We start from the raw sequence: 72089 nt of genomic DNA on the forward strand, positions 1-72089 counted from the left end.
GCCGGTTTGAAGTTCCTGCAGTTTTCACTGTAAAAAGCAGTTGGAACTAGTACCTCCCCATATATATGTATGGAGTGTACTTTGCAACGAAAAAGAAACTTTGAGATCCCAAAAAGCTAGGTGAAGGACGGCTTTTACACACACTTCTCTCTCAGAACTCAGCATGTGGAGAGACGTTCGTTCATCTAGCACAAAGGGAACGGGTTGCAGGAGAAACTTTTACTCTGGGTTCTCAGTCTGTTTCCTACTGCCGATTTGAAGTTCCTGCAGTTTTCACTGTAAAACGAGTTGGAGCTAGTACCAACCCATATATATGTATGGAGTGTAGTTTGCAACTGAAAAGAAACTTTGTGTTCCCAACAAGCTAGGTGAAGGACGGCTTTCACACACAATTCTCTCTCAGAACTGAGCATGTGGAGAGACGTTCGTTCACTAGCACAAAGGGATCAGGTTGAAGGAGAAACTTTTACTCTGGTTTCTTAGTCTGCTTCCTAGTGCCGGTTTGAAGATCCTGTAGTTTTAACTCTAAAACGAGTTGGAGCTAGTAGAAACACATATATATGTATGGAGTGTAGTTTGCAACTGAAAAGAAACTTTGTGTTCCCAACAAGATAGGTGAAGGACGGCTTTCACACACACTTCTCTCTCAGAACTGAGTATGTGGGGAGACGTTCGTTCATCCAGCACAAAGGGAACGGGTTGCAGGAGAAATTTTTACTCTGGTTTCTCAGTCTGTTTCCTAGTGCCGGTTTGAAGTTCCTGCAGTTTTCACTGTAAAACGAGTTGGAGCTATTACCAACACATATATATTAATGGAGTGTAGTTTGCAAATGAAAAGAATCTTTGTGTTCCCAACAAGCAAGTGGAAGGACGGCTTTCACAAACACTTCTCTCTCAGATCTGAGCATGTGTGGAGACGTTCGTTCATCTAGCACAAAAGGAACGGGTTGCAGGAGAATTTCACTCTGATTTCTCAGTGTGTTTCCAAGTGCCGGTTTGAAGTTCCTGCAGTTTTCACTGTAAAAACGAGTTGGAACTAGTACCTCCCCATATATATGTATGGAGTGTACTTTGCAACGAAAAAGAAACTTTGAGATCCCAAAAAGCTAGGTGAAGGACGGCTTTTACACACACTTCTCTCTCAGAACTCAGCATGTGGAGAGACGTTCGTTCATCTAGCACAAAGGGGACGGGTTGCAGGAGCAAATTTTACTCTGGTTTCTCAGTCTGTTTCCAAGTGCCGGTTTGAAGTTCCTGCAGTTTTCACTGTAAAAAGCAGTTGGAACTAGTACCTGCCCATATATATGTATGGAGTGTAGTTTACAACTGAAAAGAAACTTTGTTTTCCCAACAAGCTAGGTGAAGGACGGCTTTCACACACACTTCTCTCTCAGAACTGAGCATGTGGAGAGACGTTCTTTCATCTAGCACAAAGGGAACGGTTTGCAGGAGAAACTTTTACTCTGGTTTCTCAGTCTGTTTCCTAGTGCCGGTTTGAATTTCCTGCAGTTTTCACTGTAAAACGAGATGGAGATAGTACCAACACATATATATGAATGGAGTGTAGTTTGCAAATGAAAAAAGTTTGTGTTCCCAACAAGCTAGGTGAAGGACGGCTTTCACACACACTTCTCTCTCAGAACTGAGCATGTGGAGAGACGTTCGTTCATCTAGCACAAAGGGAACGGGTTGAATTAGAAACTTTAACTCTGGTTTCTCAGTCTGTTTCCAAGTGCCGGTTTGAAGTTCCTGCAGTTTTCACTGTAAAAACGAGTTGGAACTAGTACCTACCCATATATATGTATGGAGTGTACTTTGCATTTGAAAAGAAACTTTGAGTTCTCAACAAGCTAGGTGAAGGACTGCTTTGACACACACTTCTCTCTCAGAACTGAGCATGTGGAGAGAAGTTCGTTCATCTAGCATAGATGGAACGGTTTGCAGGAGCAAATTTTACTCTGGTTTCTCATTCTGTTTCCAAGTGCCGGTTTGAAGTTCCTGCAGTTTTCACTGTAAAAAGGAGTTGGAACTAGTACCTACCCATATATATGTATGGAGTGTATTGCAACTGAAAAGAAACTTTGTGTTCCCAACAAGCTAGGTGAAGGACGGCTTTCACACACAGTTCTCTCTCAGAACTGAGCATGTGGAGAGAATTTCGTTCATCTACCACAAAGGGAACGGGTGGCAGGAGAAAGTTTTACTCTGGTTTCTCAGTCTGTTTCCTAGTGCCGGTTTGAATTTCCTACAGTTTTCACTGTAAAACCATTTGGAGCTAGTACCAACACATATATATGAATGGAGTGTAGTTTGCAACTGAAAAGAAACTTTGTGTTCCCAACAAGCTAGGTGAAGGATGGCTTTCACACACACTTATCTCTCAGAACTGAGCATCTGGAGAGATTTCGTTCATCTAGCAACAAGGGAAAGGGTTGCAGGAGAAACTTTTACTCTGGTTTCTCAGTCTGTTTCCTAGTGCCGTTTTGAAGTTCCTGCAGTTTTCACTGTAAAAACGAGTTGGAACTTGTACCTCCCCATATATATGTATGGAGTGTACTTTGCAACGAAAAAGAAACTTTGAGTTCCCAACAAGCTAGGTGAAGGTCGGCTTTGACACACACTTCTCTCTCAGAACTGAGCATGTGGAGAGACGTTCGTTCATCTAGCACAAAGGGAATGGGTTGCAGGAGCAAATTTTACTCTGGTTTCTCAGTCTGTTTCCTAGTGCCGGTTTGAAGTTCCTACAGTTTTCACTGTAAAACGAGTTGGAGCTACTACCAACACATATATATGAATGGAGTGTAGTTTGCAACTGAAAAGAAACTTTGTGTTCCCAACAAGCTAGGTGAAGGACGGCTTTCACACACACTTCTCTCTCAGAACTGAGCATGTGGGGAGACGTTCGTTCATCTAGCACAAAGGGAACGGTTTGCAGGAGAAATTTTTACTCTGGTTTCTCAGTCTGTTTCTTAGTGCCGGTTTGAAGTTCCTGCAGTTTTCACTTTAAAACGAGTTGGAGCTAGTACCAACACATATATATGAATGGATTGTAGTTTGCAACTGAAAAGAAACCTTGTGTTCCCAACAAGCAAGGAGAAGGACGGGTTTCACAAACACTTCTCTCTCAGATCTGAGCATGTGTGGAGACGTTCGTTCATCTAGCACAAAAGGAACGGGTTGCAGGAGAAATTTCACTCTGATTTCTCAGTGTTTTCCAAGTGCCGGTTTTAAGTTCCTGCAGTTTTCACTGTAAAAACGAGTTGGAACTAGTACCTCCCCATATATATGTATGGAGTGTACTTTGCAACGAAAAAGAAACTTTGAGATCCCAACAAGCTAGGTGAAGGACGACTTTGACACACACTTCTCTCTCAGAACTGAGCATGTGGAGAGACGTTCGTTCATCTAGCACAAAGGGAACGGGTTGCAGGAGCAAATTTTACTCTGGTTTCTCAGTCTGTTTCCAAGTGCCGGTTTGAAGTTCCTGCAGTTTTCACTGTAAAAAGGAGTTGGAACTAGTACCTACCCATATATATGTATGTAGTGTACTTTGCCACAAAAAAGACACTTTGTGTTCCTAACAAGCTAGGTGAAGGACGGCTTTCACACACACTTCTCTCTCAGAACTGAGCATGTGGAGAGACGTTCATTCATCTAGCACAAATGGAACGGTTTGCAGGAGAAACTTTTAGTCTGGTTTCTCAGTCTGTTTCCTAGTGCCGGTTTGAATTTCCTGCAGTTTTCACTGTAAATCGAGTTGGAGCTAGTACCAACACATATATATGAATGGAGTGTAGTTTGCAACTGAAAAAAAGTTTGTGTTCCCAACAAGCTAGGCGAAGGACGGCTTTCACACACACTTCTCTCTCAGAACTGAGCATGTGGAGAGACGTTCGTTCATCTAGCACAAAGGGAACGGGTTGAAGGAGAAACTTTAACTCTGGTTTCTCAGTCTGTTTCCAAGTGCCGGTTTGAAGTTCCTGCAGTTTTCACTGTAAAAACGATTTGGAACTAGTACCTAACCATATATATGTATGGAGTGTACATTGCAACTGAAAAGAAACTTTGAGTTCTCAACAAGATAGGTGAAGGACTGCTTTGACACACACTTCTCTCTCAGAACTGAGCATGTGGAGAGACGTTCGTTCATCTAGCACAAAGGGAACGGGTTGCAGGAGAAACTTTTACTCTGGTTTCTCAGTGTGTTTCCCAGTGCCGGTTTGAAGTTCCTGCAGTTTTCACTGTAAAACGAGTTGGAGCTAGTACCAACACATATATATGAATGGAGTGTAGTTTGCAACTGAAAAGAAACTTTGTGTTCCCAACAAGCAAGTTGAAGGACGGCTTTCACAAACACTTCTCTCTCAGATCTAAGCATGTGGGGAGACGTTCGTTCATCTAGCACAAAAGGAACGGGTTGCAGGAGAAATTTCAATCTGATTTCTCAGTCTGTTTCCAAGTGCCGGTTTGAAGTTCCTGCAGTTTTCACTGTAAAATCGAGTTGGAACTAGTACCTCCCAATATATATGTATGGAGTGTACTTTGCAACGAAAAAGAAACTTTGAGTTCCCAAAAAGCTAGGTGAAGGCCGGCTTTGACACACACTTCTCTCTCAGAACTGAGCATGTGGAGAGACGTTCGTTCATCTAGCACAAAGGGAACGGGTTGCAGGAGCAAATTTTACTCTGGTTTCTCAGTCTGTTTCCAAGTGCCGGTTTGAAGTTCCTGCAGTTTTCACTGTAAAAAGGAGTTGGAACTAGTACCTACCCATATATATGTATGGAGTGTATTTTGCAACTGAAAAGAAACATTGTGTTCCCAACAAGCTAGGTGAAGGACGGCTTTCACACACAATTCTCTCTCAGAACTGAGCATGTGGAGAGATGTTCGTTCTTCTAGCAACAAGGGAACGGGTTGCAGGAGAAACTTTTACTCTGGTTTCTCAGTCTGTTTCCTAGTGCCGGTTTGAAGTTCCTGCAGTTTTCACTGTAAAATCGAGTTGGAGCTAGTACCAACACATATATATGAATGGAGTGTAGTTTGCAACTGAAAATAAACTTTGTGTTCCCAACAAGCAAGGAGAAGGACGGCTTTCACAAACATTTCTCTCTCAGAACTGAGCATGAGGGGAGACGTTCGTTCATCTAGCATAAAAGGAACGGGTTGCAGGGGAAATTTCACTCTGATTTCTTAGTCTGTTTCCAAGTGCCGGTTTGAAGTTCCTGCAGTTTTCACTGTAAAAACGAGTTGGAACTTGTACCTACCCATATATATGTATGGAGTGTACTTTGCAACTAAAAAGACAATTTTTGTTCCCAAAAAGCTATGTGAAGTACGACTTTGACACACACTTCTCTCTCAGAACTGAGCATGCGGAGAGACTTTCGTTCTTCTAGCACAAAGGGAACGGTTTGCAGGAGAAACTTTAACTCTGGTTTCTCAGTCTGTTTCCAAGTGCCGGTTTGAAGTTCCTGCAGTTTTCACTGTAAAAAGGAGTTGGAACTAGTACCTACCCATATATATGTATGGAGTGTACTTTGCAACGAAAAAGAAACTTTTAGTTCCCAACAAGCTAGGTGAAGGACGACTTTGACACACACTTCTCTCTCAGAACTGAGCATGTGGAGAGACGTTCGTTCATCTAGCACAAAGGGAACGGGTTGCAGGAGCAAATTTTACTCTGGTTTCTCAGTCTGTTTCCAAGTGCCGGTTTGAAGTTCCTGCAGTTTTCACTGTAAAAAGGAGTTGGAAATAGTACCTACCCATATATATGTATGTAGTGTACTTTGCCACTAAAAAGACACTTTGTGTTCCCAACAAGCTAGGTGAAGGACGGATTTCACACACACTTCTCTCTCAGAACTGAGCATGTGGAGAGACTTTCGTTCATCTAGCACAAAGGGAATGGTTTGCAGGAGAAATTTTTACTCTGCTTTCTCAGTCTGTTTCCTAGTGCCGGTTTGAATTTCCTGCAGTTTTCACTGTAAAACGAGTTGGAGCTAGTACCAACACATATATATGAATGGAGTGTAGTTTGCAACTGAAAAGAAACTTTGTGTTCCCAACAAGCTAGGTGAAGGACGGCTTTCACACACACTTTTCTCTCAGAACTGAGCATGAGGAGAGACGTTCGTTCATCTAGCACAAAAGGAACGGGTTGAAGTAGAAACTTTAACTCTGGTTTCTCAGTCTGTTTCCAAGGGCCGGTTTGAAGTTCCTGCAGTTTTCACTGTAAAACTAGTTGTAACTAGTACCTAAACATATATATGTATGGAGTGTACTTTGCAACTGAAAAGAAACTTTGAGTTCTCAACAAGATAGGTGAAGGACTGCTTTGACACACACTTCTCTCTCAGAACTGAGCATGTGGAGAGACGTTCGTTCATCTAGCACAAATGGAACGGTTTGCAGGAGCAAATTTTACTCTGGTTCTCATTCTGTTTCCAAGTGCCGGTTTGAAGTTCCTGCAGTTTTCACTGTTAAAAGCAGTTGGAACTAGTACCTCCCCATATATATGTATGGAGTGTACTTTGCAACGAAAAAGAAACTTTGAGATCCCAAAAAGCTCGGTGAAGGACGGCTTTTACACACACTTCTCTCTCAGAACTCAGCATGTGGAGAGACGTTCGTTCATCTAGCACAAAGGGAACGGGTTGCAGGAGAAACTTTTACTCTGGGTTCTCAGTCTGTTTCCTACTGCCGATTTGAAGTTCCTGCAGTTTTCACTGTAAAACGAGTTGGAGCTAGTACCAACCCATATATATGTATGGAGTGTAGTTTGCAACTGAAAAGAAACTTTGTGTTCCCAACAAGCTAGGTGAAGGACGGCTTTCACACACAATTCTCTCTCAGAACTGAGCATGTGGAGAGACGTTCGTTCACTAGCACAAAGGGATCAGGTTGAAGGAGAAACTTTTACTCTGGTTTCTTAGTCTGCTTCCTAGTGCCGGTTTGAAGATCCTGTAGTTTTAACTCTAAAACGAGTTGGAGCTAGTAGAAACACATATATATGTATGGAGTGTAGTTTGCAACTGAAAAGAAACTTTGTGTTCCCAACAAGATAGGTGAAGGACGGCTTTCACACACACTTCTCTCTCAGAACTGAGTATGTGGGGAGACGTTCGTTCATCCAGCACAAAGGGAACGGGTTGCAGGAGAAATTTTTACTCTGGTTTCTCAGTCTGTTTCCTAGTGCCGGTTTGAAGTTCCTGCAGTTTTCACTGTAAAACGAGTTGGAGCTATTACCAACACATATATATTAATGGAGTGTAGTTTGCAAATGAAAAGAATCTTTGTGTTCCCAACAAGCAAGTGGAAGGACGGCTTTCACAAACACTTCTCTCTCAGATCTGAGCATGTGTGGAGACGTTCGTTCATCTAGCACAAAAGGAACGGGTTGCAGGAGAATTTCACTCTGATTTCTCAGTGTGTTTCCAAGTGCCGGTTTGAAGTTCCTGCAGTTTTCACTGTAAAAACGAGTTGGAACTAGTACCTCCCCATATATATGTATGGAGTGTACTTTGCAACGAAAAAGAAACTTTGAGATCCCAAAAAGCTAGGTGAAGGACGGCTTTTACACACACTTCTCTCTCAGAACTCAGCATGTGGAGAGACGTTCGTTCATCTAGCACAAAGGGGACGGGTTGCAGGAGCAAATTTTACTCTGGTTTCTCAGTCTGTTTCCAAGTGCCGGTTTGAAGTTCCTGCAGTTTTCACTGTAAAAAGCAGTTGGAACTAGTACCTGCCCATATATATGTATGGAGTGTAGTTTACAACTGAAAAGAAACTTTGTGTTCCCAACAAGCTAGGTGAAGGACGGCTTTCACACACACTTCTCTCTCAGAACTGAGCATGTGGAGAGACGTTCTTTCATCTAGCACAAAGGGAACGGTTTGCAGGAGAAACTTTTACTCTGGTTTCTCAGTCTGTTTCCTAGTGCCGGTTTGAATTTCCTGCAGTTTTCACTGTAAAACGAGATGGAGATAGTACCAACACATATATATGAATGGAGTGTAGTTTGCAAATGAAAAAAGTTTGTGTTCCCAACAAGCTAGGTGAAGGACGGCTTTCACACACACTTCTCTCTCAGAACTGAGCATGTGGAGAGACGTTCGTTCATCTAGCACAAAGGGAACGGGTTGAAGGAGAAACTTTAACTCTGGATTCTCAGTCTGTTTCCAAGTGCCGGTTTGAAGTTCCTGCAGTTTTCACTGTAAAAACGAGTTGGAACTAGTACCTACCCATATATATGTATGGAGTGTACTTTGCATTTGAAAAGAAACTTTGAGTTCTCAACAAGCTAGGTGAAGGACTGCTTTGACACACACTTCTCTCTCAGAACTGAGCATGTGGAGAGAAGTTCGTTCATCTAGCATAGATGGAACGGTTTGCAGGAGCAAATTTTACTCTGGTTTCTCATTCTGTTTCCAAGTGCCGGTTTGAAGTTCCTGCAGTTTTCACTGTAAAAAGGAGTTGGAACTAGTACCTACCCATATATATGTATGGAGTGTATTTTGCAACTGAAAAGAAACTTTGTGTTCCCAACAAGCTAGGTGAAGGACGGCTTTCACACACAGTTCTCTCTCAGAACTGAGCATGTGGAGAGAATTTCGTTCATCTACCACAAAGGGAACGGGTGGCAGGAGAAAGTTTTACTCTGGTTTCTCAGTCTGTTTCCTAGTGCCGGTTTGAATTTCCTACAGTTTTCACTGTAAAACGATTTGGAGCTAGTACCAACACATATATATGAATGGAGTGTAGTTTGCAACTGAAAAGAAACTTTGTGTTCCCAACAAGCTAGGTGAAGGATGGCTTTCACACACACTTATCTCTCAGAACTGAGCATCTGGAGAGATTTCGTTCATCTAGCAACAAGGGAAAGGGTTGCAGGAGAAACTTTTACTCTGGTTTCTCAGTCTGTTTCCTAGTGCCGTTTTGAAGTTCCTGCAGTTTTCACTGTAAAAACGAGTTGGAACTTGTACCTCCCCATATATATGTATGGAGTGTACTTTGCAACGAAAAAGAAACTTTGAGTTCCCAACAAGCTAGGTGAAGGTCGGCTTTGACACACACTTCTCTCTCAGAACTGAGCATGTGGAGAGACGTTCGTTCATCTAGCACAAAGGGAATGGGTTGCAGGAGCAAATTTTACTCTGGTTTCTCAGTCTGTTTCCTAGTGCCGGTTTGAAGTTCCTACAGTTTTCACTGTAAAACGAGTTGGAGCTACTACCAACACATATATATGAATGGAGTGTAGTTTGCAACTGAAAAGAAACTTTGTGTTCCCAACAAGCTAGGTGAAGGACGGCTTTCACACACACTTCTCTCTCAGAACTGAGCATGTGGGGAGACGTTCGTTCATCTAGCACAAAGGGAACGGTTTGCAGGAGAAATTTTTACTCTGGTTTCTCAGTCTGTTTCTTAGTGCCGGTTTGAAGTTCCTGCAGTTTTCACTTTAAAACGAGTTGGAGCTAGTACCAACACATATATATGAATGGAGTGTAGTTTGCAACTGAAAAGAAACCTTGGTTTCCCAACAAGCAAGGAGAAGGACGGGTTTCACAAACACTTCTCTCTCAGATCTGAGCATGTGTGGAGACGTTCGTTCATCTAGCACAAAAGGAACGGGTTGCAGGAAAAATTTCACTCTGATTTCTCAGTGTTTTCCAAGTGCCGGTTTTAAGTTCCTGCAGTTTTCACTGTAAAAACGAGTTGGAACTAGTACCTCCCCATATATATGTATGGAGTGTACTTTGCAACGAAAAAGAAACTTTGAGATCCCAACAAGCTAGGTGAAGGACGACTTTGACACACATTTCTCTCTCAGAACTGAGCATGTGGAGAGACGTTCGTTCATCTAGCACAAAGGGAACGGGTTGCAGGAGCAAATTTTACTCTGGTTTCTCAGTCTGTTTCCAAGTGCCGGTTTGAAGTTCCTGCAGTTTTCACTGTAAAAAGGAGTTGGAACTAGTACCTACCCATATATATGTATGTAGTGTACTTTGCCACAAAAAAGACACTTTGTGTTCCTAACAAGCTAGGTGAAGGACGGATTTCACACACACTTCTCTCTCAGAACTGAGCATGTGGAGAGACTTTCGTTCATCTAGCACAAAGGGAATGGTTTGCAGGAGAAATTTTTACTCTGCTTTCTCAGTCTGTTTCCTAGTGCCGGTTTGAATTTCCTGCAGTTTTCACTGTAAAACGAGTTGGAGCTAGTACCAACACATATATATGAATGGAGTGTAGATTGCAACTGAAAAGAAACTTTGTGTTCCCAACAAGCTAGGTGAAGGACGGCTTTCACACACACTTCTCTCTCAGAACTGAGCATGTGGAGAGACGTTCGTTCATCTAGCACAAAAGGAACGGGTTGAAGTAGAAACTTTAACTCTGGTTTCTCAGTCTGTTTCCAAGTGCCGGTTTGAAGTTCCTGCAGTTTTCACTGTAAAAACGAGTTGGAACTAGTACCTACCCATATATATGTATGGAGTGTACTTTGCAACTGAAAAGAAACTTTGAGTTCTCAACAAGATAGGTGAAGGACTGCTTTGACACACACTTCTCTCTCAGAACTGAGCATGTGGAGAGACGTTCGTTCATCTAGCACAAATGGAACGGTTTGCAGGAGCAAATTTTACTCTGGTTCTCATTCTGTTTCCAAGTGCCGGTTTGAAGTTCCTGCATTTTTCACTGTAAAAAGCAGTTGGAACTAGTACCTACCCATATATATGTATGGAGTGTATTTTGCAACTGAAAAGAAACTTTGTGTTCCCAACAAGCTAGGTGAAGGACGGCTTTCACACACACTTCTCTCTCAGAACTGAGCATGTGGAGAGACGTTCATTCATCTAGCACAAATGGAACGGTTTGCAGGAGAAACTTTTAGTCTGGTTTCTCAGTCTGTTTCCTAGTGCCGGTTTGAATTTCCTGCAGTTTTCACTGTAAATCGAGTTGGAGCTAGTACCAACACATATATATGAATGGAGTGTAGTTTGCAACTGAAAAAAAGTTTGTGTTCCCAACAAGCTAGGCGAAGGACGGCTTTCACACAAACTTCTCTCTCAGAACTGAGCATGTGGAGAGACGTTCGTTCATCTAGCACAAAGGGAACGGGTTGAAGGAGAAACTTTAACTCTGGTTTCTCAGTCTGTTTCCAAGTGCCGGTTTGAAGTTCCTGCAGTTTTCACTGTAAAAACGAGTTGGAACTAGTACCTACCCATATATATGTATGGAGTGTACATTGCAACTGAAAAGAACTTTGAGTTCTCAACAAGATAGGTGAAGGACTGCTTTGACACACACTTCTCTCTCAGAACTGAGCATGTGGAGAGACGTTCGTTCATCTAGCACAAAGGGAACGGGTTGCAGGAGAAACTTTTACTCTGGTTTCTCAGTGTGTTTCCCAGTGCCGGTTTGAAGTTCCTGCAGTTTTCACTGTAAAACGAGTTGGAGCTAGTACCAACACATATATATGAATGGAGTGTAGTTTGCAACTGAAAAGAAACTTTGTGTTCCCAACAAGCAAGGTGAAGGACGGCTTTCACAAACACTTCTCTCTCAGATCTAAGCATGTGGGGAGACGTTCGTTCATCTAGCACAAAAGGAACGGGTTGCAGGAGAAATTTCAATCTGATTTCTCAGTCTGTTTCCAAGTGCCGGTTTGAAGTTCCTGCAGTTTTCACTGTAAAATCGAGTTGGAACTAGTACCTCCCAATATATATGTATGGAGTGTACTTTGCAACGAAAAAGAAACTTTGAGTTCCCAAAAAGCTAGGTGAAGGCCGGCTTTGACACACACTTCTCTCTCAGAACTGAGCATGTGGAGAGACGTTCGTTCATCTAGCACAAAGGGAACGGGTTGCAGGAGCAAATTTTACTCTGGTTTCTCAGTCTGTTTCCAAGTGCCGGTTTGAAGTTCCTGCAGTTTTCACTGTAAAAAGGAGTTGGAACTAGTACCTACCCATATATATGTATGGAGTGTATTTTGCAACTGAAAAGAAACATTGTGTTCCCAACAAGCTAGGTGAAGGACGGCTTTCACACACAATTCTCTCTCAGAACTGAGCATGTGGAGAGATGTTCGTTCTTCTAGCAACAAGGGAACGGGTTGCAGGAGAAACTTTTACTCTGGTTTCTCAGTCTGTTTCCTAGTGCCGGTTTGAAGTTCCTGCAGTTTTCACTGTAAAATCGAGTTGGAGCTAGTACCAACACATATATATGAATGGAGTGTAGTTTGCAACTGAAAATAAACTTTGTGTTCCCAACAAGCAAGGAGAAGAACGGCTTTCACAAACATTTCTCTCTCAGAACTGAGCATGAGGGGAGACGTTCGTTCATCTAGCATAAAAGGAACGGGTTGCAGGGGAAATTTCACTCTGATTTCTTAGTCTGTTTCCAAGTGCCGGTTTGAAGTTCCTGCAGTTTTCACTGTAAAAACGAGTTGGAACTTGTACCTACCCATATATATGTATGGAGTGTACTTTGCAACTAAAAAGACAATTTGTGTTCCCAAAAAGCTATGTGAAGGACGACTTTGACACACACTTCTCTCTCAGAACTGAGCATGCGGAGAGACTTTCGTTCTTCTAGCACAAAGGGAACGGTTTGCAGGAGAAACTTTAACTCTGGTTTCTCAGTCTGTTTCCAAGTGCCGGTTTGAAGTTCCTGCAGTTTTCACTGTAAAAAGGAGTTGGAACTAGTACCTACCCATATATATGTATGGAGTGTACTTTGCAACGAAAAAGAAACTTTTAGTTCCCAACAAGCTAGGTGAAGGACGACTTTGACACACACTTCTCTCTCAGAACTGAGCATGTGGAGAGACGTTCGTTCATCTAGCACAAAGGGAACGGGTTGCAGGAGCAAATTTTACTCTGGTTTCTCAGTCTGTTTCCAAGTGCCGGTTTGAAGTTCCTGCAGTTTTCACTGTAAAAAGGAGTTGGAACTAGTACCTACCCATATATATGTATGTAGTGTACTTTGCCACTAAAAAGACACTTTGTGTTCCCAACAAGCTAGGTGAAGGACGGATTTCACACACACTTCTCTCTCAGAACTGAGCATGTGGAGAGACTTTCGTTCATCTAGCACAAAGGGAATGGTTTGCAGGAGAAATTTTTACTCTGCTTTATCAGTCTGTTTCCTAGTGCCGGTTTGAATTTCCTGCAGTTTTCACTGTAAAACGAGTTGGAGCTAGTACCAACACATATATATGAATGGAGTGTAGTTTGCAACTGAAAAGAAACTTTGTGTTCCCAACAAGCTAGGTGAAGGACGGCTTTCACACACACTTTTCTCTCAGAACTGAGCATGAGGAGAGACGTTCGTTCATCTAGCACAAAAGGAACGGGTTGAAGTAGAAACTTTAACTCTGGTTTCTCAGTCTGTTTCCAAGGGCCGGTTTGAAGTTCCTGCAGTTTTCACTGTAAAACTAGTTGGAACTTGTACCTACACATATATATGTATGGAGTGTACTTTGCAACTGAAAAGAAACTTTGAGTTCTCAACAAGATAGGTGAAGGACTGCTTTGACACACACTTCTCTCTCAGAACTGAGCATGTGGATAGACGTTCGTTCATCTAGCACAAATGGAACGGTTTGCAGGAGCAAATTTTACTCTGGTTCTCATTCTGTTTCCAAGTGCCGGTTTGATGTTCCTGCAGTTTTCACTGTAAAAAGCAGTTGGAACTAGTACCTACCCATATATATGTATGGAGTGTAGTTTGCAACTGAAAAGAAACTTTGTGTTCCCAACAAGCTAGGTGAAGGACGGCTTTCACACACACTTGTCTCTCAGAACTGAGCATGTGGAGAGACGTTCGTTCATCTAGCACAAAGGGAACGGTTTGCAGGAGAAACTTTTAGTCTGGTTTCTCAGTCTGTTTCCTAGAGCCGGTTTGAATTTCCTGCAGTTTTCACTGTAAATCGAGTTGGAGCTAGTACCAACACATATATATGAATGGAGTGTAGTTTGCAACTGAAAAAAAGTTTGTGTTCCCAACAAGCTAGGCGAAGGACGGCTTTCACACACACTTCTCTCTCAGAACTGAGCATGTGGAGAGACGTTCGTTCATCTAGCACAAAGGGAACGGGTTGAAGGAGAAACTTTAACTCTGGTTTCTCAGTCTGTTTCCAAGTGCCGGTTTGAAGTTCCTGCAGTTTTCACTGTAAAACGAGTTGGAACTAATACCTACCCATATATATGTTTGGAGTGTACTTTGCAACTGAAAAGAAACTTTGAGTTCTCAACAAGATAGGTGAAGGACTGCTTTGACACACACTTCTCTCTCAGAACTGAGCATGTGGAGAGACGTTCGTTCATCTAGCACAAAGGGAACGGGTTGCAGGAGAAACTTTTACTCTGGTTTCTCAGTCTGTTTCCTAGTGCCGGTTTGAAGTTCCTGCAGTTTTCACTTTAAAACGAGTTGGAGCTAGTACCAACACATATATATGAATGGAGTGTAGTTTGCAACTGAAAAGAAACTTTGTGTTCCCAACAAGCAAGGAGAAGGACGGCTTTCACAAACACTTCTCTCTCAGATCTAAGCATGTGGGGAGACGTTCGTTCATCTAGCACAAAAGGAACGGGTTGCAGGAGAAATTTCAATCTGATTTCTCAGTCTGTTTCCAAGTGCCGGTTTGAAGTTCCTGCAGTTTTCACTGTAAAATCGAGTTGGAACTAGTACCTCCCAATATATATGTATGGAGTGTACTTTGCAACGAAAAAGAAACTTTGAGTTCCCAAAAAGCTAGGTGAAGGACGGCTTTGACACATAATTCTCTCTCAGAACTGAGCATGTGGAGAGACGTTCGTTTATCTAGCACAAAGGGAAAGGGTTGCAGGAGCAAATTTACTCTGGTTTCTCAGTCTGTTTCCAAGTGCCGGTTTGAAGTTCCTGCAGTTTTCACTGTAAAAAGGAGTTGGAACTAGTACCTACCCATATATATGTATGGAATGTAGTTTGCAACTGAAAAGAATCATTGCGTTCCCAACAAGCTAGGTGAAGGACGGCTTTCACACACAATTCTCTCTCAGAACTGAGCATGTGGAGAGATGTTCGTTCATCTAGCAACAAGGGAACGGGTTGCAGGAGAAACTTTTACTCTGGTTTCTCAGTCTGTTTCCTAGTGCCGTTTTGAAGTTCCTGCAGTTTTCACTGTAAAATCGAGTTGGAGCTAGTACCAACACATATATATGAATGGGGTGTAGTTTGCAACTGAAAATAAACTTTGTGTTCCCAACAAGCAAGGAGAAGGACGGCTTTCACAAACATTTCTCTCTCAGAACTGAGCATGAGGGGAGACGTTCGTTCATCTAGCATAAAAGGAACGGGTTGCAGGGGAAATTTCACTCTGAATTCTTAGTCTGTTTCCAAGTGCCGGTTTGAAGTTCCTGCAGTTTTCACTGTAGAAACGAGTTGGAACTTTTACCTACCCATATATAGGTATGGAGTGTACTTTGCAACTAAAAAGACACTTTGTGTTCCCAACAAGCTAGGTGAAGGACGGATTTCACACACACTTCTCTCTCAGAACTGAGCATGCGGAGAGACTTTCGTTCTTCTAGCACAAAGGGAACGGTTTGCAGGAGAAACTTTAACTCTGGTTTCTCAGTCTGTTTCCAAGTGCCGGTTTGAAGTTCCTGCAGTTTTCACTGTAAAAAGGAGTTGGAACTAGTACCTACCCATATATATGTATGGAGTGTACTTTGCAACGAAAAAGAAACTTTTAGTTCCCAACAAGCTAGGTGAAGGACGGCTTTGACACACACTTCTCTCTCAGAACTGAGCATGTGGAGAGACGTTCGTTTATCTAGCACAACGGGAACGGTTTGCAGGAGCAAATTTTACTCTGGTTTCTCAGTCTGTTTCCAAGTGCCGGTTTGAAGTATCTGCAGTTTTCACTGTAAAAAGGAGTTGGAACTAGTACCTCCCCATATATATGTATGGAGTGTACTTTGCAACGAAAAAGAAACTTTGAGTTCCCAACAAGCTAGGTGAAGGACGGATTTCACACACACTTCTCTCTCAGAACTGAGCATGTGGAGAGACTTTCGTTCATCTAGCACAAAGGGAATGGTTTGCAGGAGAAACTTTTACTCTGCTTTCTCAGTCTGTTTCCTAGTGCCGGTTTGAATTTCCTGCAGTTTTCACTGTAAAACGAGTTGGAGCTTGTACCAACACATATATATGAATGGAGTGTAGTTTGCAACTGAAAAGAAACTTTGTTTTCCCAACAAGCTAGGTGAAGGACGGATTTCACACACACTTCTCTCTCAGAACTGAGCATGTGGAGAGACGTTCGTTCATCTAGCACAAAGGGAACGGTTTGCAGGAGAAAATTTTACTCTGGTTTCTCAGTCTGTTTCCTAGTGCCGGTTTGAATTTCCTGCAGTTTTCACTGTAAAACGAGTTGGAGCTAGTACTAACACATATATATGAATGGAGTGTAGTTTGCAACTGAAAAAAAGTTTGTGTTCCCAACAAGGTAGGCGAAGGACGGCTTTCACACACACTTCTCTCTCAGAACTGAGCATGTGGAGAGACGTTCGTTCATCTAGCACAAAGGGAACGGGTTGAAGGAGAAACTTTAACTCTGGTTTCTCAGTCTGTTTTCAAGTGCCGGTTTGAAGTTCCTGCAGTTTTCACTGTAAAAACGAGTTGGAACTAGTACCTACCCATATATATGTATGGAGTGTACTTTGCAATTGAAAAGAAACTTTGAGTTCTCAACAAGCTAGGTGAAGGACTGCTTTGACACACACTTCTCTCTCAGAACTGAGCATGTGGAGAGACGTTCGTTCATCTAGCACAAATGGAACGGTTTGCAGGAGCAAATTTTACTCTGGTTTCTCATTCTGTTTCCAAGTGCCGGTTTGAAGTTCCTGCAGTTTTCACTGTAAAAAGGAGTTGGAACTAGTACCTACCCATACATATGTATGGAGCGTAGTTTGCAACTGAAAAGAAACTTTGTGTTCCCAACAAGCTAGATGAAGGACGGCTTTCACACACACTTCTCTCTCAGAACTGAGCATGTGGAGAGACGTTCGTTCATCTAGCACAAAGGGAACGGTTTGCATGAGAAACTTTTACTCTGGGTTCTCAGTCTGTTTCCAAGTGACGATTTGAAGTTCCTGCCGTTTTCACTGTAAAACGAGTTGGAGCTAGTACCAACCCATATATATGTATGGAGTGTGGTTTGCAACTGAAAAGAAACTTTGTGTTCCCAACAAGCTAGGTGAAGTACGGCTTTCACACACACTTCTCTCTCAGAATTGAGCATGTGGAGAGATGTTCGTTCATCTACCACAAAGTTAAAGGGTGGCAGGAGAAAGTTTTACTCTGGGTTCTCAGTCTGTTTCCTAGTGCCGGTTTGAATTTCCTACAGTTTTCACTGTAAAACGAGTTGGAGCTAGTACCAACACATATATATGAATGGAGTGTAGTTTGCAACTGAAAAGAAACTTTGTGTTCCCAACAAGCTAGGTGAAGGACGGCTTTCACACACACTTCTCTCTCAGAATTGAGCATGTGGAGAGATGTTCGTTCATCTAGCAACAAGGGAAAAGTTTGCAGGAGAAACTTTTACTCTGGTTTCTCAGTATGTTTCCTAGTGCCGTTTTGAAGTTCCTGCAGTTTTCACTGTAAAACGAGTTGGAACTTGTACCTACCCATATATATGTATGGAGTGTACTTTGCAACGAAAAAGAAACTTTGAGTTCCCGACAAGCTAGTTGAAGGACGGCTTTGACACACACATTTCTCTCTCAGAACTGAGCATGTGGAGAGACGTTCGTTCATCTAGCACAAAGGGAAAGGGTTGCAGGAGCAAATTTTACTCTGGTTTCTCAGTCTGTTTCCTAGTGCCGGTTTGAAGTTCCTGCAGTTTTCACTGTAAAACGAGTTGGAGCTAGTACCAACACATATATATGAATGAAGTGTAGTTTGCAACTGAAAAGAAACATTGTGTTCCCAACAAGCAAGGAGAAGGACGGCTTTCACAAACATTTCTCTCTCCGATCTAAGCATGTGGGGAGACGTTCATTCATCTAGCACAAAAGGAACGGGTTGCAGGAGAAATTTCAATCTGATTTCTCAGTCTGTTTCCAAGTGCCGGTTTGAAGTTCCTGCAGTTTTCACTGTAAAATCGAGTTGGAACTAGTACCTCCCAATATATATGTATGGAGTGTACTTTGCAACGAAAAAGAAACTTTGAGTTCCCAAAAAGCTAGGTGAAGGCCGGCTTTGACACACACTCTTCTCTCTGAACTGAGCATGTGGAGAGACGTTCGTTTATCTAGCACAAAAGGAACGGGTTGCAGGAGCAAATATAACTATGGTTCTCAGTCTGTTTCCAAGTGCCGGTTTGAAGTTCCTGCAGTTTTCACTGTAAAAAGGAGTTGGAACTAGTACCTACCCATATATATGTATGGAGTGTAGTTTGCAACTGAAAAGAAACTTTGTGTTCCCAACAAGCTAGTTGAAGGACGGCTTTCACACACAATTCTCTCTCAGAAATGAGCATGTGGAGAGATGTTCGTTCATCTAGCAACAAGGGAACGGGTTGCAGGAGAAACTTTTACTCTGTTTTCTCAGTCTGTTTCCTAGTGCCGTTTTGAAGTTCCTGCTGTTTTCCCTGTAAAACGAGTTGGAGCTAGTACCAACACTTATATATGAATGCATTGTAGTTTGCAACTGAAAAGAAACTTTGTGTTCCCAACAAGCAAGGAGAAGGACGGCTTTCACAAACACTTCTCTCTCAGAACTGAGCATGAGGGGAGACGTTCGTTCACCTAGCAAAAAAGGAACGGGTTGCAGGAGAATTTTCACTCTGATATTTCAGTCTGTTTCCAAGTGCCAGTTTGAAGTTCCTGCAGTTTTCACTGTAAAAACTAGTTGGAACTTGTACCTCCCCATATATATGTATGGAGTGTACTTTGCAACGAAAAAGAAACTTTGAGTTCCCAACAAGCTAGGTGAAGGACGGCTTTGACACACAATTCTCTCTCAGAACTGAGCATGTGGAGAGACGTACGTTCATCTAGCACAAAGGGAACGGGTTGCAGGAGCAAATTTTACACTGGTTTCTCAGTCTGTTTCCAAGTGCCGGTTTGAATTTCCTGCAGTTTTCACTGTAAAACGTGTTGGAGCTAGTACCAACACATATATATGAATGGAGTGTAGTTTGCAACTGAAAAGAAACTTTGTGTTCCCAACAATCTATGTGAAGGACGGCTTTCACACACACTTCTCTCTCAGAACTGAGCATGTGGAGAGATGTTCGTTCATCTAGCAACAACGTAACGAGTTGCAGGAGAAACTTTTACTCTGGGTTCTCAGTCTGATTCCTAGTGCCGATTTGAAGTTCCTGCAGTTTTCACTGTAAAACGAGTTGGAGGTAGTACCAACCCATATATATGTATGGAGTGTAGTTGGCAACTGAAAAGAAACTTTGTGTTCCCAACAAGCTAGGTGAAGGACGGCTTTCACACACACTTCTCTCTCAGAACTGAGCATGTGGAGAGACGTTCGTTCATCTAGCACAAAGGGAACGGGTTGAAGGAGAAACTTTTACTCTGGTTTCTCAGTCTGCTTCCTAGTGCCGGTTTGAAGTTCCTGCAGTTTTCACTGTAAAACGAGTTGGAGCTAGTACCAACACATATATATGTATGGAGTGTAGTTTGCAACTGAAAAAAAACTTTGTGTTCCCAAAAATCTAAGTGAAGGACGGCTTTCACAAACACTTCTCTCTCAGAACTGAGCATGTGGGGAGATGTTCGTTCATCTAGCACAAAGGGAACGGGTTGCAGGAGAAACTTTTACTCTGGGTTCTCAGTCTGTTTCCTAGTGCTGGTTTGAATTTCCTAAAGTTTTCACTGTAAAACGATTTGGAGCTATTACCAACCCATATATATGTATGGAGTTTAGTTTGCAACTGAAAAGAAACTTTGTGTTCCCAACAAGCTAGTTGGAGGACGGCTTCACACTCATTTCTCTCTCAGAACTGAGCATGTGGAGAGAATTTCGTTCATCTACCTCAAAGGGAACGGGTGGCAGGAGAAAGTTTTACTCTGTTTTCTCAGTCTGTTTCCTAGTGCCGGTTTGAATTTCCTAAAGTTTTCACTGTAAAACGAGTTGGAGCTAGTACCAACACATATATATGAATAGAGTGTAGTTTGCAACTGAAAAGAAACTTTGTGTTCCCAACAAGCTAGGTGAAGGACGGCTTTCACACACACTTCTCTCTCAGAACTGAGCATGTGGAGAGACGTTCGTTCATCTAGCACAAAGGGAACGGGTTGAAGGAGAAACTTTTACTCTGGTTTCTCAGTCTGCTTCCTAGTGCCGGTTTGAAGTTCCTGCAGTTTTCACTGTAAAACGAGTTGGAGCTAGTACCAACACATATATATGTATGGAGTGTAGTTTGCAACTGAAAAGAAACTTTGTGTTCCCAACAATCTAGGTGAAGGACGGCTTTCACACACACTTCTCTCTCAGAACTGAGCATGTGGGGAGACGTTCGTTCATCTAGCACAAAGGGAACGGGTTGCAGGAGAAACTTTTACTCTGGGTTCTCAGTCTGTTTCCTAGTGCCGGTTTGAAGTTCCTGCAGTTTTCACTGTAAAACGATTTGGAGCTATTACCAACCCATATATATGTATGGAGTGTAGTTTGCAACTGAAAAGAAACTTTGTGTTCCCAACAAGCTAGTTGAAGGACGGCTTTCACACACATTTCTCTCTCAGAACTGAGCATGTGGAGAGAATTTCGTTCATCTACCACAAAGGGAACGGGTGGCAGGAGAAAGTTTTACTCTGGTTTCTCAGTCTGTTTCCTAGTGCCGGTTTGAATTTCCTACAGTTTTCACTGTAAAACGAGTTGGAGCTAGTACCAACACATATATATGAATGGAGTGTAGTTTGCAACTGAAAAGAAACTTTGTGTTCCCAACAAGCAAGGTGAAGGACGGCTTTCACACACACTTCTCTCTCAGAACTGAGCATGTGGAGAGATGTTCCTTCATCTAGCAACAACGGAACGGGTTGCAGGAGAAACTTTTACTCTGGTTTCTCAGTCTGTTTCCTAGTGCCGATTTGAAGTTCCTGCAGTTTTCACTGTAAAACGAGTTGGAGCTAGTACCAACCCATATATATGTATGGAGTGTAGTTGGCAACTGAAAAGAAACTTTGTGTTCCCAACAAGCTAGGTGAAGGTCGGCTTTCACACAGACTTCTCTCTGAGAACTGAGCATGTGGAGAGACCTTCGTTCATCTAGCACAAAGGGAACGGGTTGCAGTAGAAATTTTACTCTGGGTTCCCAGTCTGTTTCCTAGTGCCGGTTTGAAGTTCCTGCAGTTTTCACTGTAAAACGAGTTGGAGCTAGTACCAACCCATATATATGTATGGAGTGTAGTTGGCAACTGAAAAGAAACTTTGTGTTCCCAACAAGCTAGGTGAAGTACGGCTTTCACACACACTTCTCTCTCAGAACTGAGCATGTGGAGAGACGTTCGTTCATCTAGCACAAGGGGAACGGGTTGAAGGAGAAAATTTTACTGTGGTTTCTCAGTCTGCTTCCTAGTGCCGGTTTGAAGTTCCTGCAGTTTTAACTGTAAAACAAGTTGGAACTAGTACCAACACATATATATTTATGGAGTGTAGTTTGCAACTGAAAAGAAACTTTGTGTTCCCAACAAGCTAGGTGAAGGACGGCTTTCACACACACTTCCCACTCAGAACTGAGCATGTGGGGAGACGTTCGTTCATCTAGCACAAAGGGAACGGTTTGAAGGAGAAACTTTTACTCTGGTTTCTCAGTCTGTTTCCTAGTGCCGGTTTGAAGTTCCTGCATTTTTCACTGTAAAACGAGTTGGAGCTAGTACCATCACATATATTTGAATGTAGTGTAGTTTGCAACTGAAAAGAAACTTTGTGTTCTCAACAAGCAAGGAGAAGGACGGCTTTCACAAACACTTCTCTCTCAGAACTGAGCATGTGGGGAGACGTTCGTTCATCTAGCACAAAAGGAACGGTTTGAAGGAGAAACTTTTACTCTGGTTTCTCAGTCTGTTTCCTAGTGCCGGTTTGAAGTTCCTGCAGTTTTCACTGTAAAACGAGTTGGAGCTAGTACCAACACATATATATGTATGGAGTGTAGTTTGCAACTGAAAAGAAACTTTGTGTTCCCAACAATCTAGGTGAAGGACGGCTTTCACACACACTTCTCTCTCAGAACTGAGCATGTGGGGAGACGTTCGTTCATCTAGCACAAAGGGAACGGGTTGCAGGAGAAACTTTTACTCTGGGTTCTCAGTCTGTTTCCTAGTGCCGGTTTGAAGTTCCTGCAGTTTTCACTGTAAAACGATTTGGAGCTATTACCAACCCATATATATGTATGGAGTGTAGTTTGCAACTGAAAAGAAACTTTGTGTTCCCAACAAGCTAGTTGAAGGACGGCTTTCACACACATTTCTCTCTCAGAACTGAGCATGTGGAGAGAATTTCGTTCATCTACCACAAAGGGAACGGGTGGCAGGAGAAAGTTTTACTCTGGTTTCTCAGTCTGTTTCCAAGTGCCGGTTTGAATTTCCTACAGTTTTCACTGTAAAACGAGTTGGAGCTAGTACCAACACATATATATGAATGGAGTGTAGTTTGCAACTGAAAAGAAACTTTGTGTTCCCAACAAGCAAGGTGAAGGACGGCTTTCACACACACGTCTCTCTCAGAACTGAGCATGTGGAGAGATGTTCCTTCATCTAGCAACAAGGGAACGGGTTGCAGGAGAAACTTTTACTCTGGTTTCTCAGTCTGTTTCCTAGTGCCGATTTGAAGTTCCTGCAGTTTTCACTGTAAAACGAGTTGGAGCTAGTACCAACCCATATATATGTATGGAGTGTAGTTGGCAACTGAAAAGAAACTTTGTGTTCCCAACAAGCTAGGTGAAGGTCGGCTTTCACACAGACTTCTCTCTGAGAACTGAGCATGTGGAGAGACCTTCGTTCATCTAGCACAAAGGGAACGGGTTGCAGTAGAAATTTTACTCTGGGTTCCCAGTCTGTTTCCTAGTGCCGGTTTGAAGTTCCTGCAGTTTTCACTGTAAAACGAGTTGGAGCTAGTACCAACCCATATATATGTATGGAGTGTAGTTGGCAACTGAAAAGAAACTTTGTGTTCCCAACAAGCTAGGTGAAGTACGGCTTTCACACACACTTCTCTCTCAGAACTGAGCATGTGGAGAGACGTTCGTTCATCTAGCACAAGGGGAACGGGTTGAAGGAGAAAATTTTACTGTGGTTTCTCAGTCTGCTTCCTAGTGCCGGTTTGAAGTTCCTGCAGTTTTAACTGTAAAACAAGTTGGAACTAGTACCAACACATATATATTTATGGAGTGTAGTTTGCAACTGAAAAGAAACTTTGTGTTCCCAACAAGCTAGGTGAAGGACGGCTTTCACACACACTTCCCACTCAGAACTGAGCATGTGGGGAGACGTTCGTTCATCTAGCACAAAGGGAACGGTTTGAAGGAGAAACTTTTACTCTGGTTTCTCAGTCTGTTTCCTAGTGCCGGTTTGAAGTTCCTGCATTTTTCACTGTAAAACGAGTTGGAGCTAGTACCATCACATATATTTGAATGTAGTGTAGTTTGCAACTGAAAAGAAACTTTGTGTTCTCAACAAGCAAGGAGAAGGACGGCTTTCACAAACACTTCTCTCTCAGAACTGAGCATGTGGGGAGACGTTCGTTCATCTAGCACAAAAGGAACGGGTTGCAGGAGAAATTTCACTCTGATTTCTCAGTGTGTTTCCAAGTGCCTGTTTGAAGTACCTGCAGTTTTCACTGTAAAAACGAGTTGGAACTAGAACCTCCCCATATATATGTATGGAGTGTACTTTGCAACGAAAAAGAAACTTTGAGTTCCCAACAAGCTAGGTGAAGGATGGCTTTGACACACACTTCTCTCTCAGAACTGAGCATGTGGAGAGATTTTCGTTCATCTAGCACAAAGGGAACGGGTTGCAGGAGCAAATTTTACTCTGGTTTCTCAGTCTGTTTCCAAGTGCCGGTTTGAAGTTCCTGCAGTTTTCACTGTAAAAAGGATTTGGAATTAGTACCTACCCATATATATGTATGGAGTGTACTTTGCAACTAAAAAGACACTTTGTGTTCCCAACAAGCTAGGTGAAGGACGGCTTTCACACACACTTCTCTCTCAGAACTGAGCATGTGGGGAGACGTTCGTTCATCTAGGACAAAGGGAACGGGTTGCAGGAGAAATTTTTACTCTGGTTTCTCAGTCTGTTTCCTAGTGCCGGTTTGAAGTTCCTGCAGTTTTCACTGTAAAACGAGTTGGAGCTAGTACCAACACATATATATGAATGGAGTGTAGTTTGCAACTGAAAAGAAACTTTGTGTTCCCAGCAAGAAAGGAGAAGTACGGCTTTCACAAACACTTCTCTCTCAGAACTGAGCATGAGGGGAGACGTTCGTTCATCTAGCACAAAAGGAACGGGTTGCAGGAGAAATTTCACTCTGATTTCTCAGTCTGTTTCCAAGTGCCGGTTTGAAGTTCCTGCAGTTTTCACTGTAAAATCGAGTTGGAACTAGTACCTCCCCATATATATATATGGAGTGTACTTTGCAACGAAAAAGAAACTTTGAGTTCCCAACAAGCTAGGTGAAGGCCGGTTTTGACACACACTTCTCTCTCAGAACTTAGCATGTGGAGAGACGTTCTTTCATCTAGCACAACGGGAACGGGTTGCAGGAGCAAATTTTACTCTGGTTTCTCAGTCTGTTTTCAAGTGCCGGTTTGAAGTTCCTGCAGTTTTCACTGTAAAAAGGAGTTGGAACTATTACCTACCCATATATATGTATGGAGTGTACTTTGCAACTAAAAAGACACTTTGTGTTCCCAACAAGCTAGGTGAACGACGGATTTCACACACACTTCTCTCTCAGAACTGAGCATGTGGAGAGACGTTCGTTCATCTAGCACAAAGGGAACGGGTTGAAGGAGAAACTTTTACTCTGGTTTCTCAGTCTGCTTCCTAGTGCCGGTTTGAAGTTCCTGCAGTTTTCACTGTAAAACGAGTTGGAGCTAGTACCAACACATATATATGTATGGAGTGTAGTTTGCAACTGAAAAGAAACTTTGTGTTCCCAAAAATCTAGGTGAAGGACGGCTTTCACAAACACTTCTCTCTCAGAACTGAGCATGTGGGGAGATGTTCGTTCATCTAGCACAAAGGGAACGGGTTGCAGGAGAAACTTTTTACTCTGGGTTCTCAGTCTGTTTCCTAGTGCCGGTTTGAATTTCCTAAAGTTTTCACTGTAAAACGATTTGGAGCTATTACCAACCCATATATATGTATGGAGTTTAGTTTGCAACTGAAAAGAAACTTTGTGTTCCCAACAAGCTAGTTGGAGGACGGCTTTCACACTCATTTCTCTCTCAGAACTGAGCATGTGGAGAGAATTTCGTTCATCTACCACAAAGGGAACGGGTGGCAGGAGAAAGTTTTACTCTGGTTTCTCAGTCTGTTTCCTAGTGCCGGTTTGAATTTCCTAAAGTTTTCACTGTAAAACGAGTTGGAGCTAGTACCAACACATATATATGAATGGAGTGTAGTTTGCAACTGAAAAGAAACTTTGTGTTCCCAACAAGCTAGGTGAAGGACGGCTTTCACACACACTTCTCTCTCAGAACTGAGCATGTGGAGAGACGTTCGTTCATCTAGCACAAAGGGAACGGGTTGAAGGAGAAACTTTTACTCTGGTTTCTCAGTCTGCTTCCTAGTGCCGGTTTGAAGTTCCTGCAGTTTTCACTGTAAAACGAGTTGGAGCTAGTACCAACACATATATATGTATGGAGTGTAGTTTGCAACTGAAAAGAAACTTTGTGTTCCCAACAATCTAGGTGAAGGACGGCTTTCACACACACTTCTCTCTCAGAACTGAGCATGTGGGGAGACGTTCGTTCATCTAGCACAAAGGGAAAGGGTTGCAGGAGAAACTTTTACTCTGGGTTCTCAGTCTGTTTCCTAGTGCCGGTTTGAAGTTCCTGCAGTTTTCACTGTAAAACGATTTGGAGCTATTACCAACCCATATATATGTATGGAGTGTAGTTTGCAACTGAAAAGAAACTTTGTGTTCCCAACAAGCTAGTTGAAGGACGGCTTTCACACACATTTCTCTCTCAGAACTGAGCATGTGGAGAGAATTTCGTTCATCTACCACAAAGGGAACGGGTGGCAGGAGAAAGTTTTACTCTGGTTTCTCAGTCTGTTTCCTAGTGCCGGTTTGAATTTCCTACAGTTTTCACTGTAAAACGAGTTGGAGCTAGTACCAACACATATATATGAATGGATTGTAGTTTGCAACTGAAAAGAAACTTTGTGTTCCCAACAAGCAAGGTGAAGGACGGCTTTCACACACACTTCTCTCTCAGAACTGAGCATGTGGAGAGATGTTCCTTCATCTAGCAACAAGGGAACGGGTTGCAGGAGAAACTTTTACTCTGGTTTCTCAGTCTGTTTCCAAGTGCCGGTTTGCAGTTCCTGCAGTTTTCACTGTAAAATCGAGTTGGAACTAGTACCTCCCCATATATATTTATGGAGTGTACTTTGCAACGAAAAAGAAACTTTGAGTTCCCAACAAGCTAGGTGAAGGCCGGCTTTGACACACACTTCTCTCTCAGAACTTAGCATGTGGAGAGACGTTCTTTCATCTAGCACAACGGGAACGGGTTGCAGGAGCAAATTTTACTCTGGTTTCTCAGTCTGTTTCCTAGTGCCGGTTTGAAGTTCCTGCAGTTTTCACTGTAAAACGAGTTGGAGCTAATACCAACACATATATATGAATGGAGTGTAGTTTGCAACTGAAAAGAAACTTTGTGTTCCCAACAAGCTAGGTGAAGGACGGCTTTCACACACACTTCTCTCTCAGAAATGAGCATGTGGAGAGACGTTCGTTCATCTAGCACAAAGGGAACGGGTTGAAGGAGAAACTTTAACTCTGGTTTCTCAGTCTGTTTCCAAGTGCCGGTTTGAAGTTCCTGCAGTTTTCACTGGAAAAAGGAGTTGGAACTAGTACCTACCCATATATATGTATGGAATGTACTTTGCAATGAAAAAGAAACTTTGAGTTCCCAACAAGCTAGGTGAAGGACGGATTTGACAAACACTTCTCTCTCAGAACTGAGCATGTGGAGAGATGTTCGTTCATCTAGCAACAAGGGAACGGGTTGCAGGAGAAACTTTTACTCTGGTTTCTCAGTCTGTTTCCTAGTGCCGAATTGAAGTTCCTGCAGTTTTCACTGTAAAACGAGTTGGAGCTTGTACCAACCCATATATATGTATGGAGTGTAGTTGGCAACTGAAAAGAAACTTTGTGTTCCCAAAAAGCTTGGTGAAGGACGGCTTTCACACACAATTCCCCCTCAGAACTGAGCATGTGGAGAGACCTTCGTTCATCTAGCACAAAGGGAACGGGTTGAAGGAGAAACTATTACTCTGGTTTCTCAGTCTGATTCCTAGTGCCGCTTTGAAGTTCCTGCAGTTTTCACTGTAAAACGAGTTGGAGCTAGAACCAACCGATATATATGTATGGAGTGTAGTTGGCAACTGAAAAGAAACTTTGTGTTCCCAACAAGCTAGGTGAAGGGCAGCATTCACACACACTTCTCTCTCAGAACTGAGCATGTGGAGAGACGTTCTTTCATCTAGCACAATGGGAACGGGTTGAAGGAGAAACTTTTACTCTGGTTTCTCATTCTGCTTCCTAGTGCCGGATTGATGTTCCTGCAGTTTTCACTGTAAAAAGAGTTGGAGCTAGTACCAACACATATATATGTATGGAGTGTAGTTTGCAACTGAAAAGAAACTTTGTGTTCCCAACAAGCTAGGTGAAGGACGGCTTTCACACACACTTCTCTCTCAGAACTGAGCATGTGGGGAGACGTTCGTTCATCTAGCACAAAAGGAACGGTTTGCAGGAGAAATTTTTACTGTGGTTTCTCAGTCTGTTTCCTAGTGCCGGTATGAAGTTCCTGCAGTTTTCACTGTAAAACGTGTTGGAGCTAGTACAAACACATATATATGAATGGAGTGTAGTTTGCAACTGAAAAGAAACTTTGTGATCCCAACAAGCTAGTTGAAGGACGGCTTTCACACACACTTCTCTCTCAGAACTGAGCATGTGGAGAGACGTTCGTTCATCTAGCACAAAGGGAACGATTTGCAGGAGCACATTTTACTCTGGTTTCTCAGTCTGTTTCCAAGTGCCGGTTTGAAGTTCCTGCAGTTTTCACTGTAAAAAGATTTGGAACTATTACCTACCCATATATATGTATGGAGTGTAGTTTGCAACTAAAAAGAAACTTTGTGTTCCCAACAAGCTAGGTGAAGGACGGCTTTCACACACACTTCTCTCTCAGAACTGAGCATGTGGAGAGACGTTCGTTCATCTAGCACAAAGGAACGGGTTCCAGGAGAAACTTTTACTCTGGTTTCTCAGTCTGTTTCCTAGTGCCGATTTGAAGCTCCTGCAGTTTTCACTGTAAAAGGAGTTGGAGCTAGTACCAACCCATATATATGTATGGAGTGTAGTTTGCAACTGAAAAGAAACTTTGTGTTCCCAACAAGCTAGGTGAAGGACGGCTTTCACACACAGTTCTCTCTCAGAACTGAGCATGTGGAGAGAATTTCGTTCATCTACCACAAAGGGAACGGGTGGCAGGAGAATGTTTTACTCTGGTTTCTCAGTCTGTTTCCTAGTACCGTTTTGAATTTCCTACAGTTTTCACTGTAAAACGAGTTGGAGCTAGTACCAACACATATATATGAATGGAGTGTAGTTTGCAACTGAAAAGAAACTTTGTGTTCCCAACAAGCTAGGTGAAGGACGGCTTTCACACACACTTCTCTCTCAGAATTGAGCATGTGGAGAGACGTTCGTTCATCTAGCACAAAGTAACGGGTTCCAGGAAAAACTTTTACTCTGGTTTCTCAGTCTGTTTCCTAGTGCCGATTTGAAGTTCCTGCAGTTTTCACTGTAAAAGGATTTGGAGCTAGTACCAACCCATATATATGTATGGAGTGTATTTTGCAACTGAAAAGAAACTTTGTGTTCCCAACAAGCTAGATTAAGGACATCTTTCACACACAGTTCTCTCTCAGAACTGAGCATGTGGAGAGAATTTCGTTCATCTACCACAAAGGGAACGGGTGGCAGGAGAAAGTTTTACTCTGGTTTCTCAGTCTGTTTCCTAGTACCGGTTTGAATTTCCTACAGTTTTCACTGTAAAACGAGTTGGAGCTAGTACCAACACATATATATTAATGGAGTGTAGTTTGCAACTGAAAAGAAACTTGGTGTTCCCAACAAGCTAGGTGAAGGACTGCTTTCACACACACTTCTCTCTCAGAACTGAGCATGTGGAGAGATGTTCGTTCATCTAGCAACAAGGGAACGGGTTGCAGGAGAAACTTTTACTCTGGTTTCTCAGTCTGTTTCCTAGTGCCGATTTGAAGTTCCTGCAGTTTTCAGTGTAAAACGAGTTGGAGCTAGTACCAACCCATATATATGTATGGAGTGTAGTTGGCAACTGAAAAGAAACTTTGTGTTCCCAACAAGCTAGGTGAAGGACGGCTTTCACACACACTTCTCTCTCAGAACTGAGAATGTGGAGAGACGTTCGTTCATCTAGCACAAAGGGAACGGGTTGAGGAGAAACTTTTACTCTGGTTTCTCAGTCTGCTTCCTAGTGCCGGTTTGAAGTTCCTGCAGATTTAACTGTAAAACTAGTTGGAGCTAGTACAAACACATATATATGTATGGAGTGTAGTTTGCAACTGAAAAGAAACTTTGTGTTCCCAACAAGCTAGGTGAATGACGACTTTCACACACACTTCTCTCTCAGAACTGAGCATGTGGGGAGACGTTCGTTCATCTAGCACAAAGGGAACGGGTGAAGGATAAACTTTAACTCTGGTTTCTCAGTCTGTTTCCAAGTGCCGGTTTGAATTTCCTGCAGTTTTCACTGTAAAAACGAGTTGGAACTAGTACCTCCCCATATATATTTATGGAGTGTACATTGCAACGAAAAAGAAACTTTGAGTTCCCAACAAGCTAGGTGAAGGAAGGCTTTGACACACACTTCTCTCTCAGAACTGAGCATGTGGAGAGACGTTCGTTCATCTAGCACAAAGGGAACGGTTTGCAGGAGCATATTTTACTCTGGATTCTCAGTCTGTTTCCAAGTGCCGGTTTGAAGTTCCTGCAGTTTTCACTGTAAAAAGGAGTTGGAACTAGTACCTACCCATATATATGTATGGAGTGTAGTTTGCAACTGAAAAGAAACTTTGTGTTCCCAACAAGCTAGGTGAAGGACGGCTTTCACACACACTTCTCTCTCAGAACTGAGCATGTGGAGAGACGTTCGTTCATCTAGCACAAAGGGAACGGGTTGCAGGAGGAACTTTTACTCTGGGTTCTCAGTCTGTTTCCTATTGCCGGTATGAATTTCCTGCAGTTTTCACTGTAAAACGAGTTGGAGCTAATACCAACCCATATATATGTATGGAGTGTAGTTTGCAACTGAAAAGAAACTTTGTGTTCCCAACAAGCTAGTTGAAGTCGGCTTTCACACACAGTTCTCTCTCAGAACTGAGCCTGTGGAGAGAATTTCGTTCATCTACCACAAAGGGAACGGATTGCAGGAGCAAATTTTACTCTGGTTTCTCAGTCTGTTTCCAAGTGCCGGTTTAATGTTCCTGCAGTTTTCACTGTAAAAAGGAGTTGGAACTAGTACCTACCCTTATATATGTATGGAGTGTACTTTGCAACTAAAAAGACACTTTGTGTTCCCAACAAGCTAGGTGAAGGACGGATTTGACACACACTTCTCTCTCAGAACTGAGCATGTGGAGAGACGTTCGTTCATCTAGCACAAAGGGAACGATTTGCAGGAGCACATTTTACTATGGTTTCTAACTCTGCTTCCAAGTGCCGGTTTGAAGTTCCTGCAGTTTTCACTGTAAAAAGATTTGGAACTAGTACCTACCCATATATATGTATGGAGTGTAGTTTGCAACTGAAAAGAAACTTTGTGTTCCCAACAAGCTAGGTGAAGGACGGCTTTCACACACACTTCTCTCTCCGAACTGAGCATGTGGAGAGACGTTCGTTCATCTAGCACAAAGGAACGGGTTCCAGGAGAAACTTTTACTCTGGTTTCTCACTCTGTTTCCTAGTGCCGATTTGAAGCTCCTGCAGTTTTCACTGTAAAAGGAGTTGGAGCTAGTAACCAACCCATATATATGTATGGAGTGTAGTTTGCAACTGAAAAGAAACTTTGTGTTCCCAACAAGCTAGGTGAAGGACGGCTTTCACACACAGTTCTCTCTCAGAACTGAGCATGTTGAGAGAATTTCGCTCATCTACCACAAAGGGAACGGGTGGCAGGAGAAAGTTTTACTCTGGTTTCTCAGTCTGTTTCCTAGTACCGTTTTGAATTTCCTACAGTTTTCACTGTAAAACGAGTTGGAGCTAGTACCAACACATATATATGAATGGAGTGTAGTTTGCAACTGAAAAGAAACTTTGTGTTCCCAACAAGCTAGGTGAAGGACGGCTTTCACACACACTTCTCTCTCAGAATTGAGCATGTGGAGAGACGTTCGTTCATCTAGCACAAAGGAACGGGTTCCAGGAAAAACTTTTACTCTGGTTTCTCAGTCTGTTTCCAAGTGCCGATTTGAAGTTCCTGCAGTTTTCACTGTAAAAGAATTTGGAGCTAGTACCAACCCATATATATGTATGGAGTGTATTTTGCAACTGAAAAGAAACTTTGTGTTCCCAACAAGCTAGGTGAATGACGGCTTTCACACACAGTTCTCTCTCAGAACTGAGCATGTGGAGAGAATTTCGTTCATCTACCACAAAGGGAACGGGTGGCAGGAGAAAGTTTTACTCTGGTTTCTCAGTCTGTTTCCTAGTACCGGTTTGAATTTCCTACAGTTTTCACTGTAAAACGATTTGGAGCTAGTACCAACACATATATATTAATGGAGTGTAGTTTGCAACTGAAAAGAAACTTGGTGTTCCCAACAAGCTAGGTGAAGGACTGCTTTCACACACACATCTCTCTCAGAACTGAGCATGTGGAGAGATGTTCGTTCATCTAGCAACAAGGGAACGGGTTGAAGGAGAAACTTTTACTCTGGTTTCTCAGTCTGCTTCCTAGTGCCGGTTTGAAGTTCCTGCAGATTTAACTGTAAAACTAGTTGGAGCTAGTACAAACACATATATATGTATGGAGTGTAGTTTGCAACTGAAAAGAAAATTTGTGTTCCCAACAAGCTAGGTGAATGACGACTTTCACACACACTTCTCTCTCAGAACTGAGCATGTCGGGAGACGTTCGTTCATCTAGCACAAAGGGAACGGGTGAAGGATAAACTTTAACTCTGGTTTCTCAGTCTGTTTCCAAGTGCCGGTTTGAAGTTCCTGCAGTTTCACTGTAAAAACGAGTTGGAACTAGTACCTCCCCATATATATGTATGGAGTGTACATTGCAACGAAAAAGAAACTTTGAGTTCCCAACAAGCTAGGTGAAGGACGGCTTTCACACACACTTCTCTCTCAGAACTGAGCATGTGGAGAGACGTTCGTTCATCTAGCATAAAGGGAACGGGTTGCAGGAGGAACTTTTACTCTGGGTTCTCAGTCTGTTTCCTAGTGCCGGTTTGAAGTTCCTGCAGTTTTCACTGTAAAACGAGTTGGAGCTAATACCAACCCATATATATGTATGGAGTGTAGTTTGCAACTGAAAAGAAACTTTGTGTTCCCAACAAGCTAGTTGAATTCGGCTTTCACACACAGTTCTCTCTCAGAACTGAGCCTGTGGAGAGAATTTCGTTCATCTACCACAAAGGGAACAGTGGCAGGAGAAAGTTTTACTCTGGTTTCTCTGTCTGTTTCCTAGTGCCGATTTGAATTTCCTACAGTTTTCACGGTAAAACGAGTTGGAGCTAGTACCAACACATATATATGAATGGAGTGTAGTTTGCAACTGAAAAGAAACTTTGTGTTCCCAACAAGCTAGGTGAAGGACGGCTTTCACACACACTTCTCTCTCAGAACTGAGCATGTGGAGAGATGTTCGTTCATCTAGCAACAAGGGAACGGGTTGCAGGAGAAACTTTTACTCTGGTTTCTCAGTCTGTTTCCTAGTGCCGATTTGAAGTTCCTGCAGTTTTCACTGTAAAACGAGTTGGAGCTTGTACCAACCCATATATATTTATGGAGTGTAGTTGGCAACTGAAAAGGAACTTTGTGTTCCCAACAAGCTAGGTGAAGGACGGCTTTCACACACACTTCTCTCTGAGAACTGAGCATGTGGAGAGACGTTCGTTCATCTAGCACAAAGGGAACGGGTTGCAGTAGAAATTTTACTCTGGGTTCTCAGTCTGTTTCCTAGTGCCGGTTTGAAGTTCCTGCAGTTTTCACTGTAAAACGAGTTGGAGCTAGTACCAACCCATATATATGTATGGAGTGTAGTTGGCAACTGAAAAGAAACATTGTGTTCCCAACAAGCTAGGTGAAGTACGGCTTTCACACACACTTCTCTCTCAGAACTGAGCATGTGGAGAGACGTTCGTTCATCTAGCACAAGGGGAACGGGTTGAAGGAGAAACTTTTACTCTGGTTTCTCAGTCTGCTTCCTAGTGCCGGTTTGAAGTTCCTGCAGTTTTCACTGTAAAATATGTTGGAGCTAGTACCAACACATATATATTTATGGAGTGTAATTTGCAACTGAAAAGAAACTTTGTGTTCCCAACAAGCTAGGTGAAGGACGGCTTTCACACACACTTCCCACTCAGAATTGAGCATGTGGGGAGACTTTCGTTCATCTAGCACAAAGGGAACGGGTTGCAGGAGAAACTTTTACTCTGGTTTCTCAGTCTGTTTCCTAGTGCCGGTTTGAATTTCCTACAGTTTTCACTGTAAAACTAGTTGGAGCTAGTACCAACACATATATATGAATGGAGTGTAGTTTGCAACTGAAAAGAAACTTTGTGTTCCCAACAAGCAAGTTGAAGGACGGCTTTCACCCACACTTCTCTCTCAGAACTGAGCATGTGGAGAGATGTTCGTTCATCTAGCAACAAGGGAACGGGTTGCAGGAGAAATTTTTACTCTGGTTTCTCAGTCTGTTTCCTAGTGCCGATTTGAAGTTCTTGCAGTTTTCACTGTAAAACGAGTTGGAGCTAGTTCCAACCCATATATATGTATGGAGTGTAGTTGGCAACTGAAAAGAAACTTTGTGTTCCCAACAAGCTAGGTGAAGTACGGCTTTCACACACAATTCTCTCTGAGAACTGAGCATGTGGAGAGACGTTCGTTCATCTAGGACAAAGGGAACGGGTTGCAGTAGAAATTTTACTCTGGGTTCTCAGTCTGTTTCCTAGTGCCGGTTTGAAGTTCCTGCAGTTTTCACTGTAAAACGAGTTGGAGCTAGTACCAACCCATATATATGTATGGAGTGTAGTTGGCAACTGAAAAGAAACTTTGTGTTCCCAACAAGCTAGGTGAAGTACGGCTTTCACACACACTTCTCTCTCAGAACTGAGCATGTGGAGAGACGTTCGTTCATCTAGCACAAGGGGAACGGGTTGAAGGAGAAACTTTTACTCTGGTTTCTCAGTCTGCTTCCTAGTGCCGATTTGAAGTTCCTGCAGTTTTAACTGTAAAACAAGTTGGAGCTAGTACCAACACATATATATTTATGGAGTGTATTTTGCAACTGAAAAAAACTTTGTGTTCCCAACAAGCTAGGTGAAGGACGGCTTTCACACACAATTCCAACTCAGAACTGAGCATGTGGGGAGAGTTTCGTTCATCTAGCACAAATGGAACGGGTTGCAGGAGAAACTTTTACTCTGGTTTCTCAGTCTGTTTCCTAGTGCCGGTTTGAAGTTCCTGCAGTTTTCACTGTAAAACGAGTTGGAGCTAGTACCATCACATATATATGAATGTAGTGTAGTTTGCAACTGAAAAGAAACTTTGAGTTCCCAACAAGCTAGGTGAAGGATGGCTTTGACACACACTTCTCTCTCAGAACTGAGCATGTGGAGAGATTTTCGTTCATCTAGCACAAAGGGAACGGGTTGCAGGAGCAAATTTTACTCTGGTTTCTCAATCTGTTTCCAAGTGCTGGTTTGAAGTTCCTGCAGTTTTCACTGTAAAAAAGATTTGGAATTAGAACCTACCCATATATATGTATGGAGTGTACTTTGCAACTAAAAAGACACTTTGTGTTCCCAACAAGCTAGGTGAAGGACGGCTTTCACACACACTTCTCTCTCAGAACTGAGCATGTGGGGAGACGTTCGTTCATCTAGGACAAAGGGAACGGGTTGCAGGAGAAATTTTTACTCTGGTTTCTCAGTCTGTTTCCTAGTGCCGGTTTGAAGTTCCTGCAGTTTTCACTGTAAAACGAGTTGGAGCTAGTACCAACACATATATATGAATGGAGTGTAGTTTGCAACTGAAAAGAAACTTTGTGTTCCCAACAAGCAAGGAGAAGGACGGCTTTCACAAACACTTCTCTCTCAGAACTGAGCATGAGGGGAGACGTTCGTTCATCTAGCACAAAAGGAACGGGTTGCAGGAGAAATTTCACTCTGGTTTCTCAGTCTGTTTCCAAGAGCCGGTTTGAAGTTCCTGCAGTTTTCACTGTAAAAAGGAGTTGGAACTAGTACCTACCCATATATATATATGGAGTGTACTTTGCAACTAAAAAGACACTTTGTGTTCCCAACAAGCTAGGTGAAGGACGGATTTCACACACACTTCTCTCTCAGAACTGAGCATGCGGAGAGACTTTCGTTCATCTAGCACAAAGGGAACGGTTTGCAGGAGAAACTTTTACTCTGGTTTCTCAGTCTGTTTCCTAGTGCCGGTTTGAAGTTCCTGCAGTTTTCACTGTAAAAAGAGTTGGAGCTAGTACCAACACATATATATGAATGGAGTGTAGTTTGCAACTGAAAAGAAACTTTGTGTTCCCAACAAGCTAGGTGAAGGACGGCTTTCACACACACTTCTCTCTCAGAACTGAGCATGTGGAGAGACGTTCGTTCATCTAGCAAAAAGGGAACGGGTTGAAGGAGAAACTTTAACTCTGGTTTCTCAGTCTGTTTCCAAGTGCCGGTTTGAAGATCCTGCAGTTTTCACTGTAAAAAGGAGTTGGAACTAGTACCTACCCATATATATGTATGGAATGTACTTTGCAATGAAAAAGAAACTTTGAGTTCCCAACAAGCTAGGTGAAGGACGGCTTTGACACACACTTCTCTCTCAGTACTGAGCATGTGGAGAGACGTTCGTTCATCTAGCACAAAGGGAACGGTTTGCAGGAGCAAATTTACTCTGGTTTCTCTGTCTGTTTCCAAGTGCAGGTTTGAAGTTCCTGCAGTTTTCACTGTAAAAAGGATTTTGAAGTTGTACCTCCCCATATATATGTATGGAGTGTACTTTGCAACGAAAAAGAAACTTTGAGTTCCCAACAAGCTAGGTGAAGGACGGCTTTCACACACACTTCTCTCTCAGAACTGAGCATTTGGAGAGATGTTCGTTCATCTAGCACAAAGGGAACGGGTTGCAGGAGAAACTTTTACTCTGGTTTCTCAGTCTGTTTCCTAGTGCCGATTTGAAGTTCCTGCAGTTTTCACTGTAAAACGAGTTGGAGCTAGTACCAACCCATATATATGTATGGACTGTAGTTGGCAACTGAAAAGAAACTTTGTGTTCCCAACAAGCTAGGTGAAGGACGGCATTCACACACACTTCTCTCTCAGAACTGAGCATGTGGAGAGACGTTCTTTCATCTAGCACAATGGGAACTGGTTGAAGGAGAAACTTTTACTCTGGTTTCTCATTCTGCTTCCTAGTGCCGGTTTGAAATTCCTGCAGTTTTCACTGTAAAAAGAGTTGGAGCTAGTACCATCACATATATATGTATGGAGTGTATTTTGCAACAGAATAGAATCTTTGTGTTCCCAACAAGCTAGGTGAAGGACGGTTTTCACACACACTTCTCTCTCAGAACTGAGCATGTGGGGAGACGTTCGTTCATCTAGCACAAAGGGAACGGGTTGCAGGAGAAATTTTTACTGTGGATTCTCAGTCTGTTTCCTAGTGCCGGTATGAAGTTCCTGCAGTTTTCACTGTAAAACGTGTTGGAGCTAGTACAAACACATATATATGAATGGAGTGTAGTTTGCAACTGAAAAGAAACTTTGTGTTCCCAACAAGCAAGGAGAAGGACGGCTTTCACAAACACTTCTCTCTCAGAACTGAGCATGAGGGGAGACGTTCGTTCATCTAGCACAAAAGGAACGGGTTGCAGGAGAAATTTTACTCTGATTTCTCAGTTTGTTTCCAAGTGCCGGTTTGAAGTTCCTGCAGTTTTCACTCTAAAACGAGTTGGAGCTTGTACCAACCCATATATATGTATGGAGTGAATTTGGCAACTGAAAAGAAACTTTGTGTTCCCAACAAGCTAGGTGAAGGACGCCTTTCACACACACTTCTCTCTCAGAACTGAGCATGTGGAGAGACGTTCGTTCATCTAGCACAAAGGGAACGGGTTGAAGGGGAAACTTTTACTCTGGTTTCTCAGTCTGTTTCCTAGTGCCGGTTTGAAATTCCTGCATTTTTCACTGTAAAACTAGTTGGAGCTAGTACAAACACATATATATGAATGGAGTGTAGTTTGCAACTGAAAAGAAACTTTGTGTTCCCAACAAGCAAGGAGAAGGACGGCTTTCACAAACACTTCTCTCTCAGAACTGAGCATGAGGGGAGACGTTCGTTCATCTAGCACAAAAGGAACGGGTTGCAGGAGAAATTTCACTCTGGTTTCTCAGTCTGTTTCCAAGAGCCGGTTTGAAGTTCCTGCAGTTTTCACTGTAAAAAGGAGTTGGAACTAGTACCTACCCATATATATATATGGAGTGTACTTTGCAACTAAAAAGACACTTTGTGTTCCCAACAAGCTAGGTGAAGGACGGATTTCACACACACTTCTCTCTCAGAACTGAGCATGCGGAGAGACTTTCGTTCATCTAGCACAAAGGGAACGGTTTGCAGGAGAAACTTTTACTCTGGTTTCTCAGTCTGTTTCCTAGTGCCGGTTTGAAGTTCCTGCAGTTTTCACTGTAAAAAGAGTTGGAGCTAGTACCAACACATATATATGAATGGAGTGTAGTTTGCAACTGAAAAGAAACTTTGTGTTCCCAACAAGCTAGGTGAAGGACGGCTTTCACACACACTTCTCTCTCAGAACTGAGCATGTGGAGAGACGTTCGTTCATCTAGCAAAAAGGGAACGGGTTGAAGGAGAAACTTTAACTCTGGTTTCTCAGTCTGTTTCCAAGTGCCGGTTTGAAGATCCTGCAGTTTTCACTGTAAAAAGGAGTTGGAACTAGTACCTACCCATATATATGTATGGAATGTACTTTGCAATGAAAAAGAAACTTTGAGTTCCCAACAAGCTAGGTGAAGGACGGCTTTGACACACACTTCTCTCTCAGTACTGAGCATGTGGAGAGACGTTCGTTCATCTAGCACAAAGGGAACGGTTTGCAGGAGCAAATTTACTCTGGTTTCTCTGTCTGTTTCCAAGTGCAGGTTTGAAGTTCCTGCAGTTTTCACTGTAAAAAGGATTTTGAAGTTGTACCTCCCCATATATATGTATGGAGTGTACTTTGCAACGAAAAAGAAACTTTGAGTTCCCAACAAGCTAGGTGAAGGACGGCTTTCACACACATTTCTCTCTCAGAACTGAGCATTTGGAGAGATGTTCGTTCATCTAGCACAAAGGGAACGGGTTGCAGGAGAAACTTTTACTCTGGTTTCTCAGTCTGTTTCCTAGTGCCGATTTGAAGTTCCTGCAGTTTTCACTGTAAAACGAGTTGGAGCTAGTACCAACCCATATATATGTATGGACTGTAGTTGGCAACTGAAAAGAAACTTTGTGTTCCCAACAAGCTAGGTGAAGGACGGCATTCACACACACTTCTCTCTCAGAACTGAGCATGTGGAGAGACGTTCTTTCATCTAGCACAATGGGAACTGGTTGAAGGAGAAACTTTTACTCTGGTTTCTCATTCTGCTTCCTAGTGCCGGTTTGAAATTCCTGCAGTTTTCACTGTAAAAGAGTTGGAGCTAGTACCATCACATATATATGTATGGAGTGTATTTTGCAACAGAATAGAATCTTTGTGTTCCCAACAAGCTAGGTGAAGGACGGTTTTCACACACACTTCTCTCTCAGAACTGAGCATGTGGGGAGACGTTCGTTCATCTAGCACAAAGGGAACGGGTTGCAGGAGAAATTTTTACTGTGGATTCTCAGTCTGTTTCCTAGTGCCGGTATGAAGTTCCTGCAGTTTTCACTGTAAAAAGTGTTGGAGCTAGTACAAACACATATATATGAATGGAGTGTAGTTTGCAACTGAAAAGAAACTTTGTGTTCCCAACAAGCAAGGAGAAGGACGGCTTTCACAAACACTTCTCTCTCAGAACTGAGCATGAGGGGAGACGTTCGTTCATCTAGCACAAAAGGAACGGGTTGCAGGAGAAATTTTACTCTGATTTCTCAGTTTGTTTCCAAGTGCCGGTTTGAAGTTCCTGCAGTTTTCACTGTAAAACGAGTTGGAGCTTGTACCAACCCATATATATGTATGGAGTGAATTTGGCAACTGAAAAGAAACTTTGTGTTCCCAACAAGCTAGGTGAAGGACGCCTTTCACACACACTTCTCTCTCAGAACTGAGCATGTGGAGAGACGTTCGTTCATCTAGCACAAAGGGAACGGGTTGAAGGGGAAACTTTTACTCTGGTTTCTCAGTCTGTTTCCTAGTGCCGGTTTGAAATTCCTGCATTTTTCACTGTAAAACTAGTTGGAGCTAGTACCAACACATATATATGATTGGAGTGTAGTTTGCAACTGAAAAGAAACATTGTGTTCCCAACAAGCAAGGAGAAGGACGGCTTTCACAAACACTTCTCTCTCAGAACTGAGCATGTGGAGAGACGTTCGTTCATCTAGCACAAAAGGAACGGGTTGCAGGAGCAAATTTTACTCTGGTTTCTCAGTCTGTTTCCAAGTGCCGGTTTAAAGTTCCTGCAGTTTTCACTGTAAAAAGGAGTTGGAACTAGTACCTACCCATATATATGTATGGAGTGTACTTTGCAACTAAAAAGACACTTTGTGTTCCCAACAAGCTAGGTGAAGGACGGATTTGACACACACTTCTCTCTCAGAACTGAGCATGTGGAGAGACTTTCGTTCATCTAGCACAAAGGGAACTGTTTGTAGGAGAAACTTTTACTCTGGTTTCTCAGTCTGTTTCCTAGTGCCGGTTTGCATTTCCTGCAGTTTTCACTGTAAAAGGAGTTGGAGCTAGTACCAACACATATATATGAATGGAGTGTAGTTTGCAACTGAAAAGAAACTTTGTGTTCCCAACAAGCTAGTTGAAGGACGGCTTCACACACAATTCTCTCTCAGAACTGAGCATGTGGAGAGACGTTCGTTCATCTAGCACAAAGGGAACGGTTTGCAGGAGAAAATATTACTCTGGTTTCTCTGTCTGTTTCCTAGTGCCAGTTTGAATTTCCTGCAGTTTTCACTGTAAAACGAGTTGGAGCTAGTACCAACACATATATATGAATGGAGTGTTATTTGCAACTGAAAAGAAACTTTGTGTTCCCAACAAGCTAGGTGAATGACGGCTTTCACACACACTTCTCTCTCATAACTGAGCATGTGGAGAGACGTTCTTTCATCTAGCACAAAGGGAACGGGTTGAAGGGGAAACTTTAACTCTGGTTTCTCAGTCTGTTTCCAAGTGCCGGTTTGAAGTTCCTGCAGTTTTCACTGTAAAAACGTGTTGGAACTAGTACCTCCCCATATATATGTACAGAGTGTAATTTGCAACGAAACAGAAACTTTGATTTCCCAACAAGCTAGGTGAAGGACGGCTTTGACACACACCTCTCTCTGAGAACTAAGCATGTGGAGAGACGTTCGTTCATCTAGCACAAAGGGAACGTTTTGCAGGAGCAAATTTTACTCTGGTTTCTCAGTCTGTTTCCTAGTACCGGTTTGAAATTCCTACAGTTTTCACTGTAAAACGAGTTGGAGCTAGTACCAACACTTATATATGAATGGAGTGTAGTTTGCAACTGAAAAGAAACTTTGTGTTCCCAACAAGCTAGGTGAAGGACGGCTTTCACACACACTTCTCTCTCAGAATTGAGCATGTGGAGAGACGTTCGTTCATCTAGCACAAAGGAACGGGTTCCAGGAAAAACTTTTACTCTGGTTTCTCAGTCTGTTCCATAGTACCGGTTTTAATTTCCTACAGTTTTCACTGTAAAACGAGTTGGAGCTAGTACCAACACATATATATTAATGGAGTGTATTTTGCAACTTAAAAGAAACTTTGTGTTCCCAACAAGCTAGGTGAAGGACTGCTTTCACACACACTTCTCTCTCAGAACTGAGCATGTGGAGAGATGTTCGTTCATCTAGCAACAAGGGAACGGGTTGCAGGAGAAACTTTTACTCTGGTTTCTCAGTCTGTTTCCTAGTGCCGATTTGAAGTTCCTGCAGTTTTCACTGTAAAACGAGTTGGAGCTAGTACCAACCCATATATATGTATGGAGTGTAGTTGGCAACTGAAAAGAAACTTTGTGTTCCCAACAAGCTAGGTGAAGGACGGCTTTCACACACATTTCTCTCTCAGAACTGAGCATTTGGAGAGACGTTCGTTCATCTAGCACAAAGGGAACGGGTTGCAGGAGAAATTTTACTGTGGGTTCTCAGTCTGTTTCCTAGTGCCGATTTGAATTTCCTGCAGTTTTCACTGTAAAAACGAGTTGGAACTAGTACCTCCCCATATATATGTATGGAGTGTACATTGCAACGAAAAAGAAACTTTGAGTTCCCAAAAAGCTTGGTGAAGGACGGCTTTGACACACACTTCTCTCTCAGAACTGAGCATGTGGAGAGACGTTCGTTCATCTAGCACAAAGGGAACGTTTTACAGGAGCAAATTTTACTCTGGTTTCTCAGTCTGTTTCCAAGTGCCGGTTGGAAGTTCCTGCAGTTTTCACTGTAAAAAGGAGTTGGAACTAGTACCTACCCATATATATGTATGGAGTGTAGTTTGCAACTGAAAAGAAACTTTGTGTTCCCAACAAGCTAGGTGAAGGACGGCTTTCACACACACTTCTCTCTCAGAACTGAGCATGTGGAGAGAATTTCGTTCATCTACCACAAAGGGAATGGGTGGCAGGAGAAAGTTTTACTCTGGTTTCTCAGTCTGTTTCCTAGTGCCGGTTTGAATTTCCTACAGTTTTCACTGTAAAACGAGTTGGAGCTAGTACCAACACATATATATGAATGGAGTGTAGTTTGCAACTGAAAAGAAACTTTGTGTTCCCAACAAGCTAGGTGAAGGACGGCTTTCACACACACTTCTCTCTCAGAACTGAGCATGTGGAGAGATATTCGTTCATCTAGCACAAATGGAACGGGTTGCAGGAGAAACTTTTACTCTGGTTTCTCAGTCTGTTTCCTAGTGCCGATTTGAAGTTCCTGCAGTTTTCTCTGTAAAACGATTTGGAGCTATTACCAACCCATATATATGTATGAAGTGTAGTTGGCAACTGAAAAGAAACTTTGTGTTCCCAACAAGCTAGGTGAAGGACGGCTTTCACACACACTTCTCTCTCAGAACTGAGCATGTGGAGAGAAGTTCGTTCATCTAGCACAAAGGGAACGGGTTGAAGGAGAAACTTTTACTCTGGTTTCTCAGTCAGCTTCCTAGTGCCGATTTGAAGTTCCTGCAGTTTTAACTGTAAAATGAGTTGGAGCTTGTACCAACACATATATATGTATGGAGTGTAGTTTGCAACTGAAAAGAAACTTTGTTTTCCCAACAAGCAAGGAGAAGGACGGCTTTCACAAACACTTCTCTCTCAGAACTGAGCATGTGGGGAGACTTTCGTTCATCTAGCACAAAAGGAACAGGTTGCAGGAGAAATTTCACTCTGATTTCTCAGTCTGTTTTCTAGTACCGGTTTGAAGTTCCTGCAGTTTTCACTGTAAAAACGAGTTGGAACTAGTACCTACCTATATATATGTATGGAGTGTACTTTGCAATGAAAAAGAAACTTTGAGTTCCCAACAAGCTAGGTGAAGGACGGCTTTGACACACACTTCTCTCTCAGAACAGAGCATGTGGAGAGACGTTCGTTCATCTAGCACAAAGGGAAAGGGTTGCAGGAGCAAATTTTACTCTGGTTTCTCAGTCTGTTTCCAAGTGCCGGTTTGAAGTTCCTGCAGTTATCACTGTAAAAAGGAGTTGGAACTAGTACCTACCCATATATATGTATGGAGTGTACTTTGCAACTAAAAAGACACTTTGGGTTCCCAACAAGCTAGGTGAAGGACGGATTTCACACACACTTCTCTCTCAGAACTGAGCATGTGGAGAGACTTTCGTTCATCTAGCACAAAGGGAACGGTTTGCAGGAGAAAATATTACTCTGGTTTCTCTGTCTGTTTCCTAGTGCCAGTTTGAATTTCCTGCAGTTTTCACTGTAAAAAGAGTTGGAGCTAGTACCAACACATATATATGAATGGAGTGTTATTTGCAACTGAAAAGAAACTTTGTGTTCCCAACAAGCTAGGTGAAGGACGGCTTTCACACACACTTCTCTCTCATAACTGAGCATGTGGAGAGACGTTCTTTCATCTAGCACAAAGGGAACGGGTTGAAGGGGAAACTTTATCTCTGGTTTCTCAGTCTGTTTCCAAGTGCCGGTTTGAAGTTCCTGCAGTTTTCACTGTAAAAAAGTGTTGGAACTAGTACCTCCCCATATATATGTACAGAGTGTAATTTGCAACAAAACAGAAACTTTGATTTCCCAACAAGCTAGGTGAAGGACGGCTTTGACACACATCTCTCTCTGAGAAATAAGCATGTGGAGAGACGTTCGTTCATCTAGCACAAAGGGAACGTTTTGCAGGAGCAAATTTTACTCTGGTTTCTCAGTCTGTTTCCAAGTGCCGGTTTGAAGTTCCTGCAGTTTTCACTGTAAAAAGGAGTTGGAACTAGTACCTACCCATATATATGTATGGAGTGTAGTTTGCAACTGAAAAGAAACTTTGTGTTCCCAACAAGCTAGGTGAAGGACGGCTTTCACACACATTTCTCTCTCAGAATTGAGCATTTGGAGAGACGTTCGTTCATCTAGCACAAAGGGAACGGGTTGCAGGAGAAATTTTTACTGTGGGTTCTCAGTCTGTTTCCTAGTGCCGATTTGAATTTCCTGCAGTTTTCACTGTAAAACGAGTTGGAGCTAGTACCAACCCATATATATGTATGGAGTGTAGTTTGCAACTGAAAGAAACTTTGTGTTCCCAACAAGCTAGGTGAAGGACGGCTTTCCCACACACTTCTCTCTCAGAACTGAGCATGTGGAGAGACGTTCGTTCATCTAGCACAAAGGGAACGGGTTGAATTAGAAACTTTTACTCTAGTTTCTCAGTCTGTTTCCTAGTGCCGGTTTGAAGTTCCTGCAGTTTTAACTGTAAAACGATTTGGAGCTAGTAGCAACACATATATATGTATGGAGTGTAGTTTGCAACTGAAAAGAAACGTTGTGTTCCCAACAATCTAGGTGAAGGACGGCTTTCACACACACTTGTCTCTCAGAACTGAGCATGTGGGGAGACGTTCGTTCATCTAGCACAAAGGGAACGGGTTGCAGGAGAAACTTTTACTCTGGTCTCTAAGTCTGTTTCCTAGTGCCGGTTTGAAGTTCCTGCAGTTTTCACTGTAAAAAGGAGTTGGAACTAGTACCTACCCATATATATGTATGGAGTGTACTTTGCAACTAAAAAAAACTTTGTGTTCCCAACACGCTAGGTGAAGGACGGCTTTCACACACACTTCTGTCTCAGAACTGAGCTTGTGGAGAGACCTTCGTTCATCTAGCACAAATGGAACGGATTGCAGTAGAAATTTTACTCTCGTTTCTCAGACTGTTTCCTAGTGCCGGTTTGAAGTTCCTGCGGTTTTCACTGAAAAAAGCGAGCTGGAGATAGTACCAACCCATATATATGTATGGAGTGTAGTTTGCAACTGATAAGAAACTTTGTGTTCCCAACAAGCTGGGTGAAGGACGAGTTTAACACACACTTCTCTCTCAGAACTGAGCATGTGGAGAGACGTTCGTTCATCTAGCACAAAGGGAACGGGTTTCAGGAGAAATTTTACTCTGGTTTCTCAGTCTGTTTCCTAGTGCCTGTTTGAAGTTCCTGCAGTTTTCACTGTAAAACGAGTTGGAGCTAGTACCAACCCATATATATGTACCGAGTGAACTTTGCAACTAAAAAGAAACTTTGTGTTCCCAACAAGCTAGTTGAAGTACGGCTTTCACACACAGTTCTCTCTCAGAACTGAGCATGTGGAGAGACTTTCGTTCATCTAGCACAAAGGGAACGGGTTGCAGGAGAAATTTTACTCTGGTTTCTCAGTCTGTTTCCTATTGCCGGTTTGAAATTCCTGCAGTTTTCACTGTAAAAAAAGTTGGAGCTTGTACCAACCCATATATATGTATGGAGTGTACTTTGCAACTAAAAAGAAACTTTGTGTTCCCAACACGCTAGGTGAAGGACGGCTTTCACACACACTTCTCTCTCAGAACTGAGCATGTGGAGAGACGTTCGTTCATCTAGCACAAAGGGAACGGATTGCAGTAGAAATTTTACTCTCGTTTCTCAGTCTGTTTCCTAGTGCCGGTTTGAAGTTCCTGCAGTTTTCACTGTAAAAACGAGTTGGATCTAGTACCAACCCATATATATGTATGGAGTGTACTTTGCAACTAAAAAGAAACTTTGTGTTCCCAACAAGCTAGGTGAAGGACGGCTTTCACACACACTTCTCTCTCAGAACTGAGCATGTGGAGAGACGTTCGTTCATCTAGCACAAATGGAACGGGTTGCAGGAGAAATTTTACTCTGGTTTCTCAGTCTGTTTCCTAGTGCCGGTTTGAAGTTCCTGCAGTTTTCACTGTAGAAAAAGTTGGAGCTAGAACCAACCCATATATATGTATGGAGGGTACCTTGCAACTAAAAAGAAACTTTGTGTTCCCAACAAGCTAGGTGAAGGACGGCTTTCACACACACTTCTCTCTCAGAACTGAGCATGTGGAGAGACGTTCGTTCATCTAGCACAAAGGGAACGGGTTGCAGTAGAAATTTTACTCTCTTTTCTCAGTCTGTTTCCTAGTGCCGGTTTAAAGTTCCTGCAGTTTTCACTGAAAAAAGCGAGCTGGATATAGTACCAACCCATATATATGTATGGAGTGTAGTTTGCAACTGAAAAGAAACTTTGTGTTCCCAACAAGCTAGGTGAAGGACGGCTTTCACACACAGTTCTCTCTCAGAACTGAGCATGTGGAGAGACGTTCGTTCATCTAGCACAAAGGGAACGGGTTGCAGGAGAAACTTTAACTCTGGTTTCTCATTCTGTTTCCTAGTGCCGGTTTGAAGTTCCTGCAGTTTTCACTGTAAAAGTAGTTGGAGCTAGTACCAACCCATATATATGTATGGAGTATACTTTGCAACTAAAAAGAAACTTTGTGTTCCCAACAAGCTAGGTGAAGGACGGCTTTCACACACAATTATCCCTCAGACCTGAGCATGTGGAGAGACGTTCGTTCATCTAGCACAAATGGAACGGTTTGAAGGAGAAATTTTACTTTGATTTCTCAGTCTGTTTCCTAGTGCCGATTTGAAGTTCCTGCAGTTTTCACTGTAAAAACGAGTTGGAGCTTGTACCTCCCCATGTATATGTATGGAATGGAGTTTGCAACTGAAAAGAAACTTTATGTTCCCAACAAGCTATGTGAAGGACGGCTTTCACACACAGTTCTCTCTCAGAACTGAGCATGTGGAGAGACGTTCGTTCATCTAGCACAAAGGGAAATGGTGGCAGGGGAAATTTTATTCTGGTTTCTCAGTCTGTTTCCTAGTGCCGGTTTGAAGTTCCTGCAGTTTTCACTGTTAAAGTTGTTGGAGCTAGTACCAACACATATATATGTATGGAGTATACTTTGCAACTAAAAAGAAACTTTGTGTTCCCAACAAGCTAGGTGAAGGACGGCTTTCACACACACTTATCCCTCAGACCTGAGCATGTGGAGAGACGTTCGTTCATCTAGCACAAAGGGAACGGGTTTCAGGAGAAATTTTACTCTGGTTTCTCAGTCTGTTTCCTAGTGCCGGTTTGAAGATCCTGCAGTTTTCACTGTAAAACGAGTTGGAGCTAGTACCAACCCATATATATGTACAGAGTGAACTTTGCAACTAAAAAGAAACTTTGTGTTCCCAACAAGCTAGGTGAAGGACGGCTTTCACACACAGTTCTCTCTCAGAACTGAGCATGTGGACAGACGTTCGTTCTTCTAGCACAAAGGGAACGGGTTGCAGGAGAAATTTTACTCTGGTTTCTCAGTCTGTTTCCTAGTGCCGGTTTGAAATTCCTGCAGTTTTCACTGTAAAAAAAGTTGGAGCTTGTACCAACCCATATATATGAATGGAGTGTACTTTATAACTAAAAAGAAACTTTGTGTTCCCAACACGCTAGGTGAAGGACGGCTTTCACACACACTTCTCTCTCAGAACTGAGCATGTGGAGAGACGTTCGTTCATCTAGCACAAAGGGAACGGATTGCAGTAGAAATTTTACTCTCGTTTCTCAGTCTGTTTCCTAGTGCCGGTTTGATTTTCCTGCAGGTTTCACTGAAAAAACGAGATGGAGATAGTACCAACCCATATATATGAATGGAGTGTAGTTTGCAACTGAAAAGAAACTTTGTGTTCCCAACAAGCTAGGTGAAGGACGGCTTTCACACACACTTCTCTCTCAGAACTGAGCATGTGGAGAGACGTTCGTTCATCTAGCACAAAGGGAACGGGTTGCAGGAGAAATTTTAACTCTGCATTCTCAGTCTGTTTCCTAGTGCTGATTTGAAGTTCCTGCAGTTTTCAGTGTAAAATAAGTTGGAGCTAGTACCAACCCATATATATGTATGGAGTGTAGTTTGCAACTGAAAAGAAACTTTGTGTTCCCAACAAGCTAGGTGAAGGACGGCATTCACACACAATTCTCTCTCAGAACTGAGCATGTGGAGAGACTTTCGTTCATCTAGCACAAAGGGAACGGGATGCAGGAGAAATTTTACTCTGGTTTCTCAGTCTGTTTCCTAGTGCCGGTTTGAAATTCCTGCAGTTTTCACTGTAAAAAAAGTTGGAGCTTGTACCAACCCATATATATGTATGGAGTGTACTTTGCAACTAAAAAGAAACTTTGTGTTCCCATCACGCTAGGTGAAGGACGACTTTCACACACACTTCTCTCTCAGAACACAGCATGTGGAGAGACGTTCGTTCATCTAGCACAAAGGGAACTGGTTGCAGTAGAAATTTTACTCTCGTTTCTCAGTCTGTTTCCTAGTGCCGGTTTGAAGTTCCTGCAGTTTTCACTGAAAAAAGCGAGTTGGATACAGTACCAACCCATATATATGTATGGAGTGTAGTTTGCAACTGAAAAGAAACTTTGTGTTCCCAACAAGCTAGGTGAAGGACGAGTTTCACACACACTTCTCTCTCAGAACTGAGCATGTGGAGAGACTTTCGTTCATCTAGCACAAAGGGAACCGTTTGCATGGAAACTTTTACTCTGGTTTCTCAGTCTGTTTCAAAGTGCCGGTTTAAAGTTCCTGCAGTTTTCACTGTAAAGACGATTTGGAGCTAGTACCAACCCATATATATGTATGGAGTGTACATTGCAACTAAAAAGATACTTTGTGTTCCCAACAAGCTAGGTGAAGGACGGCTTTAACGCACACTTCTCTCTCAGAACTGAGCATGTGGAGAGACGTTCGTTCATCTAGCACAAAGGGAACTGGTGGCAGGGGAAATTTTACTCTGGTTTCTCAGTCTGTTTCCTAGTGCCGGTTTGAAGTTCCTGCAGTTTTCACTGTAAAAACGAGTTGGATCAATTACCAACCCATATATATGTATGGAGTGTACTTTGCAACTAAAAAGAAACTTTGTGTTCCCAACAAGCTAGGTGAAGGACGGCTTTCACACACACTTCTCTCTCAAACCTGAGCATGTGGAGAGACGTTCTTTCATCTTGCACAAAGGGAACGGGTTGTAGGAGAAATTTTACTCTGGTTTCTCAGTCTGTTTCCTAGTGTCGGTTTGAAGTTCCTGCAGATTTCCCTGTAAAATAAGTTGGAGCTAGTACCAACCCATATATATGTATGGAGTGTAGTTTGCAACTAAAAAGAAACTTTGTGTTCTCAACACGCTAGTTGAAGGACGGCTTTCACACACACTTCTCTCTCAGAACAGAGCATGTGGAGAGACGTTCGTTCATCTAGCACAAATGGAACGGGTTGTAGGAGAAATTTTACTCTGGTTTCTCAGTCTGTTTCCTAGTGCCGGTTTGAAGTTCCTGCAGTTTTCACTGTAGAAAAAGTTGGAGCTATAACCAACCCATATATATGTATGGAGGGTACCTTGCAACTAAAAAGAAACTTTGTGGTCCCAACAAGCTAGGTGAAGGACGGCTTTCACACACACTTCTCTCTCAGAACTGAGCATGTGGAGAGACGTTCGTTCATCTAGCACAAAGGGAACGGGTTGCAGTAGAAATTTTACTCTGGTTTCTCAGTCTGTTTCCTAGTGCCGGTTTAAAGTTCCTGCAGTTTTCACAGAAAAAAGCGAGTTGGACATAGTACCAACACATATATATGTATGGATTGTAGTTTGCAACTGAAAAGAAACTTTGTGTTCCCAACAATCTAGGTGAAGGACGGCTTTCACACACACTTCTCTCTCAGAACAGAGCATGTGGGGAGACGTTCGTTCATCTAGCACAAAGGGAACGGGTTGCAGGAGAAACTTTTACTCTGGGTTCTCAGTCTGTTTCCTAGTGCCGGTTTGAAGTTCCTGCAGTTTTCACTGTAAAACGATTTGGAGCTATTACCAACCCATATATATTTATGGAGTGTAGTTTGCAACTGAAAAAAACTTTGTGTTCCCAACAAGCTAGTTGAAGGACGGCTTTCACACACATTTCTCTCTCAGAACTGAGCATGTGGAGAGAATTTCGTTCATCTATCACAAAGGGAACGGGTGGCAGGAGAAAGTTTTACTCTGGTTTCTCAGTCTGTTTCCTAGTGCCGGTTTGAATTTCCTACAGTTTTCACTGTAAAACGAGTTGGAGCTAGTACCAACACATATATATGAATGGAGTGTAGTTTGCAACTGAAAAGAAACTTTGTGTTCCCAACAAGCTAGGTGAAGGACGGCTTTCACACACACTTCTCTCTCAGAACTGAGCATGTGGAGAGACGTTCGTTCATCTAGCACAAAGGGAACGGGTTGCAGGAGAAACTTTTACTCTGGTTTCTCAGTCTGCTTCCTAGTGCCGGTTTGAAGTTCCTGCAGTTTTCACTGTAAAACGAGTTGGAGCTAGTACCAACACATATATATGTATGGAGTGTAGTTTGCAACTGAAAAGAAACTTTGTGTTCCCAACAAGCTAGGTGAAGGACGGCTTTCACACACACTTCTCTCTCAGAACTGAGCATGTGGGGAGACGTTCGTTCATCTAGCACAAAGGGAACGGGTTGCAGGAGAAATTTTTACTGTGGTTTCTCAGTCTGTTTCCTAGTGCCGGTATGAAGTTCCTGCAGTTTTCACTGTAAAACGTGTTGGAGCTAGTACAAACACATATAAATGAATGGAGTGTAGTTTGCAACTGAAAAGAAACTATGTGTTCCCAACAAGCAAGGAGAAGGACGGCTTTCACAAACACTTCTCTCTCAGAACTGAGCATGAGGGGAGACGTTCGTTCATCTAGCACAAAAGGAACGGGTTGCAGGAGAAATTTTACTGTGATTTCTCAGTTTGTTTCCAAGTGCCGGTTTGAAGTTCCTGCAGTTTTCACTGTAAAACGAGTTGGAGCTTGTACCAACCCATATATATGTATGGAGTGAAGTTGGCAACTGAAAAGAAACTTTGTGTTCCCAACAAGCTAGGTGAAGGACGCCTTTCACACACACTTCTCTCTCAGAACTGAGCATGTGGAGAGATGTTCGTTCATCTAGCACAAAGGGAACGGGTTGAAGGGGAAACTTTTACTCTGGTTTCTCAGTCTGCTTCCTAGTGCCGTTTTGAAGTTCCTGCAGTTTTCACTGTAAAACTAGTTGGAGCTAGTACCAACACATATATATGATTGGAGTGTAGTTTGCAACTGAAAAGAAACATTGTGTTCCCAACAAGCAAGGAGAAGGACGGCTTTCACAAACACTTCTCTCTCAGAACTGAGCATGTGGAGAGACGTTCGTTCATCTAGCACAAAGGGAACGGGTTGCAGGAGCAAATTTTACTCAGGTTTCTCAGTCTGTTTCCAAGTGCCGGTCTAAAGTTCCTGCAGTTTTCACTGTAAAAGGAGTTGGAGCTAGTACCAACACATATATATGAATGGAGTGTAGTTTGCAACTGAAAAGAAACTTTGTGTTCCCAACAAGCTAGGTGAAGGTCGGCTTTCACACACACTTCTCTCTCAGAACTGAGCATGTGGAGAGACGTTCGTTCATCTAGCACAAAGGGAACGGTTTGCAGGAGAAACTTTACTCTGGATTCTCACTCTATTTCCAAGTGCCGGTTTGAAGTTCCTGCAGTTTTCACTGTAAAAAGGAGTTGGAACTAGTATCTATACATATATATGTATGGAGTTTAGTTTGCAACTGAAAAGAAACTTTGTGTTCCCAACAAGCTAGATGAAGGACGGCTTTCACACACACTTATCTCTCAGAACTAACCATGTGGAGAGACGTTCGTTCATCAAGCACAAAGGGAACGGGTTGAAGGAGAAACTTTAACTCTGGTTTCTAACTCTGTTTCCAAGTGCCGGTTTGAAGTTCCTGCAGTTTTCACTGTAAAAACGAGTTGGAACTAGTACCTCCCCATATATATGTATGGAGGGTACTTTGCAATGAAAAAGAAACTTTGAGTTCCCAACAAGCTAGGTTAAGGACGGCTTTGACACACACTTCTCTCTCAGAACTGAGCATGTGGAGAGACGTTCGTTCATCTAGCACAAAGGAACGATTTGCAGGAGCACATTTTACTCTGGTTTCTCAGTCTGTTTCCAAGTGCCGGTTTGAAGTTCCTGCAGTTTTCACTGTAAAAAGAGTTGGAAATAGTACCTACCCATATATATGTATGGAGTGTATTTTGCAACTGAAAAAAAACTTTGTGTTCCCAACAAGCTAGGTGAAGGACGGCTTTCACACACACTTCTCTCTCAGAACTGAGCATGTGGAGAGACGTTCGTTCATCTAGCACAAAGGAACGGGTTCCAGGAGAAACTTTTACTCTGGTTTCTCAGTCTGTTTCCTAGTGCCGATTTGAAGCTCCTGCAGTTTTCACTGTAAAAGGAGTTGGAGCTAGTACCAACCCATATATATGTATGGAGTGTAGTTTGCAACTGAAAAGAAACTTTGTGTTCCCAACAAGCTAGGTGAAGGACGGCTTTCACACACAGTTCTCTCTCAGAACTGAGCATGTGGAGAGAATTTCGTTCATCTACCACAAAGGGAACGGGTGGCAGGAGAAAGTTTTACTCTGGTTTCTCAGTGTGTTTCCTAGTACCGGTTTGAATTTCCTACAGTTTTCACTGTAAAACGAGTTGGAGCTAGTACCAACACATATATATGAATGGAGTGTAGTTTGCAACTGAAAAGAAACTTTGTGTTCCCAACAAGCTAGGTGAAGGACGGCTTTCACACACACTTCTCTCTCAGAATTGAGCATGGGGAGAGACGTTCGTTCATCAAGCACAAAGGAACGGGTTCCAGGAAAAACTTTTACTCTGGTTTCTCAGTCTGTTTCCTAGTGCCGATTTGAAGTTCCTGCAGTTTTCACTGTAAAAGGAGTTGGAGCTAGTACCAACCCATATATATGTATGGAGTGTATTTTGCAATTGAAAAGAAACTTTGTGTTCCCAACAAGCTAGATTAAGGACGGCTTTCACACACAGTTCTCTCTCAGAACTAAGCATGTGGAGAGAATTTCGTTCATCTACCACAAAGGGAACGGGTGGCAGGAGAAAGTTTTACTCTGGTTTCTCAGTCTGTTTCCTAGTACCGTTTTGAATTTCCTACATTTTTCACTGTAAAACGAGTTGGAGCTAGTACCAACACATATATATTAATGGAGTGTAGTTTGCAACTGAAAAGAAACTTTGTCATCCCAACAAGCTAGGTGAAGGACTGCTTTCACACACACTTCTCTCTCAGAACTGAGCATGTGGAGAGATGTTCGTTCATCTAGCAACAAGGGAACGGGTTGCAGGAGAAACTTTTACTCTGGTTTCTCAGTCTGTTTCCTAGTGCCGATTTGAAGTTCCTGCAGTTTTCAGTGTAAAACGATTTGGAGCTATTACCAACCCATATATATGTATGGAGTGTAGTTGGCAACTGAAAAGAAACTTTGTGTTCCCAACAAGCTAGGTGAAGGACGCCTTTCACACACACTTCTCTCTCAGAACTGAGCATGTGGAGAGATGTTCGTTCATCTAGCACAAAGGGAACGGGTTGAAGGGGAAACTTTTACTCTGGTTTCTCAGTCTGCTTCCTAGTGCCGTTTTGAAGTTCCTGCAGTTTTCACTGTAAAACTAGTTGGAGCTAGTACCAACACATATATATGATTGGAGTGTAGTTTGCAACTGAAAAGAAACATTGTGTTCCCAACAAGCAAGGAGAAGGACGGCTTTCACAAACACTTCTCTCTCAGAACTGAGCATGTGGAGAGACGTTCGTTCATCTAGCACAAAGGGAACGGGTTGCAGGAGCAAATTTTACTCAGGTTTCTCAGTCTGTTTCCAAGTGCCGGTCTAAAGTTCCTGCAGTTTTCACTGTAAAAGGAGTTGGAGCTAGTACCAACACATATATATGAATGGAGTGTAGTTTGCAACTGAAAAGAAACTTTGTGTTCCCAACAAGCTAGGTGAAGGTCGGCTTTCACACACACTTCTCTCTCAGAACTGAGCATGTGGAGAGACGTTCGTTCATCTAGCACAAAGGGAACGGTTTGCAGGAGAAACTTTACTCTGGATTCTCACTCTATTTCCAAGTGCCGGTTTGAAGTTCCTGCAGTTTTCACTGTAAAAAGGAGTTGGAACTAGTATCTATACATATATATGTATGGAGTTTAGTTTGCAACTGAAAAGAAACTTTGTGTTCCCAACAAGCTAGATGAAGGACGGCTTTCACACACACTTATCTCTCAGAACTAACCATGTGGAGAGACGTTCGTTCATCAAGCACAAAGGGAACGGGTTGAAGGAGAAACTTTAACTCTGGTTTCTAACTCTGTTTCCAAGTGCCGGTTTGAAGTTCCTGCAGTTTTCACTGTAAAAACGAGTTGGAACTAGTACCTCCCCATATATATGTATGGAGGGTACTTTGCAATGAAAAAGAAACTTTGAGTTCCCAACAAGCTAGGTTAAGGACGGCTTTGACACACACTTCTCTCTCAGAACTGAGCATGTGGAGAGACGTTCGTTCATCTAGCACAAAGGAACGATTTGCAGGAGCACATTTTACTCTGGTTTCTCAGTCTGTTTCCAAGTGCCGGTTTGAAGTTCCTGCAGTTTTCACTGTAAAAAGAGTTGGAAATAGTACCTACCCATATATATGTATGGAGTGTATTTTGCAACTGAAAAAAAACTTTGTGTTCCCAACAAGCTAGGTGAAGGACGGCTTTCACACACACTTCTCTCTCAGAACTGAGCATGTGGAGAGACGTTCGTTCATCTAGCACAAAGGAACGGGTTCCAGGAGAAACTTTTACTCTGGTTTCTCAGTCTGTTTCCTAGTGCCGATTTGAAGCTCCTGCAGTTTTCACTGTAAAAGGAGTTGGAGCTAGTACCAACCCATATATATGTATGGAGTGTAGTTTGCAACTGAAAAGAAACTTTGTGTTCCCAACAAGCTAGGTGAAGGACGGCTTTCACACACAGTTCTCTCTCAGAACTGAGCATGTGGAGAGAATTTCGTTCATCTACCACAAAGGGAACGGGTGGCAGGAGAAAGTTTTACTCTGGTTTCTCAGTGTGTTTCCTAGTACCGGTTTGAATTTCCTACAGTTTTCACTGTAAAACGAGTTGGAGCTAGTACCAACACATATATATGAATGGAGTGTAGTTTGCAACTGAAAAGAAACTTTGTGTTCCCAACAAGCTAGGTGAAGGACGGCTTTCACACACACTTCTCTCTCAGAATTGAGCATGGGGAGAGACGTTCGTTCATCAAGCACAAAGGAACGGGTTCCAGGAAAAACTTTTACTCTGGTTTCTCAGTCTGTTTCCTAGTGCCGATTTGAAGTTCCTGCAGTTTTCACTGTAAAAGGAGTTGGAGCTAGTACCAACCCATATATATGTATGGAGTGTATTTTGCAATTGAAAAGAAACTTTGTGTTCCCAACAAGCTAGATTAAGGACGGCTTTCACACACAGTTCTCTCTCAGAACTAAGCATGTGGAGAGAATTTCGTTCATCTACCACAAAGGGAACGGGTGGCAGGAGAAAGTTTTACTCTGGTTTCTCAGTCTGTTTCCTAGTACCGTTTTGAATTTCCTACATTTTTCACTGTAAAACGAGTTGGAGCTAGTACCAACACATATATATTAATGGAGTGTAGTTTGCAACTGAAAAGAAACTTTGTCATCCCAACAAGCTAGGTGAAGGACTGCTTTCACACACACTTCTCTCTCAGAACTGAGCATGTGGAGAGATGTTCGTTCATCTAGCAACAAGGGAACGGGTTGCAGGAGAAACTTTTACTCTGGTTTCTCAGTCTGTTTCCTAGTGCCGATTTGAAGTTCCTGCAGTTTTCAGTGTAAAACGATTTGGAGCTATTACCAACCCATATATATGTATGGAGTGTAGTTGGCAACTGAAAAGAAACTTTGTGTTCCCAACAAGCTAGGTGAAGGACGGCTTTCACACACACTTCTCTCTCAGAACTGAGCATGTGGAGAGACGTTCGTTCATCTAGCACAAAGGGAACGGGTTGAAGGAGAAACTTTTACTCTGGTTTCTCAGTCTGCTTCCTAGTGCCGGTTTGAAGTTCCTGCAGTTTTCACTGTAAAAACGAGTTGGAACTAGTACCTCCCCATATATATGTATGGAGTGTACATTGCAACGAAAAAGTATCTTTGAGTTCCCAACAAGCTAGGTGAAGGACGGCTTTGACACACACTTCTCTCTCAGAACTGAGCATGTGGAGAGACGTTCGTTCATCTAGCACAAAGGGAACGGTTTGCAGGAGCAAATTTTACTCTGTTTTCTCAGTCTGTGTCCAAGTGCCGGTTTGAAGTTCCTGCAGTTTTCACTGTAAAAAGGAGTTGGAACTAGTACATACCCATATATATGTATGGAGTGTATTTTGCAACTGAAAAGAAACTTTGTGTTCCCAACAAGCTAGGTGAAGGACGGCTTTCACACACACTTCTCTCTCAGAACTGAGCATGTGGAGAGATGTTCGTTCATCTAGCACAAAGGGAACGGGTTGCAGGAGGAACTTTTACTCTGGGTTCTCAGTCTGTTTCTTAGTGCCGGTTTGAAGTTCCTGCAGTTTTCACTGTAAAACGAGTTGGAGCTAATACCAACCCATATATATGTATGGAGTGTAGTTTGCAACTGAAAAGAAAATTTGTGTTCCCAACAAGCTAGTTGAAGTCGGCTTTCACACACAGTTCTCTCTCAGAACTGAGCCTGTGGAGAGAATTTCGTTCATCTACCACAAAGGGAACGGGTGGCAGGAGAAAGTTTTACTCTGGTTCTCAGTCTGTTTCCTAGTGCCGGTTTGAATTTCCTACAGTTTCACTGTAAAACGAGTTGGAGCTAGTACCAACACATATATATGAATGGAGTGTAGTTTGCAACTGAAAAGAAACTTAGTGTTCCCAACAAGCAAGGTGAAGGACGGCTTTCACACACAATTCTCTCTCAGAACTGAGCATGTGGAGAGATGTTCGTTCATCTAGCAACAAGGGAACGGGTTGCAGGAGAAACTTTTACTCTGGTTTCTCAGTCTGTTTCCTAGTGCCGATTTGAAGTTCCTGCAGTTTTCACTGTAAAACGAGTTGGAGCTAGTACCAACCCATATATATGTATGGAGTGTAGTTGGCAACTGAAAAGAAACTTTGTGTTCCCAACAAGCTAGGTGAAGGACGGCTTTCACACACACTTCTCTCTGAGAACTGAGCATGTGGAGAGACGTTCGTTCATCTAGCACAAAGGGAACGGGTTGCAGTAGAAATTTTACTCTGGGTTCTCAGTCTGTTTCCTAGTGCCGGTTTGAAGTTCCTGCAGTTTTCACTGTAAAACGAGTTGGAGCTAGTACCAACCCATATATATGTATGGAGTGTAGTTGGCAACTGAAAAGAAACTTTGTGTTCCCAACAAGCTAGGTGAAGTACGGCTTTCACACACACTTCTCTCTCAGAACTGAGCATGTGGAGAGACGTTCGTTCATCTAGCACAAGGGGAACGGGTTGAAGGGGAAACTTTTACTCTGGTTTCTCAGTCTGCTTCCTAGTGCCGGTTTGAAGTTCCTGCAGTTTTAACTGTAAAACAAGTTGGAGCTAGTACCAACACATATATATTTATGGAGTGTAGTTTACAACTGAAAAGAAACTTTGTGTTCCCAACAAGCTAGGTGAAGGACGGCTTTCACACACACTTCCCACTCAGAACTGAGCATGTGGGGAGACGTTCGTTCATCTAGCACAAAGGGAACGGGTTGCAGGGGAAACTTTTACTCTGGTTTCTCAGTCCGTTTCCTAGTGCCGGTTTGACGTTCCTGCAGTTTTCACTGTAAAACGAGTTGGAGCTAGTACCATCACATATATATGAATGTAGTGTAGTTTGCAACTTAAAAGAAACTTTGTGTTCCCAACAAGCAAGGAGAAGGACGGCTTTCACAAACACTTCTCTCTCAGAACTGAGCATGTGGGTAGACGTTCGTTCATCTAGCACAAAAGGAACGGGTTGCAGGAGAAATTTCACTCTGATTTCTCAGTGTGTTTCCAAGTGCCGGTTTGAAGTTCCTGCAGTTTTCACTGTAAAAACGAGTTGGAACTAGAACCTCCCCATATATATGTATGGAGTGTACTTTGCAACGAAAAAGAAACTTTGAGTTCCCAACAAGCTAGGTGAAGGATGGCTTTGACACACACTTCTCTCTCAGAACTGAGCATGTGGAGAGATTTTCGTTCATCTAGCACAAAGGGAACGGGTTGCAGGAGCAAATTTTACTCTGGTTTCTCAGTCTGTTTCCAAGTGCCGGTTTGAAGTTCCTGCAGTTTTCAATGTAAATAGGATTTGGAATTAGTACCTACCCATATATATGTATGGAGTGTACTTTGCAACTAAAAAGACACTTTGTGTTCCCAACAAACTAGGTGAAGGACGGCTTTCACACACAATTCTCTCTCAGAACTGAGCATGTGGGGAGACGTTCGTTCATCTAGGACAAAGGGAACGGGTTGCAGGAGAAATTTTTACTCTGGTTTCTCAGTCTGTTTCCTAGTGCCGGTTTGAAGTTCCTGCAGTTTTCACTGTAAAACGAGTTGGAGCTAGTACCAACACATATATATGAATGGAGTGTAGTTTGCAACTGAAAAGAAACTTTGTGTTTCCAACAAGCAAGGAGAAGGACGGCTTTCACAAACACTTTTCTCTCAGAACTGAGCATGAGGGGAGACGTTCGTTCATCTAGCACAAAAGGAACGGGTTGCAGGAGAAATTTCACTCTGATTTCTCAGTCTGTTTCCAAGTGCCGGTTTGAAGTTCCTGCAGTTTTCACTGTAAAATCGAGTTGGAACTAGTCCCTCCCCATATATATGTATGGAGTGTACATTGCAACGAAAAAGAAACTTTGAGTTCCCAACAAGCTAGGTGAAGGCCGGCTTTGACACACACTTCTCTCTCAGAACTGAGCATGTGGAGAGACGTTCGTTCATCTAGCACAAAGGGAACGGGTTGCAGGAGCAAATATTACTCTGGTTTCTCAGTCTGTTTCCAAGTGCATGTTTGAAGTTCCTGCAGTTTTCACTGTAAAAAGGAGTTGGAACTAGTACCTACCCATATATATATATGGAGAGTACTTTGCAACTAAAAAGACACTTTGTGTTCCCAACAAGCTAGGTGAAGGACGGATTTCACACACACTTCTCTCTCAGAACTGAGCATGTGGAGAGACTTTCGTTCATCTAGCACAAAGGGAACGGTTTGCAGGAGAAACTTTTACTCTGGTTTCTCAGTCTGTTTCCTAGTGCCGGTTTGAAGTTCCTGCAGTTTTCACTGTAAAACGAGTTGGAGCTAGAACCAACACATATATATGAATGGAGTGTAGTTTGCAACTGAAAAGAAACTTTGTGTTCCCAACAAGCTAGGTGAAGGACGGCTTTCACACACACTTCTCTCTCAGAACTGAGCATGTGGAGAGACGTTCGTTCATCTAGCACAAAGGGAACGGTTTGAAGGAGAAACTTTAACTCTGGTTTCTCAGTCTGTTTCCAAGTGCCGGTTTGAAGTTCCTGCAGTTTTCACTGTAAAAAGGATTTGGAACTAGTACCTACCCATATATATGTATGGAATGTACTTTGCAATGAAAAAGAAACTTTGAGTTCCCAACAAGCTAGGTGAAGGACGGCTTTGACACACACTTCTCTCTCAGAACTGAGCATGTGGAGAGACGTTCGTTCATCTAGCACAAAGGAACGGGTTGCAGGAGCAAATTTTACTCTGGTTTCTCAGTCTGTTTCCAAGTGCAGGTTTGAAGTTCCTGCAGTTTTCACTGTAAAAAGGAGTTGGAAGTTGTACCTCCCCATATATATGTATGGAGTGTACTTTGCAACGAAAAAGAAACTTTGAGTTCCCAACAAGCTAGGTGAAGGACGGCTTTCACACACACTTCTCTCTCAGAACTGAGCATGTGGAGAGATGTTCGTTCATATAGCAACATGGGAACGGGTTGCAGGAGAAACTTTTACTCTGGTTTCTCAGTCTGTTTCCTAGTGCCGATTTGAAGTTCCTGCAGTTTTCACTGTAAAACGAGTTGGAGCTAGTACCAACCCATATATATGTATGGAGTGTAGTTGGCAACTGAAAAGAAACTTTGTGTTCCCAAAAAGCTAGGTGAAGGACGGCTTTCACACACAATTCTCCCTCAGAACTGAGCATGTGGAGAGACGTTCGTTCATCTAGCACAAAGGGAACGGGTTGAAGGAGAAACTTTTACTCTGGTTTCTCAGTCTGTTTCCTAGTGCCGCTTTGAAGTTCCTGCAGTTTTCACTGTAAAACGAGTTGGAGCTAGAACCAACCCATATATATGTATGGAGTGTAGTTGGCAACTGAAAAGAAACTTTGTGTTCCCAACAAGCAAGGTGAAGTACGGCATTCACACACACTTCTCTCTCAGAACTGAGCATGTGGAGAGAAGTTCTTTCATCTAGCACAATGGGAACGGGTTGAAGGAGAAACTTTTACTCTGGTTTCTCATTCTGCTTCCTAGTACCGGTTTGAAGTTCCTGCAGTTTTCACTGTAAAAAGAGTTGGAGCTAGTACCAACACATATATATGTATGGAGTGTAGTTTGCAACTGATAAGAAACTTTGTGTTCCCAACAAGCTAGGTGAAGGACGGCATTCACACACAATTCTCTCTCAGAACTGAGCATGTGGCGAGACGTTCGTTCATCTAGCACAAAGGGAACGGGTTGCAGGAGAAATTTTTACTGTGGTTTCTCAGTCTGTTTCCTAGTGCCGGTATGAAGTTCCTGCATTTTTAACTGTAAAATGTGTTGGAGCTAGTACAAACACATATATATGAATGGAGTGTAGTTTGCAACTGAAAAGAAACTTTGTGTTCCCAACAAGCAAGGAGAAGGACGGCTTTCACAAACACTTCTCTCTCAGAACTGAGCATGAGGGGAGACGTTCGTTCATCTAGCACAAAAGGAACGGGTTGCAGGAGAAATTTTACTCTGATTTCTCAGTTTGTTTCCAAGTGCCGGTTTGAAGTTCCTGCAGTTTTCACTGTAAAACGAGTTGGAGCTTGTACCAAGCCATATATATGTATGGAGTGAAGTTGGCAACTGAAAAGAAACTTTGTGTTCCCAACAAGCTAGGTGAAGGACGCCTTTCACACACACTTCTCTCTCAGAACTGAGCATGTGGAGAGACGTTCGTTCATCTAGCACAATGGGAACGGGTTGAAGGGGAAACTTTTACTCTGGTTTCTCAGTCTGCTTCCTAGTGCCGTTTTGAAGTTCCTGCAGTTTTCACTGTAAAACTAGTTGGAGCTAATTCCAACACATATATATGATTGGAGTGTTGTTTGCAACTGAAAAGAAACATTGTGTTCCCAACAAGCAAGGAGAAGGACGGCTTTCACAAACACTTCTCTCTCAGAACTGAGCATGTGGAGAGACGTTCGTTCATCTTGCACAAAGGGAACGGGTTGCAGGAGCAAATTTTACTCTGGTTTCTCAGTCTGTTTCCAAGTGCCGGTTTAAAGTTCCTGCAGTTTTCACTGTAAAAAGGAGTTGGAACTAGTACCTACCCATATATATGTATGGAGTGTACTTTGCAACTAATAAGACACTTTCTGTTCCCACAAGCTAGTTGAAGGACGGATTTGACACACACTTCTCTCTCAGAACTGAGCATGTGGAGAGACTTTCGTTCATCTAGCACAAAGGGAAAGGTTTGTAGGAGAAACTTTTACTCTGGTTTCTCAGTCTGCTTCCTAGTGCCGTTTTGAAGTTCCTGCAGTTTTCACTGTAAAACTAGTTGGAGCTAGTTCCAACACATATATATGATTGGAGTGTTGTTTGCAACTGAAAAGAAACATTGTGTTCCCAACAAGCAAGGAGAAGGACGGCTTTCACAAACACTTCTCTCTCAGAACTGAGCATGTGGAGAGACGTTCGTTCATCTAGCACAAAGGGAACGGGTTGCAGGAGCAAATTTTACTCTGGTTTCTCAGTCTGTTTCCAAGTGCCGGTTTAAAGTTCCTGCAGTTTTCACTGTAAAAAGGAGTTGGAACTAGTACCTACCCATATATATGTATGGAGTGTACTTTGCAACTAATAAGACACTTTCTGTTCCCACAAGCTAGGTGAAGGACGGATTTGACACACACTTCTCTCTCAGAACTGAGCATGTGGAGAGACTTTCGTTCATCTAGCACAAAGGGAAAGGTTTGTAGGAGAAACTTTTACTCTGGTTTCTAAGTCTGTTTCCTAGTGCCGGTTTGAATTTCCTGCAGTTTTCACTGTAAAAAGGAGTTGGAACTAGTACCAACACATATATATGAATGGAGTGTAGTTTGCAACTGAAAAGAAACTTTGTGTTCCCAACAAGCTAGTTGAACGACGGCTTCACACACACTTCTCTCTCAGAACTGAGCCTGTGGAGAGACGTTCGTTCATCTAGCACAAAGGGAACGGTTTGCAGGAGAAACTTTACTCTGGATTCTCACTCTATTTCCAAGTGCCGGTTTGAAGTTCCTGCAGATTTCACTGTAAAAAGGAGTTGGAACTAGTACCTATTCATATATATGTATGGAGTTTAGTTTGCAACTGAAAAGAAACTTTGTGTTCCCAACAAGCTAGATGAAGCACGGCTTTCACACACACTTATCTCTAAGAACTGAGCATGTGGAGAGACGTTCGTTCATCAAGCACAAAAGGAACGGGTTGAAGGAGAAACTTTAACTCTGGTTTATAACTCTGTTTCCAAGTGCCGGTTTGAAGTTCCTGCAGTTTTCACTGTAAAAACGACTTGGAACTAGTACCTCCCCATATATATGTATGGAGGGTACTTTGCAATGAAAAAGAAACTTTGAGTTCCCAACAAGCTAGGTTAAGGACGGCTTTGACACACACTTCTCTCTCAGAACTGAGCATGTGGAGAGACGTTCGTTCATCTAGCACAAAGGGAACGATTTGCAGGAGCACATTTTACTCTGGTTTCTCAGTCTGTTTCCAAGTGCCGGTTTGAAGTTCCTGCAGTTTTCACTGTAAAAAGAGTTGGAACTACTACCTACCCATATATATGTATGGAGTGTAGTTTGCAACTGAAAAGAAACTTTGTGTTCCCAACAAGCTAGGTGAAGGACGGCTTCACACACACTTCTCTCTCAGAACTGAGCATGTGGAGAGACGTTCGTTCATCTAGCACAAAGGAACGGGTTCCAGGAGAAACTTTTACTCTGGTTTCTCAGTCTGTTTCCTAGTGCCGATTTGAAGTTCCTGCAGTTTTCACTGTAAAAGGAGTTGGAGCTAATACCAACCCATATGTATGTATGGAGTGTAGTTTGCAACTGAAAAGAAACTTTGTGTTCCCAACAAGCTAGGTGAAGGACGGCTTTCACACACAGTTCTCTCTCAGAACTGAGCATGTGGAGAGAACTTCGTTCATCTACAACAAAGGGAACTGGTGGCAGGAGAAAGTTTTACTCTGGTTTCTCAGTCTGTTTCCTAGTACCGGTTTGAATTTCCTACAGTTTTCACTGTAAAACGAGTTGGAGCTAGTACCAACACATATATATGAATTGAGTGTAGTTTGCAACTGAAAAGAAACTTTGTGTTCCCAACAAGCTAGGTGAAGTACGGCTTTCACACACACTTCTCTCTCACAATTGAGCATGTGGAGAGACGTTCGTTCATCTAGCACAAAGGAACGGGTTCCAGGAAAAACTTTTACTCTGGTTTCTCAGTCTGTTTCCTAGTGCCGATTTGAAGTTCCTGCAGTTTTAACTGTAAAAGGAGTTGGAGCTAGTACCAACCCATATATATGTATGGAGTGTAGTTTGCAACTGAAAAGAAACTTTGTGTTCCCAACAAGCTAGATTAAGGACGGCTTTCACACACAGTTCTCTCTCAGAACTGAGCATGTGGAGAGAATTTCGTTCATCTACCACAAAGGGAACGGGTGGCAGGAGAAAGTTTTACTCTGGTTTCTCAGTCTGTTTCCTAGTACCGGTTTGAATTTCCTACAGATTTCACTGTAAAACGAGTTGGAGCTAGTACCAACACATATATATTAATGGAGTGTAGTTTGCAACTGAAAAGAAACTTTGTGTTCCCAACAAGCTAGGTGAAGGACTGCTTTCACACACACTTCTCTCTCAGAACTGAGCATGTGGAGAGATGTTCGTTCATCTAGCAACAAGGGAACGTGTTGCAGGAGAAACTTTTACTCTGGTTTCTCAGTCTGTTTCCTAGTGCCGATTTGAAGTTCCTGCAGTTTTCACTGTAAAAGGAGTTGGAGCTAGTTCCAACCCATATATATGTATGGAGTGTAGTTGGCAACTGAAAAGAAACTTTGTGTTCCCAACAAGCTAGGTGAAGGACGGCTTTCACACACACTTGTCTCTCAGAACTGAGCATGTGGAGAGACGTTCGTTCATCTAGCACAAAGGGAACGGGTTGAAGGAGAAACTTTTACTCTGGTTTCTCAGTCTGTTTCCAAGTGCCGGTTTGAAGTTCCTGCAGTTTTCACTGTAAAAACGAGTTGGAACTAGTACCTACCCATATATAATTATGGAGTGTACATTGCAACGAAAAAGAAACTTTGTGTTCCCAACAAGCTAGGTGAAGGACGGCTTTGACACACACTTCTCTCTCTGAACTGAGCATGTGGAGAGACGTTCGTTCATCTAGCACAAAGGGAACGGTTTGCAGGAGCAAATTTTACTCTGGTTTCTCAGTCTGTTTCCTAGTGCCGGTTTGAGGTTCCTGCAGTTTTCACTGTAAAAAGGAGTTGGAACTAGTACCTACCCATATATATGTATGGAGTGTAGTTTGCAACTGAAAAGAAACTTTGTGTTCCCAACAAGCTAGGTGAAGGACGGCTTTCACACACACTTCTCTCTCAGAACTGAGCATGTGGAGAGACGTTCGTTCATCTAGCACAAAGGGAACGGGTTGCAGGAGGAACTTTTACTCTGGGTTCTCAGTCTGTTTCCTAGTGCCGGTTTGAAGTTCCTGCAGTTTTCACTGTAAAACGAGTTGGAGCTAATACCAACCCATATATATATATGGAGTGTAGTTTGCAACTGAAAAGAAACTTTGTGTTCCCAACAAGCTAGTTGAAGTCGGCTTTCACACACAGTTCTCTCTCAGAACTGAGCATGTGGAGAGAATTTCGTTCATCTACCACAAAGGGAACGGGTGGCAGGAGAAAGTTTTACTCTGGTTTCTCAGTCTGTTTCCTAGTGCCGGTTTGAATTTCCTACAGTTTTCACTGTAAAACGATTTGGAGCTAGTACCAACACATATATATGAATGGAGTGTAGTTTGCAACTGAAAAGAAACTTTGTGTTCCCAACAAGCTAGGTGAAGGACGGCTTTCACACACACTTCTCTCTCAGAACTGAGCATGTGGAGAGATATTCGTTCATCTAGCAACAAGGGATCGGGTTACAGGAGAAACTTTTACTCGGGTTTCTCAGTCTGTTTCCTAGTGCCGATTTGAAGTTCCTGCAGTTTTCACTGTAAAACGAGTTGGAGCTATTACCAACCCATATATATGTATGAAGTGTATTTGGCAACTGAAAAGAAACTTTGTGTTCCCAACAAGCTAGTTGAAGGACGGCTTTCACACACACTTCTCTCTCAGAACTGAGCATGTGGAGAGAAGTTCGTTCATCTAGCACAAAGGGAACGGGTTGAAGGAGAAATTTTTACTCTGGTTTCTCAGTCTGCTTCCTAGTGCCGATTTGAAGTTCCTGCAGTTTTAACTGTAAAACGAGTTGGAGCTTGTACCAACACATATATATGTATGGAGTGTAGTTTGCAACTGAAAAGAAACTTTGTTTTCCCAACAAGCAAGGAGAAGGACGGATTTCACAAACACTTCTCTCTCAGAACTGAGCATGTGGGGAGACTTTCGTTCATCTAGCACAAAAGGAAAAGTTTGCAGGAGAAATTTCACTCTGATTTCTCAGTCTGTTTCCTAGTGCCGGTTTGAAGTTCCTGCAGTTTTCACTGTAAAAAGAGTTGGAGCTAGTACCAACACATATATATGAATGGAGTGTTATTTGCAACTGAAAAGAAACTTTGTGTTCCCAACAAGCTAGGTGAAGGACGGCTTTCACACACACTTCTCTCTCATAACTGAGCATGTGGAGAGACGTTCTTTCATCTAGCACAAAGGGAACGGTTTGAAGGGGAAACTTTAACTCTGGTTTCTCAGTCTGTTTCCAAGTGCCGGTTTGAAGTTCCTGCAGTTTTCACTGTAAAAACGAGTTGGAACTAGTACCTATCCATATATATGTATAGACTGTAATTTGCAACGAAACAGAAACTTTGAGTTCCCAACAAGCTAGGTGAAGGACGGCTTTGACACACACATCTCCCTGAGAACTAAGCATCTGGAGAGACGTTCGTTCATCTAGCACAAAGGGAACGTTTTGCAGGAGCAAATTTTACTCTGGTTTCTCAGTCTGTTTCCAAGTGCCGGTTTGAAGTTCCTGCAGTTTTCACTGTAAAAAGGAGTTGGAACTAGTACCTACCCATATATATGTATGGAGTGTAGTTTGCAACTGAAAAGAAACTTTGTGTTCCCAACAAGCTAGGTGAAGGACGGCTTTCACACACAATTCTCTCTCAGAACTGAGCATTTGGAGAGACGTTCGTTCATCTAGCACAAAGGGAACGGGTTGCAGGAGAAACTTTTACTCTGGGTTCTCAGTCTGTTTCCTAGTGCCAATTTGAAGTTCCTGCAGTTTTCACTGTAAAACGAGTTGGAACTAGTACCAACCCATATATATGTATGGAGTGTAGTTTGCAACTGAAAGAAACTTTGTTTTCCCAACAAGCTAGGTGAAGGACGGCTTTCACACACACTTCTCTCTCAGAACTGAGCATGTGGAGAGACGTTCGTTCATCTAGCACAAAGGGAACGGGTTGAATTAGAAACTTTTACTCTGGTTTCTCAGTCTGTTTCCTAGTGCCGGTTTGAAGTTCCTGCAGTTTTAACTGTAAAACGATTTGGAGCTAGTAGCAACACATATATATGTATGGAGTGTAGTTCGCAACTGAAAAGAAACGTTGTGTTCCCAACAATCTAGGTGAAGGACGGCTTTCACACACACTTGTCTCTCAGAACTGAGCATGTGGGGAGACGTTCGTTCATCTAGCACAAAGGGAACGGGTTGCAGGAGAAACTTTTACTCTGGTTTCTAAGTCTGTTTCCTAGTGCCGGTTTGAAGTTCCTGCAGTTTTCACTGTAAAAAGGAGTTGGAACTAGTACCTACCCATATATATGTATGGAGTGTAGTTTGCAACTGATAAGAAACTTTGTGTTCCCAACAAGCTGGGTGAAGGACGAGTTTAACACACACTTCTCTCTCAGAACTGAGCATATGGAGAGACGTTCGTTCATCTAGCACAAAGGGAACGGTTTGCAGGAGAAATTTTACTTTGATTTCTCAGTCTGTTTCCTAGTTCCGATTTGAAGTTCCTGCAGTTTTCACTGTAAAAACGAGTTGGAGCTAGTACCAACACATATATATGTATGGAGTGTACTTTGCAACTGAAAAGAAACTTTGTTTTCCCAACAAGCTAGGTGAAGGACGGCTTTCTCCCACACTTCTCTCTCAGAATTGAGCATGTGGAGAGAAGTTCGTTCATCTAGCACAAAGGGAACGGGTTGCAGGGGAAACTTTTACTCTGGTTTCTCAGTCTGTTTCCAAGTGCCGGTTTGAATATCCTGCAGTTTTCATTGAAAAAAACGAGTTGGAGATAGTACCAACCCATATATATGTATGGAGTGTAGTTTGCAAATGAAAAGAAACTTTGTGTTCCCAACAAGCTAGGTGAAGGACGAGTTTCACACACACTTCTCTTTCAGAACTGAGCATGTGGAGAGACTTTCGTTCATCTAGCACAAAGGGAACGGGTTGCAGGAGAAATTTTACTCTGGTTTCTCAGTCTGTTTCCTAGTGCCGGTTTGAAGTTCCTGCAGTTTTCACTGTAAAACGAGTTGGAGCTATTACCAACCCATATATATGTACCGAGTGAACTTTGCAACTAAAAAGAAACTTTGTGTTCCCAACAAGCTAGTTGAAGTACGGCTTTCACACACAGTTGTCTCTCAGAACTGAGCATGTGGAGAGACGTTCGTTCATCTAGCACAAAGGGAACGGGTTGCAGGAGAAATTTTACTCTGGATTCTCAGTCTGTTTCCTAGTGCCGGTTTGAATTTCCTGCAGTTTTCACTGTAAAAAATGTTGGAGCTTGTACCAACCCATATATATGTATGGAGTGTACTTTGCAACTAAAAAGAAACTTTGTGTTCCGAACACGCTAGGTGAAGGACGGCTTTCACACACACTTCTCTCTCAGAACTGAGCATGTGGAGAGACGTTCGTTCATCTAGCACAAAGGGAACGGATTGCAGTAGAAATTTTACTCTCGTTTCTCAGTCTGTTTCCTAGTGCCGGTTTGAATTTCCTGCAGTTTTCACTGTAAAAACGAGTTGGATCTAGTACCAACCCATATATATGTATGGAGTGTACTTTTCAACTAAAAAGAAACTTTGTGTACCAAACAAGCTAGGTTAAGGACGGCTTTCACACACACTTCTCTCTCAGAACTGAGCATGTGGAGAGACGTTCGTTCATCTAGCACAAAGGGAACCATTTGCATGGAAACTTTTACTCTGGTTTCTCAGTCTGTTTCAATGTGCCGGTTTAAAGTTCCTGCAGTTTTCACTGTAAAGACGATTTGGAGCTAGTACCAACCCATATATATGTATGGAGTGTACTTTGCAACTAAAAAGATACTTTGTGTTCCCAACAAGCTAGGTGAAGGACGGCTTTAACACACACTTCCCTCTCAGAACTGAGCATGTGGAGAGACGTTCGTTCATCTAGCACAAAGGGAACTGGTGGCAGGGGAAATTTTACTCTGGTTTCTCAGTCTGTTTCCTAGTGCCAGTTTGAAGTTCCTGCAGTTTTCACTGTAAAATATGTTGGAGCTAGTACCAACCCATATATATGTATGGAGTGTAGTTTGCAACTGAAAAGAAACTTTGTGTTCCCAACAAGCTAGGTGAAGGACGGCATTCACACACACTTCTCTCTCAGAACTGAGCATGTGGAGAGACGTTCGTTCATCTAGCACAAAGGGAACGGATTGCAGGAGAAATTTTACTCTGGTTTCTCAGTCTGTTTCCTAGTGCCGGTTTGAAATTCCTGCAGTTTTCACTGTAAAAAAATTGGAGCTTGTACCAACCCATATATATATATGGAGTGTACTTTGCAACTAAAAAGAAACTTTGTGTTCCCAACACGCTAGGTGTAGGACGGCTTTCACACACACTTCTCTCTCAGAACTCAGCATGTGGAGAGACGTTCGTTCATCTAGCACAAAGGGAACGGTTTGCAGTAGAAATTTTACTCTCGTTTCTCAGTCTGTTTCCTAGTGCCGGTTTGAAGTTCCTGCAGTTTTCACTGAAAAAAGCGAGTTGGATATAGTACCAACCCATATATATGTATGGAGTGTAGTTTGCAACTGTAAAGAAACTTTGTGTTCCCAACAAGCTAGGTGAAGGACGAGTTTCACGCACACTTCTCTCTCAGAACTGAGCATGTGGAGAGACGTTCGTTCATCTAGCACAAAGGGAACCGTTTGCATGGAAACTTTTACTCTGGTTTCTCAGTCTGTTTCCTAGTGCCGGTTTAAAGTTCCTGCAGTTTTCACTGTAAAGACGATTTGGAGCTAGTACCAACCCATATATATGTATGGAGTGTACTTTGCAACTAAAAAGATACTTTGTGTTCCCAACAAGCTAGGTGAAGGACGGCTTTAACACACACTTCTCTCTCAGAACTGAGCATGTGGAGAGACGTTCGTTCATATAGCACAAAGGGAACTGGTGGCAGGGGAAATTTTACTCTGGTTTCTCAGTCTGTTTCCTAGTGCCGGTTTGAAATTCCTGCAGTTATCACTGTAAAAACGAGTTGGATCTATTACCAACCCATATATATGTATGGAGTGTACTTTGCAACTAAAAAGAAACTTTGTGTTCCCAACAAGCTAGGTGAAGGACGGCTTTCACACACACTTCTCTCTCAGAACTGAGCATGTGGAGAGACGTTCGTTCATCTTGCACAAAGGGAACGGGTTGCAGGAGAAATTTTACTCTGGTTTCTCAGTCTGTTTCCTAGTGTCGGTTTAAAGTTCCTGCAGTTTTCCCTGTAAAATAATTTGGAGCTAGTACCAACCCATATATATGTATGGAGTGTAGTTTGCAACTAAAAAGAAACTTAGTGTTCTCAACACGCTAGGTGAAGGACGGCTTTCAAACACAATTCTGTCTCAGAACTGAGCATGTGGAGAGACGTTCGTTCATCTAGCACAAATGGAACGGGTTGCAGGAGAAATTTTACTCTGGTTTCTCAGTCTGTTTCCTAGTGCCGGTTTGAAGTTCCTGCAGTTTTCACTGTAAAAAGGAGTTGGAACTAGTACCTACCCATATATATGTATGGAGTGTACTTTGCAACTAAAAAAAACTTTGTGTTCCCAACACGCTAGGTGAAGGACGGCTTTCACACACACTTCTCTCTCAGAACTGAGCATGTGGAGAGACCTTCGTTCATCTAGCACAAAGGGAACGGATTGCAGTAGAAATTTTACTCTCGTTTCTCAGACTGTTTCCTAGTGCCGGTTTGAAGTTCCTGCAGTTTTCACTGAAAAAAGGGAGCTGGAGATACTACCACCCATATATATGTATGGAGTGTAGTTTGCAACTGATAAGAAACTTTGTGTTCCTAACAAGCTTGGTGAAGGACGAGTTTAACACACACTTCTCTCTCAGAACTGAGCATGTGGAGAGACGTTCCTTCATCTAGCACAAAGGGAACGGTTTGCAGGAGAAATTTTACTTTGATTTCTCAGTCTGTTTCCTAGTTCCGATTTGAAGTTCCTGCAGTTTTCACTGTAAAAATGAGTTGGAGCTAGTACCAACACATATATATGTATGGAGTGTACTTTGCAACTGAAAAGAAACTTTGTTTTCCCAACAAGCTAGGTGAAGAACGGCTTTCTCCCAAACTTCTCTCTCAGAATTGAGCATGTGGAGAGAAGTTCGTTCATCTAGCACAAAGGGAACGGGTTGCAGGGGAAACTTTTACTCTGGATTCTCAGTCTGTTTCCAAGTGCCGGTTTGAATTTCCTGCAGTTTTCATTGAAAAAAACCAGTTGGAGATAGTACCAACCCATATATATGTATGGAGTGTAGTTTGCAAATGAAAAGAAACTTTGTGTTCCCAACAAGCTAGGTGAAGGACGAGTATCACACACACTTCTCTTTCAGAACTGAGCATGTGGAGAGACTTTCGTTCATCTAGCACAAAGGGAACGGGTTGCAGGAGAAACTTTATCTCTGGTTTCTCAGTCTGTTTCCTAGTGCCGGTTAGAAGTTCCTGCAGTTTTCACTGTAAAAACGAGTTGGAGCTAGTAGCAAACAATATATATGTATGGAGTATACTTTGCAACTAAAAAGAAACTTTGTGTTCCCAAAAAGCTAGGTGAAGGACGGCTTTCACACACACTTATCCCTCAGACCTGAGCATGTGGAGAGACGTTCGTTCATCTAGCACAAAGGGAACGGGTTTCAGGAGAAATTTTACTCTGGTTTCTCAGTCTGTTTCCTAGTGCCGGTTTGAAGATCCTGCAGTTTTCACTGTAAAACCAGTTGGAGCTAGTACCAACCCATATATATGTACAGAGTGAACTTTGCAACTAAAAAGAAACTTTGTGTTCCCAACAAGCTAGGTGAAGTACGGCTTTCACACACAGTTCTCTCTCAGAACTGAGCATGTGGAGAGACGT

Source organism: Camelus bactrianus, chromosome 19, assembly GCF_048773025.1.
Source record: "Camelus bactrianus isolate YW-2024 breed Bactrian camel chromosome 19, ASM4877302v1, whole genome shotgun sequence".
NCBI lineage: Eukaryota > Metazoa > Chordata > Mammalia > Artiodactyla > Camelidae > Camelus > Camelus bactrianus.